Here is a 54,006-nt window from a genome sequence, read left to right as displayed (position 1 = left end):
GCAGGAGTCGTGGGGGTCGCCCATTGACATCAGCTTGTGGCAGGTCCCGCATGGCTTAAACTCTTGGGATGGAGGCATGTGCCGAACCCCAAGATGGGAGGAAATTGGGGTTGGGGGAACCCCCCACTTCTATCTAACTAATTACTGAAAATGAACACTAACTAGTTAACAATATACAGGTTAAGAGAAAGTCCAATCACTTGGGGAAATGCTTGCAGAGGCAAGAGAGACATACAGCTCCAACGACTGTCACAGGCAATAAGAACAAATTGAAGAGGTGGCAGGTCGGCAGGGACCTATATACACTGCCATCAAGGCACAGCTCCAGGGGCTCCACAGCTGACCCGATCGGTATTGCTAGGGGAAAAACCTTCCTTGGAATCGACATGAGCAAGCACTCAAAGAACTTGGCAGATTCCCCCACAATGAAACCCTAATGCAGGGCAGTTTTACCATTAATCTGTGCATTAGATTAGGAGTCAGCAAGCATCTGACAGGGCTGTAGCCATGGGTGGGCCTGAGTGGGCTGCAGCCCACCCACTTAACATCCAGGCCCACCCAAATCGGGGCTGGAGCCCCCTGAATCCACAGGCTGGGACTCCCAACACCGGGTTGGTGTCCATCCGCATCCCACTCCTGCCAGCGTCACATGCTACTGCCCTGGTCTCCAGCCCCACCCCTACAAGGTACAACCCCATCCTCCTCCAGGCAGCCTCATCGTCAGATGCCTGCTGAGCAGTAAGGGACGGCTGCAGATGGTGGGGGAGGCAGGTCTCCCTACCCCCAACCACCCCGTCATTGCCTGCCCGGTTTCCCTGTCCTAGCGATGCCACTGCCTGTAAAGCTTTTCCTACAGGAGGAAACTGCTCTCTTCAAATCACTACTCTGCCAACAAAAATAGCTGAAGACTGGTTCTTAGCACCCTTCCCTTGAAACTTCAGCAAAGCCTTAAATATAGGCCATGGGAAAATTCATTTGAAAGGAGATCCCAACAAAGGTGTGGTGAAGTCAAGGGGTAGTCAGTCTGTATAGCAGAGGGTACAGCTTCTCAACCAAGAAACAGGCCTTCTATCCCCAATATTCAGCTAAGCTCTATTCATGCTACCTCTACCACTACCTGACCACAGAAAAAGTCTCATTTCAAAGAGGCTCTCTGAAAAGGTACCCTTTGTACACTGGAAAGTGATCTCAGCAGGATTAGAATTAAATCCCATTTCCTTTACCCTTTTTAATAACACTGGTACAGCTGTTTTAGTCTCCAGATTGCGTTAGAAGCATTCCCAAGAGCATCTGTGTGAGACAAGTCATCTCATCTTACTAGTGGGGAAAATGCGGGCGCAAGGAGCCTGACTCATTTTAGGCAAGTCACTTAATACTGAGAAAACTCTCAGGAGTCCTGCTAGAAGCTGCTGTTATGCAATAATGCTGAGTTTACTACATTTTCTTTTCCATGACAATAGTGTGATGCCACAAACACAGGAGAATGACACCATACAGGCTCAAGTTCAGGGAGAGGAAGAACTGGTTTACAGCCATGCGTATATTTTATTCTCATGCAGAGACTCAATAACAACAATCGTATCCAACATGCAAATGCAAGCTTCTGCAGCACTGAGTTACAAATTGATATACAACCAGCGACAAAAGTATCAGGGCATGTCTAAATGTAAGTAACATTTAATAGGTTTTTAAAGAATGCAAATGGTTCAGTTCATAACCAGCATTTCCAAAAGCAAGTAAAAACCCATCTCCCCCTTCTAGAAGGGGAAAAAAGATGCAAACTATTAAGATAGTCTGTAGGTTTTTCACAGCGGGGAAAAAATATCCCAGATACAGTGATTTTACCATTTGTCCGTGATGTATCTTTGTATCTGTGATTTTAATAAACTCATCTTTCAGTCATGGCTCCTGCCCTGCAGAGCTAGGCCTGGCTCCCCACTCCCCATGGTGATGGAAGGGCTGCTAGGCCAAACCTGAGCATTGCTGCAACCCCATCACCAGGTTGCAGCACCCAGGAAGGGAAGCCAGGCAGTACAGGAGCTGCCGCTGCAGGGTGAGTGTGGGGCATGCATGTTCTCCATCCCCATCACCACCTCACTCGGGCCCCTCCTCCTTGTTTGTCTTGGCATTTTTGTTTCAAAATATCAAAAATCAAACCCCTGACTTTTCTAAATTTAGCATGATTGTGCCATGATTTTTGATAAAAAATGCTATGACAAATCTTCAGCACGAGTTATCATCTGAGATGTAATACCGCCTCTGAAGTCTGTATATTTTTGAAGATTTTATCTACTGAGTTTTCACACAAGTAGGTATTACTCACGCAACTCTTTCAAGAAATTGCTTTAGGGAGCAAATCATTAATTTAAATTGTTCCTATCCCCAAGAATATGATTCTATAAAATGTTGAAAAATTAAAGATTTTTAGAAAACAACCTACTTAATGACATCAGAATTTTCCAAATAAAAACAAGAAACACTGCATCATTCTTTTCAAATGAATTTAATGCCACTGGAAGAAAATGCATTGCCAGCACTAGAGAGTAAAGTCTTATTTATCTGTAGAACAGGTACAGCACAAATGAGCTTCCACTCTGCCTGGCAGGACCACTTCTAAGAATGAGAGGACAGATCAGTCTCTTAACTATTCAACTATGCGTATTTGTGCTAACTTTTATAGAGTTTTTTTTTTAATATTTATGGAGAATTGATAAAGACATATTCACTTCACATAAGCTGTCAAACAGCTTTCAGGTAGTAATGGCTTTATCCCTTCTGACCTGTACCTAGCTAATCACGTTATTAGTTTTCTTCCTATGATCAACACACACAGCTATCTAGTTGCAAACACTCAAATGCAAATTATAATTAAACATGTACCTGGCTGTTCTTCCCACTCTGTGAATGTATGTATTTGCATCCTTTGGACAATCAAACTGAATGACCCAGTTCACTGCAGGGAAATCTGTGGAGAAAGAGAAAGAGATTAAAGTTTTAACACATTGCAATATTTTATTTTGTAGTACTATTCCAAGAGAGCCATCATTCAGATCAATTTATAGATATTTCCTGTGAGCAAACTCCTGAACTGAAAATTAATTGCATGTATCAGCTTATCATAAACAGCTATCCCCTTTGTCAAAGTGAACTAAAATTAATGGTGTCTTCATTTCCTAAGTAATGACAATGCACTGAATGGAACATCCAATGAAGTGAACTGTAGCTCACGAAAGCTTATGCTCTAATAAATTTGCTCTAAGATGCCACAAGAACTCCTTTTCTTTTTTTGAATGGAACATAATTTCACACCTGGCAAGGACAGACAGATGCTCTGTGTCTTACAGATAATAAAATGCCCTGGCATTTAATGATTAAGTTATTTGACCCACTTTTTATGTAGAATATCAATTTACTACATAATCAGAACTTGAAATTAGTTGTGGTCAGCTGCTTCTACCATATCTATCCAGGTATTAAAACATCACTATCTAGTTCAATGACAGCAAAGATGGGGTTGCTAGATAAGACTGAACAGTCCACATTGAAAGGCAGTCATAATTAAAAGGAAGAACATTTCAAACTTAATGGGCATTCCAGGCTAAAAGCAGCAAAACTCTGTTGCACTGTGTAGAATCAATATTTACTATTTGATTATGGTCACAGAATATGCAACAATTATCCACACAACTGTTTCTAAACAGATGCATCCAAATAAATTCCTTAGCAGTGAGAACCAAACAGTATGGAAGGTACAGATGGAGTCCTATGCTCTGTCTCCTCCTAATTTAGAGTATTTCCCTCTTCTAATCTGTTGGAGACAAGATGATATTTTGGGCCAGTGAATTTTACTTCTGAATGTTTGAACCCAATTTCCAATGTCAGACAAGTGCAAGTGGGTTCTTGAAAGCACTTTGAACAATTACACTTAATCACTTTTAAGTTATTAAGTATGAAAAATTATATTGTAAGGTACAAAAGCACGATGAGAAAACAAGGGAAGAACTAATACGCTTTCCTTCTAACAAAAAACAGTCAAAGGAAAGCAAGACCTACACAAAACTACTTCCATCAACAGGAATCTTCTTGTTCTTGCCTCAGCTATTGTTTTACCTCGTTAGAAGCAACCAAGGAGAGTTGATTTTTCCCACATTGACATTTCAATTCAGAGGCAGGCATTACAAAAATCCCTCCAACTTCCTCTCATCAGCTTCTGGTTGGCTGCTCCTTTTATCTACTTTTTAGACTAATCCATGGAATGCAAGAGGCATCAGAGTATTTAAAGCCTTTGAAAACTCTCCTTCTGGCATTCAGGACATCCCATTCTTCTTATCTATTTCCTGAACACAAATTACTGAGTGCTGGAACAGCTGGACGGTCTATGGATTAGAGAGCCACACATCTTTAGTTGAACGCACCTGTAATAAACAGCATTACAAGACTGCTCAAAACAGACGTTTTACAAAGTCAAACAGGAATAAACTAAGTACAAGATTACTGAAGTGAGGCCCCATTAAAGAGAAAGACTGCAATGAGGAGAAAGTATTTTAATTATTTTAGTTTTTGGATATAATGACTGGCTTTTAGACAAGGAGGCAACAAACTAAATGTAGACTTATCTTGTTTTAAAAATGCTTCTTAAAGCCTAGTTTCTTATAGAATGCACTGCTAAGGTATTGGAACAAGCTTGGAACATCACTCCATGGATACACTATTACACTGAAGGTTACCTACCCAGGCCTCGAGCTGCAACATCTGTAGCAAAAAGCACTGCTGATTTCTTGCGAACAAAGTCATTGTAAAAAGAAAAGGAGTACTTGTGGCACGTTAGAGACTAACAAGCATCCAATGAAGTGAGCTGTAGCTCACGAAAGCTTATGCTCAAATAAATTTGTTAGTCTCTAAGGTGCCACAAGTCCTCCTTTTCTTTTTACTGATACAGACTAACATGGCTACTACTCTGAAAGTCATTGTAGACCTCCATTCTTTTCATCTGTTGCTGCTTACCATGGAGAGCTAGTTTAGGTATGCCAGGGCGGAGATTGCTGAATTGGAATTAATTTGCAAACTGGATACAATTAATTTAGGCTTGAATAAAGACTTGGAGTGGATGTGCCAGTACACAAAGTAAAACTATTTCCCCATGTTTATTCTCTGCCCCTCCCACACACACTGTTCTTCAGACCTTCTTGTCAACTGCTGGAAATGGCCCATCTTGATTATCACTACAAAAGGTTCCCCACCCCCACCCCCTGCTCTCCTGCTGGTAATAGCTCACCTTACCTGATCACTCTTGTTACAGTGTGTATGGTCACACCCATTGTTTCATGTTCTCTGTGTATATAAATCTCCCCACTGTATTTTCCACTGCATGCATCCGATGAAGTGAGCTGTAGCTCACGAAAGCTTATGCTCCAATAAATTTGTTAGTCTCTAAGGTGCCACAAGTACTCCTTTCTTTTTGCGAATACAGACTAACACGGCTGCTACTCTGAAACTTGCAGGAAATTGTTTTTCTCAAACTGATGAAATATTGTGTACCAAGGTCATAATTCTAAAACAAAACAAATATTTTCTGTTTATTTTTTGCTTCACCTTGTCATCTAATTGCAGCTACTGAAATAGTTCAAAAGCTCTTGTGAGGCAGCATTATAATAAAGACATTCCCTTCTCAACAGGGAAATACAATTGAGTGTACAAATAGCTACACCAGCCCTCAAGCTAAGGCAGCTATATATTTAATTAGGGCTTTTTATCCCTTTTCACCAAGCAAAAAGGAGATTAACAATGTAAATTGTGTTTCTAATGTTTCCAATTATTCAGGATTCAGTTTTTTAGGTAATACTATCACAAGTGTATGCGAAACAATGGATTGAGAAGCTGGTTAGAGTACTGGAGTAGTGGACTCAGAGTCAGAACTTGGGTTCTGTTCTCCGCTCTGCCAATGTGTGATCTTAGGCAAGTCATTACTTCAGTGCTCTTTGTTCTCCCCCCCATCTGTACGTTAAGTAGGCAAGTATTTTTATAACTAACATGGGAGCTGATGGATTTAATCATTCAAGCTGGTCAGAAATTTTTTGTTGGAACAGTTACCCATGGGAAAATGCCATTTCAACTAAACCAGATTTTTTTCAAAACTTTATAATAATTTTGCTGTGAACGTGAAAGGTTTTTCTTGAAAATTTTCAAAAGTTCATTTCAGAACAAAGCTCTAGTTTCAAAATTAATTTGAAACTAGATTATTTCATCTATATTTTTACATTTCATGATGGTAGTGGTAATACTGCCTGTGTCATACGTCAAGTCTTGTCAGAGGATGCAATACTGCTATTATCGATAGGTCATTATGACAAAATAGTCAAAAGTCTATTTTATGTATTTATTTATTTATTTAAACATTAAGGGCAGCTGCTACTTAGAAAATGAAACATTTTATCTTATTTTCTAGACAAAAGAGTCTCCTATTTTTGTTCTAATATAACATTTTGGCACTAATATTATCAACATAAAAATAAGCAACATTCAGAGTACTAATTCTAAGAGCAGCTGTTTTCAATAACCTTGAGTTAGTCTGGAATCATTTTTCTAGGATATTGAAAAACAGCTGGTCCTCTAATTTGTATAGCAAGTGCTTATCTTATTGTCTAGATCCAGACGTCAAACTGTTTCATAACAACACAGACGAGAGACTAATCTAGAAAACAAGATGTTTCAATCTAGAAAACAAGATGCTGTACTGAGTACCAGCTGCCCTTAATGTTTTTGCAAACATAAAATAAAAATATAAAAAGGAAAAAATAAATTTCAAAATGAATATTTTGAATTTTTTTTAATCTAATTGTTTTAGAATTTCCATTTCAAGGAAAATTTGAAAATATTTGTTTTCATTCCAATTCAGAACAAAACCAAATTCTGAAATGTCATAATTTCCCATGAAACAGGAATTCTGAATTTCTAACACTCCATTAAACATTCATGTTTGTAAAGTCATTTGAAATCCTTGGAGAAAGCCTACAGAAAGTGCAAGATTTGTATTAAATACTATTCTCTCTACTTGGGTTTGCTCAGCTTCCCCCCATCCTCCTGAATATAAATGCCACTGAAGACAACATGAAACTTTTTGCTTCTAGTTATAGCTAAAAAGTCAGATCAAGCAAGGCACCTTGGTGAAAATTATAAGTGAACCAGGACTGACAACGAAATACACTTCAGCTACTTGCTTTCAAAATAAAACATCGGGAACCAGTGTTTGAGTGGAGCAGGAGGGGTTTAACATGGAAATATGTCAACATCCCGCTTTCCAGAGGTGCTTGGAAAGAAGCTGAGAAAAGTGCAGCTATCATCACTTTCTTTCTCCAGTGCAAGCACTAAGACAAACCACCACCACTTACCTGAATTTTGCTTTTTCATGAACCCAAACATATTCCGGATCTTTTAAACTCAGTCGTGCAAGATTCTTCACTGATTTGGTTTGGTTCGCTGAAAACAGCAATGTCTGGCGTTTCTTAGGAAGATTTTCTATAATTGCATTCATAATATCAGCGAAGCCCATGTCCAAGATTCTATCAGTTTCATCAAGAACTAGAACGAGGAAACAGGTTTAGAAGAACTGGATTTTTAAATTCGTTTCAACTCTAATCTTGAGATTAAAAAAATCTCAATTTGAAATGTCTATATCTGCAAAACTATGTTAACAGTAACAAAAGAGACTTAGACCAGGAATTACATCTTTCACTGAATATTCTTTAGAATTGGTCACACTTCATTCAACGCAGAAATGCTACTATAAAAGTCCTCAATTTCTCCCAGAATCCATGAACTCAGTTCTCAATTTCATATGCAGAAGATCAGTTTCAAGCAACTAATCCACCAGTTTACATGTGGATTGCTTCTCAACAAAGGAGGGCCTATTACTGAAATAAAGAAAGCTGGACATAAGGTGAAACTGCAGTTTGAGTAGTCAGGGTAATCAATTCACCCCTGCCTCTAGCTGCCATAAGCACATACAGAGTTGGGGGTCCAAAGGCAAGGGTCAATGCTAATTTCAGTTCTCTGATGGTCATTCTCTTATTTGTCAAATATGAATTGTATTTACTATAGTGAGCTTAATATTAGGTATCTTGTGAGTTATGTTACGGGTCTGTAAGTCATGCTACATAACTGCTCTCTCTCTGCTAGCAGGGTAACGAACTCTCCCATGTCACCAACAGCTTCCAAAAGTATCAAGAAAATAATGAAACTAAGTTCCCCAAGCCAGTGCTGCAGATCACACATTAAGCCTTAGAAGCAGGCAAACCTTCTAGTAAACTGAAATCAGTATTCAAGTAATACAGGAGAAAAAGAAACAAGAGGCCAACAAAACCAATATGAGAGAAGTTAATCTGGGCTGAATCTTGAAGAAATAAGGTTTCTGGAGACTGACTAAAAGAGCATACCCAATGTAAACCGAATAGGTTGGGCCATTAGTCATCACTTCAGGTGACCAAGAGAGCTATACCCAGAAAGGAAAGGAAGAGGGGGCAGACACCTTTCTGGGATGGGTGAAAGATAGAAGTACAGGTCTGAAAATTATATCAAGAACAAAACGGTGCTATAGGGGAGTTGGCTGAGGCCAACGTTGACCAAGGAGTTCCTAAAAGATACTGTAGGTTCCAGGCTTGCTTTTAGACTCTCTGCTAGCCCTGCTACCTGTGATTACTACTGAGGTCAAGCAGCTGAGCTGGAGGGAGCTGAGATTAACAGCTGCCTGGGGTGGGGGAAGAAAAAATCTGTATCTGTACATAGCTGAAAATCCCTTACATTTCATCTGGGCTCTGTTAATTAAGAAGTAGCCAAGGAGCAGCAATGCAGGATCTAGCCAACAGAGCAGTAAACAGGAGAGTTTGAGTGGGTGTTTGGGGGTGGGGAGTAGTGTTATGGTTTTGTTTTGCTGTTTGTTTGGATTTGGGGGTTTGTTTGTTTGTTTTGTTTTCCTTGACAGAACTTTAGGCAGGAAGGCTATGACAAATACAGAGGCAGCAATGGTAGTAACCCAAGGAATGGAAGAGAGAATGAACATGACTGGATGTGGAAACTGACATGTAACATGATCCTGTAATGGGTACCTGAAAAGTTTTGTTTGTAATGAAGTGCCGCCTGATAGAGCTGATGGAAGGGAAGATCCGAGGTTTTGAGATGCAGCTGGAAACTCCGTTTGAGTTTCGAAGGGGATTTAAGCAGATGATGGAGAGAAGGTGAGAGGACGCTGAAGGGAAAAGTCAAGATTCACAGAAGTAAGCTGGACTGAAGAACTCTGATGGGAGACTGCTGGGTGAGGAAAATAACCAGTGGAAGCAGGTGACTACAAGGCAAATGAAAAGAAAAGCTGGTGAAGGAGTCAGGAACATGTTTGTTGAGTTGGAAAACAAAGAAGGGGCACAGCAGGCTGTAACTGAAGGAGGGAGGGAAAGGAAGAATAGAAGAGCAGCTAGTCCTGTAACAAGAGGGGAAGAGCCAGTGGAGATACCCGGAGTTCACAGCCCCAGGAGGATACAGGATGCCTCACAGAAGATTGCAAGGGAGAATAAAAGACAAGAGGACTTGCAGCCAGAAAGAAGGCCGGAGAATCATAATCAAACAACAGGAAAAGGCGGGTCTATGTGATTGGTGAAATAAGAAGCACAGACAGGAATAGCTGATCTGGAGAATAGAAGGGTGAGCCATCTGCCAGGAGCTAAGATACCAGATATAGATCAGAGAGTGAAGAGGATCCTAATGTGAATAGGAAAGAATCTGATTGTCCTTCATGTGGGAATAAATGACACAGCTAGATTCTCACTGGAACCTATCAAAGAAGACTGTGCCAGGCAGGGGAAGACACTTAAGGAAATGGAGGTTCAGGTGATCTTCAGTGGGATTCAGCCTGTCCCTAGAGAAGGAGATTAAAGGTGAGACAAGATTATGATGATCAACAGATGGCTCAGGCAGTGGTGCTATAAGGGGGGCTTTCAGATGTTTGACCACTGGGAGGCATTCATGGGCAGAGGGCTGTTGTCATGGGATGGACTCCGACTGATTAAAAGAGCGTTAAACTAGGAACTCAGGGGAGCTGCTCATGTAATTCTAATACTGAGCGGGAGGAAAATCAAGAAAGAAAGGATACAACAATGGAGAAAAGAAAGCAGAGGGCAGGAGAATGGACATGAAGAGGAAAGATAGCTTCATTAGTATTGGCATTAACATGTCAGGTAGGCAATACTGGCAGTAAAATGACTGTACTCAAATCGGGCAAGGAATCTGGGTAAAGCCAAGTGGAACCAACTAAGAGGTTTGTACATCAGAGCAAGGAGCCTGATCCACTGGTGCAGGAAGTGAAACCAGCTATTATAGGGTAACAGAAACATGGTGGAATAGTAGTTATGACTGGAGTGCTGGTATTGAAGGGTATGTGCTGTTGAGGAAAGAAAGAAATAAGGCAAAGGTGGTGCAGTAGCAGTGTATATTAATGATGAGGTAGACTGTAAAGAAATTAGAAGTGATGGAATGGCTAAAACAGTCTGTTTGGGTCAAAATCACTTTGGGGAAGAAAGCTACTAGAGGTTCTCTGGGGATAGTGCTTGGTCTGTTACAGACACCCAGGATCCGATTTGGATATGGAAGAGACCTCGTTAATGTTTTTAATGCAATAAATACTACTGGAAATTGTGTGATTCCCAGATATAGATTGGAAGACAACTGCTGCTAATTATAGTTCTGCAGCAGTTCTGCGGAAAAGGACCTAGGGGTGACAGTGGACGAGAAGCTGGATATGAGTCAGCAGTGTGCCCTTGTTGCCAAGAAGGCCAATGGCATTTTGGGTTGTATAAGTAGGGGCATAGCGAGCAGATCGAGGGACGTGATCGTTCCCCTCTATTCGACACTGGTGAGGCCTCATCTGGAGTACTGTGTCCAGTTTTGGGCCCCACACTACAGGAAGGATGTGGATAAATTGGAAAGAGTACAACGAAGGGCAACGAAAATGATTAGGGGTCTAGAGCACATGACTTATGAGGAGAGGCTGAGGGAGCTGGGATTGTTTAGTCTGGAGAAGAGAAGAATGAGGGGGGATTTGATAGCTGCTTTCAACTACCTGAAAGGGGGTTTCAAAGAGGATGGCTCTAGACTGTTCTCAATGGTAGCAGATGACAGAACGAGGAGTAATGGTCTCAAGTTGCAATGGGGGAGGTTTAGATTGGATATTAGGAAAAACTTTTTCACTAAGAGGGTGGTGAAACACTGGAATGCGTTACCTAGGGAGGTGGTAGAATCTCCTTCCTTAGAGGTTTTTAAGGTCAGGCTTGACAAAGCCCTAGCTGGGATGATTTAACTGGGACTTGGTCCTGCTTTGAGCAGGGGGTTGGACTAGATGACCTTCTGGGGTCCCTTCCAACCCTGATATTCTATGATTCTATGATTCTATGATAGTAGGGCACAGATTTTCCTGGATGTAAGAGCTAGTTTAGGGGACAACCTTGGTTCAAGTGATCATGAGCTAATTCAATATAAAACTAAATGGAAGGATAAACAAAAATAGATCTGCAGCTAGGGTCCTTGATTTGAAAAGGGAAAACTTTAAAAAATTAAGAAAATTAGTTAGGGAAGTGTACTGGACTAAAGAACTGAAGGATCTGAACATGGAGGAGACTTGGAATAACTGTAAGTCACAGTTGCAGAAACTGTCCGAAGCCTGCATCCCTGGCAAGGGGAAAAAATTCACAGGGAAGGGTTGCAGACCAAACATCTCAAAGAAGGTGATTAAGAGAAAGCAGGAAGCCCACAAGGAATGGAAGATGGTATGGATCATCAGGGAAAGCTACCTCATTGAGGTCAGAAAGTGCAGGGATAAAGTGACCGCTACTAAAAGTCAAGCAGAGTTGGACCTTGCAAAGGGAATTAAAACCAATAGTAAAAGATTCTATAGCATGAAAAAGAAAACAAGGAAAGAAGAAGTGCTACAGCTAAGCACTGAGGATGGGGTGCAGATTAAAGATAATCTAGGCATGGCTCAACACCCAAACAAATACTTTGCCTCTATTTTGAATAAGACTCATGAAGAGTCATGGGCTAGTGGCAGCGTGGCTAATTGCAACAAGGATATGGAGATAGAAATTACGATATCCGAGGTGGAAGCCAAACTCAGACAGCTTAATAAAACTAAATGGGGTGGGGGGGCAGATAATCTCCATCTAAGCATATTAAACGAACTGGCACATGAAACTGCAAACCCAATATCAAGGATTTTTAATGAATCTGTAAACTCGCGGGTTGTACCCTATGACTGCAGAATTGCTGATATGGATCCTACTTTTAAGAAGTGATCCGGGAAACCACAGGGCTGTTAGTTTGACCTCAGTTGTACTGTAGGTCTTGGAACAAATTTTGAAAGAGAAAGTAGTTAAGATAAACAGTAATTGGGATAAAATTGGCTGCAAGTTGCTCACCACTGCTTTAGAGACATATTAGAAAAGGTATGTAAATCATAATTAGGGCCATTCTGTGTTAGATAGGCTAGAATTTTGAAATGTAAACCTGTTTTGTTAGAGAATTAGAGGTCATGCTAATTGTGTGTGTTTACTCATATCTTGTTAGATATTAACCATGTAAACAGACAGTTTCTGTCTATTACTATAGCTACTGATTCAGAGATCAAAAGGGAATATTAACATTTAGATAAACCTTGGGTGAAATAAAGTCATGTTTATGTGTCTCTTTAAATTGATGATAAACTGCTTAATGGATAAATTCCCTTATGTTAATCCATGTAGTATTTACTGATGATGTATAGAAAACAGAAGAAGGGAGTACTTGTGGCACCTCAGAGACTAACAAATTTATTTGAGCACAAGCTTTCGTGAGCTACAGCTCACTTCATTGGATGCATCCACTGAATGCATCCGATGAAGTGAGCTGTAGCTCACGAAAGCTTATGCTCAAATAAATTTGTTAGTCTCTAAGGTGCCACAAGTACTCCTTTTCTTTTTACACATACAGACTAACGCTGCTGCTACTCTAAAAGAAAACAGAAGGTTACTTCAAAACCTATTTTCCTTCCAATAACTCTGTGCTGCCCAGAAACTGTATAAAAAACTCTTGGGACCTGATCCTTTCATCTCAGATCTGCTTGATGCTTTATGCAGGGGAAGCTTGAGTCTTAAGAATGAAATCTCCATCCCTCCTGGATCACCCTGGATATGAAGGTTGGACTATAACATATGGACTAATTCTGAAAGAACTCTTTGCAACTACAAAGCTCACCATTTCTACTACGAAACTGATCTCAAAACTGTACTCATGTCTATAAATATACTGATCTTTTAACCAATACTCTCTCTTTTCTAATAAATTTTAGTTAAGTTAATAAGAATTGGCTGTAAGCGTGTATTTGGGTAAGATCTGAAATATTCATTAACTTGGGAGGTGATGTGCCCGATCCTTTGGGATTGGTAAAACTTTCTTATATGATTTTCAGTAATCCTCATCATATTTGACTGGGGTGTCTAGGTGGAAGCCCATGGCTGGGTTGCTAAGTATAAGGGAACTGTGTTTTGGCTTCTGGGTAACCAGTAAGGTATTGTAGAAGCTGTTTTGTGCTGGTTTGGTAAATCTAAGTATTGGAATATCCACCAGCTTTGGGGATTGTGTGTCCCATTCTTTACAGTTTGCCTAATTGAGTAAACTTAGTGTGGCCCCACTGGGACTCCAGTCACTGTGGCGTAGTCTGGATAGGATATACATTACTACAGGTTAATTGGGTTTTTGGATCAGAACCCCACACTTCTCAAAAATTAATTTTGATATTGGAGAGTTTAAAGGTTAAAAATCGGTTACAATGAGTCACCCACGGTCATATGAAGATCTTGACAGAAAAAGCCTTGATGAATTGTGCTCACAGAGGGGGTCGTTTTTTAAGAAAAAGGCCCCAGAGCAAGAACTGAAAAATCTATTAATGACCAGTAATCAGAGAGCAGGGTCTCCTTCACCTGCCCCAGATCCACTCCCTGCTGAAGCAATTAGAATGCAACTGGCAGTTGTGATGGGACAAGGCCAGATGGCTATAGAAAAGTAGTGGGAGATAGATATATTAGCTCCAGGCTAAACAAATCCCTAGTACCAGGATAAGTGAAATGGCAGCTGCTCCAGGTCAATTAAGACACCTGGGACCAATTAAGAACTTTCCAGAAGGCAGGGAGAAAGCTAGGTTGATTGGGACACCTGAAGGCTAGGTTGATTGGGACACCTAGGTTGATTGGGACACCAATCAGGGGCTGGCTGAAACTAGTTAAAAGCCTCCCAGTTAGTCAGGTGGGTGTGCATGTCAGGAGCTGTGGGAAGAAGTTGCGTGGTTGGAGAGGCTGAGTAGTACACACCATATCAGGCACAAGGAAGGAGGCCTGAGGTAAGGGTGAAGTGGAGCTTGAGGAAGTGAGGGCTGCTGTGGGGGAAGTAGCCCAGGGAATTGTACATGTCATGTTTCTAAAAGGTCAGCTACCATAGCTGATACTATTAGGGTCCCTGGGCTGGAGTCCGGAGTAGAGTGTGGGCCTGGGGTTCCCCCCCCCCCTTTGCCTCCTGATTAATCACTGAGACTGGGAGACAACAGAGACTGTGCAAGGAAGGATAACTTCTCCTCACCTCCCTTGCTGGTTTATGATGAAAATGGCTCAGTAGATTGTGACCCTTGTCTCTAGAGAGAGAAGGGTTACGTTCAGGGTCACGGTGAGCCTCTGAGGCTAGCTAAATCCGCTTGCCTCCGCGGGACCCACGGAGGCAAGGACAGACCTTTGTCACACAGTAAACAAGCAAAATATTAGAGCATGAACAAAAGCTGACAGATCTTTGATTATAGGAAAAGCAAAAAATACCTGATATGGAAAAAAAGCCCATTTAAGGCATATGGATTGGCTGTCTGCTGAGCAAAAGGCTCACCAGATGCAACAGCAATCTGCCAGACTTCAGCTCCAAGTCTTGGAAAAGCAGAAAAAGCTCCAATAGCCTGGAAATCCATCCCCTCATGACAACAAAAACTGAGGAATAATTTGTCCCATTTACAAAGAAACTGAAGACAGAGAAATTTCTATCTACCTTTGAATGTCTATGTGAAATTCACCATATCCCAGAGGTACAGCACATGCCTATCCTGCTGACCAGATTGAGTGGGAAAGCCAGGCAATTATTCAGTGAAATGGGTATGGATGAAGCTTTGAATTATGTAAAATATAAAGATACTGTGTTAAAACGTTTCAAGGTTGCCTCTGAAACTTACAGGTTAAAATTTAGACATTTTAAAATATCTAAGAATATTTCTTATGTGGAACGTGCTCATAAACTGTTAGGTTTTGTCAAGAAGTGAATTAATGGTGAGAAAGGTTTGGGGATTGTCTGTCCCACTCTTTGCAGTTTGCCCTAATTGAGTACCCCCGGCAGCCTGGTCAAAAACTGGTTAAATGGAGACTACAACCGGTCATATTGAAAAGTGAACTCTCAGGCTGGAAAGAGGTTACTAGTGGAGTTCCTCAGGGATCAGTCTTTGGACCAATCTTATTTAATACTGCCATTCATGAGCCAGAAGAGTACCCAGAAGTCACCTACTACAGGACAGGCCCAACAAAGAAAATAACAGAACGCCACTAGCCATCACCTTCAGCCCCCAACTAAAACCTCTCCAACGCATCATCAAGGATCTACAACCTATCCTGAAGGACGACCCATCACTCTCACAGATCTTGGGAGACAGGCCAGTCCTTGCTTACAGACAGCCCCCCAACCTGAAGCAAATACTCACCAGCAACCACACACCACACAACAGAACCACTAACCCAGGAACCTATCTTTGCAACAAAGCCCGTTGCCAACTGTGTCCACATATCTATTCAGGGGACACCATCATAGGTCCTAATCACATCAGCCACACTATCAGAGGCTCGTTCACCTGCGCATCTACCAATGTGATATATGCCATAATGTGCCAGCAATGCCCCTCTGCCATGTACATTGGCCAAACTGGACAGTCTCTACGTAAAAGAATGAATGGACACAAATCAGACGTCAAGAATTATAACATTCAAAAACCAGTCGGAGAACACTTCAATCTCTCCGGTCACTCGATTATAGACCTGAGGGTGGCTATTCTTCAACAAAAAAACTTCAAAAACAGACTCCAATGAGAGACTGCTGAATTGGAATTAATTTGCAAACTGGATACAATTAATTTAGGCTTGAATAGAGACTGGGAATGGATGAGTCATTACACAAAGTAAAACTATTTCCCCATGGTATTTCTCCCCCCCCCCGCACTGTTCCTCAGATGTTCTTGTTAACTTCTGGAAATAGCCTACCTTGCTTGTCACCATGAAAGGTTTTCCTCCTTTCCCCCCCTTGCTGCTGGTGATGGCTTATCTTAAATGATTACTCTCCTTACAGTGTGTATGATAAAACCCATTGTTTCATGTTCTCTGTGTGTGTATATCAATCTCCCCTCTGTATTTTCCACCAAATGCATCCGATGAAGTGAGCTGTAGCTCACGAAAGCTTATGCTCAAATAAATTTGTTAGTCTCTAAGGTGCCACAAGTACTCCTTTTCTTTTTGCGAATACAGACTAACACGGCTGCTACTCTGAAACCATTCAGGACCTTGGCACAAAAAGTAGGAGCATGCTCAATAAATGTGTGGATGGCACAAACTTGGGAGGTATTTCCAATCTAGAGGAGGTCAGGAATATCGTACAAGAAGATCGGGCTGACTTTGAAAATTGAAGTAATAGACATGGATGCAATTTAATAGTGCAAAGTGCAAGGTCAGGAACATAGGGACTAACAACAAGAATTTTTGTTATAAACTGGGAGGTTATCACTTGAAAGGAACAGAGGAGGAGAAAGACTGAGTTGTACTGATTGATGACAGGATGACTATGAGCCGGTAATGTGATATGCTCATGAAAAAGGTTAATGTAGTCCTAGGATGCAACAGGTGAGGTATTTCCAGTAGAGATATGGACGTGTTAATACAATTATACAAGACACTGGTGAGACCTCATTGGGAACACTGTGTGCATCTTTGAGAAAGATGAATTCAAACTGGAACAAGAAAAGGAGTACTTGTGGCACCTTAGAGACTAACAAATTTATTTGAGCATAAGTTTTCGTGAGCTACAGCTCACTTCATCGGATGCAGGTAGTGGAAAATACAGTGGGGAGATTTTATATACACAGAGAACATGAAACAATGTGTGTTACCATACACACTGTAACAAGAGTGATCAGGTAGGGTGAGCTATTACCAGCAGGAGGGCGGGGGGAACCTTTTGTAGTGATAATCACAGTGAGGGTTACCAAAAGAAACTACACCATCTGCTCAAGAAACTCCCTGAAAAAGCACAAGAACAAACCCACACAGACACACCCCTGGAACCCCGACCTGGGGTATTCTATCTGCTACCCAAGATCCATAAACCTGGAAATCCTGGACGCCATCATCTCAGGCATTGGCACCCTGACAGCAGGACTGTCTGGCTATGTAGACTCACTCCTCAGGCCCTACGCTACCAGCACTCCCAGCTATTTTCGAGACACCACTGACTTCCTGAGGAAACTCAGGGGGAGGGCGGTCAGGTGAGGGGGGATTTCGGGGGGCAGTTGGGGCGGGGGTGTGGATAAGGATTGGGGCAGTCAGGGGACAGGGAGTGGTTGGAGAGGCATGGGAGTCCCGGGGGGCCTGTCAGTGGGTGGGGGTGTGGACAGGGGACAGAGAGCAGAGGGACTTGGGTAGGGGGTGGGGTCATTAGAGGGGCGGTCAGGAGACAAGGAGCAGGGGGGCTTAGATGGGGGGGGTGGGGTCCTGGAGGCAGTTAGGGTCGGGGGGTCTCCAGAGGGGGCTGTCAGGGAACAAGGAGCAGGGGGTGTTGGATGGGTCGGGGATTCTGAGGGGGGCAGTCAGGGGGCGGGAAGTGGGAGGGAGTGGATGGGGCGGGGGCCGTGCTATTTGGGGAGGCACAGCCTTCCCTACCCGGCTCTCCATACCGTTTTACAATCCCATGTGGCCTTCGGGCCAAAAAGTTTGCCCACCCCTGAATGACACAGTGGGCCTGGCTAGTGGCTCTGAGAGTGAAGGAGCAGCCTGGCCAGCTGGAAACTGGTCCATGAGATCTCTGTGCTTCTCTGAGCCATGTGGCTCCTGATCATCGTCAGCTCTCAAACACGCCAGCGTGACCCCCGGTCTGAGTCCTGTAGGCCTAGGAGAGCGCCAAGCCCCTGCTGTGCCCAGTGACTCTGCTGCAGAGAACGACAACCTCTGGCCTTCTCAATGCGGCTCTCTCCTCTTCTGCCTGGGAGCTGACCCTTAAAGCACGCTTCCCCAGATTTGTATTAGGCGTGTTTTGTAGATTGTGAAACTGAGGCACAGAGAGGCCAAATGACTCTCCCAAAGTTACAGAGGGAGTTGGTGGCAGAGCTGAGCATGAAAACCTGGAGTCCTGGTCCCCTGCCCACCAGGAGATGGTGCTCCGCAACCCTCGGTGTATTGTCTGGTTTGACCTACATGGTTCCAATGAAGGCCTGGCTGTTCACCTGCCTTTGTAGGGCAGTGTGCATGAAAGGCCAGGATTCCCTGAGCCTCGGAGGTGCAGCTGTTACCCTGAGTAATAATGAGGCAGAAGGGGATTGAAGGCCAGAGCCTGAGAGATGAGAGTCGAGATGCTGCTCCCGTTTCCACTGCTAACTCTCCCCCTTGAGCGTGTTGCTTCGGGCCAGGTCTGGCAGAGCTGCACCCAGTTCTGCACTCTGCAAGGGCTGGGCTAGCGATGGGTGTGTGATGCGATGAAAACCCTAATCTAAGATGACAGTGCCCAGGAGACTGGCTCTGCAGCACCAACTGACTCCCGGCTGACCTCAACTGAGTTGTTCCCCTCAGTCACATGGGGCCAGTCATCCCCCCAGTAGGGGCACTGGGGTTGAGTAACTGGTTTGTGGTGGGTGTGGCGTCTCTGATGAAAGGCCAAGTATTAATAATAGGTGCCCACCCTATTGGCGAGCTGCTGAGTGCCAGCGTCACAACAGTGCTGCTGCCTAGCTCTGCTGTGGGTCAAGAATCAGGAAACTTGCTAGGGAATGAGCACTCATGCAGCCCATGGAGCTAACCTAGGGGCAGCTGTGTGGGAGGAGCCCAGCTGGGCTGTGCCAGGCACCCTGTGTCTTAGTGCATGTTCAGCAATGCTGATGCACTGACAGCCAGGTGAGAGCATAGCCTGGGTATTGGGGCTGCCGCTCACAGCTGGTGTGGACACGCTGCCTGCTTTGCTATGGGAGAGAGATGCCTGGCACTTCCCATGCCAGACGCCCCGTGGCAGCTCTCAGCAGGAGCCTCCCTTTCCACAGTGCTGCAGCTGCATTTCCTGCTCCTGCGGCTGCTGTAAGGTCAGATGCTGGTTCCTAATGGGGAGCATCTGGCAGGGCCTGTTCTGCTGGTGCCAGTCACCAGGGCAAAGTGTACTTGGCAAAGAATTGAAAAGAGAAAATGGCAGAATGAATGCCAAACCTGATACCAGTGCTTCTGGGAATGCCAGCCTGGGCCCCCAACTACAGCTAAGGCGGGTGGCAGATCTCATGCCTTCAAAACCTTTGTGGGGCCAACTCCCCCTTCTGTCTGAACAGCGGCATGCAATGCTGTCAGCCCCTCAGGGGGTGCAGGCAGCGTCCATCTCTCAGTTGTCTTGTGGCTGATCTGCCCAGCGTGGGGGCTGCTTCACTGGGGTGTTGAGTTCCCTCCTTTGCCCGGCACCAGCTCTCACTAAGGCTGTTGGCCCTCTGGAGCATCCTCCTTTGCATCTAGCTTGCAGCCGAAGGCACAAACCTTGTGCACAGGAGCAAGTTGACACCTCACTGCCTCCCACCGGGCATTGTCATCCTGGGCAGGGGTGAGGTCGCTCCCTGAGCAGTTCTCCTCACAGGTCGCTGCTCCCCACTTGGAGTCTCTTTTTCTCATTGCCCTTCTCAACTAACGTGTTGTGTGTGAACACAGCCCTTAATGTGAACAAAGACCTGGACCATGCAGCTCCAGGCCAGGCCATGATTGAAGAGATGCCATCAGTGTGGGGCTCGCACCAGGTGGTGGGCAAGAGAGACCCTGGTCTTGATCCCACCTGGCAGTTCCTGTGGTCCTAGACAGCAGCAGGGGCAGGTTCAGGAGGCTGGGTGTTCTGCACTTGTCAGACCCTGCACTGAACTCTAGGAGCGGAGGGGGGAGAGTGGGTAGGTAGGTGGGTGGGTGGGTGTGTGGGGGGGTATGTCTACACTGCAGTGAAACCCACAGCTGGCCTGGGTCAGCTGACTTGGGCTGAGGGGCTATAAAACTGTTAGCTGGAGGACCTGTGCTCTGCTTCCCTGCAGAGAGGTGGGGGAAATCTCCTCCTTGGTTGCTAGGTGTGATTGCCCTGTCTTTTGAGGCTCCCTTTGTTTTTTCAGATCCTCCACTGACATGGGTCAGTTTCAACCAGTCCTTAATGACCCATTCATTCAACTGCAGACAGCGTGACTCAACACCTCTTAAGAACGGCCATACAGGGTCAGACCAAAGGTCCATCCAGCCCGTATCCTGTCTTCCAGCAATGCAGAGGTGCTGGAACTAGGAGTGCTGGGGGTGTGGCAGAACCCTCTTGCTTGAAGTGGTTTCCCTCAGAAACTGCATTTAGTTTTGTTCAGTGGCTTTCAGCACCTCCACTATAAAAATGGTGCCAATGTCCCTACAACAGTGGCCAGTGCCAGATGCTTCAGAGAGAATGACCAGAACAAGGTAATTTCGAGTGATCCATCCCCATCATCCAGTCCCAGGTTCTGGCATTCGGTGGTTTAGGGACACCCAGAGCATGGGGTTGCATCCCTGACCATCTTGGCTAATAGTCATTGATGGACCTGTACTCCAGGAACTTCTCTCATTCTTTTTGAACCCAACTGTATTTTTGGCCTTCACAACATCCCCTGCCAATGAGTTCAACAGCTTGTCTGCTGTTGAAGTACTTCCTTATGGTAGTTTTAACCCGCTGCCTATTAATTTCATTGGGTGACCTCTGGTTCTTCTGATATGTAAAAGAGAAATCACATTTCCTCCTTCATTCTTTTCATACCACTCATGATTTTATAGACCTCCCGTCATTGTCGATTTTTCCAAGCTGAAAAGTCCTGGTCTTTTTAATCTCCCCTCATATGGGAAGCTGTTCTACCCACTTCATCATTTTTCTTGCCCTTCTCAATACCCTTTCCAATTCAAATATATATTTTTTGAGATGGGTCAATCATCTGTACACAGTATACAACTTGTGGGCATACTATGGATTTACATAGAGCCATTATGGCATCTTCTGTCTCATTATCTATCCCTTTCCTAATGGTTGCTAACATTCTGTTCGCTTTTTTGACTGTTGCTGCACATTGAGCAGATGCTTTCAGAGAACTATCCACAGTGACCCCAGGATCTTTCTTGAATGGTAACAGCTCATCATTGATATGATAAACCCCCTCATTTTATATGTATAGTTGGGATTATGTTTTCCAATGAGCATTACTTTGCACTTGCCAATATGGAATTTCATCTGCCATTTTGTTGCCCAATCACCCAGTTGTCTGAGATTCCTTTGTAATTCTTCACGGTCTGCTTTGGACTTATCTGTCTTGAGTAAGTTTCTATCATTTGCACATTTTGCCACATCACCATTTACCCCCTTTTCCAGATCATTTATGAATACGTTGAACATCACTAGTCCCAATACAGATCCCTGGGGGACACCACTATCTACCTCTCTCCATTCTGAATATGGACCATTTATTCCTATCCTTTGTTTCCTGTCTTTTAAGTTACTGATCCATGAGAGGACTTTCCCTCTTATCCCATGACTGCTTACTTTGCTTAGGACCCCCACCAAAGGCTCTTTGTCAAAGGTTTTCTGAAAGTCCAGGAATCTCATGTCTCCTGCTTTGCCCCATGAGCATTTTAACCCTTCTGGACCCACTGGGTAACAGTGTTTAGTACAGAGGGAAACTGAGGCATGCATAGGATTAATTAAAAATATTACAGAAAATTCCCACTTTATTACGCTCTGGTAGGTTTTAAACCTGATGCTGCACATGGAAATGTGTCCAACTGTCTCTCAGGCATGGGCCATGCCCCTTGTGTGATCCTTTCTCACCAATATCACACTTGTGACAGAGTGCTCCCAAGCAGGGCACAGCTGGGCACGTGAGAACAGAGCTGAGCCTCCCCTGAGCACAGACAAGGTCACTGACTCTCAGGAGAACTGGTGGCTTTCTTAAAGTCCCAGCTCCTGGAATCATGTGAATTTGTGAGAATTCAAGCTTTTGCTTAGCCAATAAAGTCAGTGTCTAGCGCTCATGGCTGGGGAGCATGGTCCAGCAGCTCCATGGAGGGATGAATAAAGAAACCAAACTGATCAGTTTTGTAATCCCATGATTTTGGGGGCTTCCATTCTGAGCTCTGAAGCTGGTGACACTGCATAGATGGTGGGCTCTATGTGCCTATGAGCTCCAAGGTACGCTAGTAACAACCAGCACAGAGATTTCCTCTGAAGTAGCGGACACTGTTAATTAGGGGAGCTGCAAGGCTTAGCTGAGCCACTGGGTGGGAAAGGGTGGTTGTGGGGTGGGATGCTGGGTGGGGCAGGGCAGGCTGGAGAGAGTGAAGTGGCAAGTGGGGAAGACTGACTGGGCGGGGGGGGGAAGGCTGGCTGAGGGTGGCAGGGAAGGCTTGTGGGGAAGGGGGTGGGGCGGTGGCAGCAGCAGGTGCTGGGAGGAAGGTGGCAGGCACTAGGTGGGAAGTTGAGGGGGTGTTGGTTGTGGGAGACTGGGTTGGGGGAAGCAGGTGCTGGGTGGGAAAAGTTGGGGGGCAAGGATGGTGGGCTAGGAGGGGCAAAGACTAGGCTGGGATTGGCAGATGCTGGGCAGGGAAGGCTGGGCTGGTGGGGTGGGGAAGGCCACGGACACTTTGCTTGGCCTTTCCACACAGCATCTGTCTGTCCCGCCCTGTTCTCAGGGTGTGGCCTTGCTTGCTGAGCAGTCTTCAGAGGCTGTTGCTGCAGTGCAAAGGCAATCAAGCGCTGGATTAACCTGACTGCTTCTGCCCCGTGCCTCAGTGGGCCCCCTGAATGAGAGCCGGCAGAGGGACCCTTGTGACCTGAGCAGAGCTCCCTGCCAAGGGGTGCGCCCAGGCAGCCTTTCCTTCTGGGCCAGGGCTTTGGGGTGAGAGGAGATGGCTGCCCTGGCAGGAATCTGGGTCCCATGTATCCGACACCCTTTGTCCCTTGGGTGGCTGTTAACAGCATCAGGGGCTCGTCTGTGAGCCTGTGTGGGATAGAGGGTGGCTGCTGTTCATTGATCCCTCACCCTTGTTATCTGTAGCCTCTTCCTGGCCGATAAGGGGGCTACAGGGTGAGGGCAGGGCTGGGCCTGGAGCCTGAGCTTTGGCAACCTGCCACCGACTGCCGTGCCGGTGTTACAGTAACGCCAGGACTCTGATTTGAACTCTGCTTCATGCTGTCACTTTGGGCTGGGAGCTTCGCCACCTGGCATTCACCTGAAGGTGGTGAGTGGTTTTATTTTAATGTTTGAGCCAAATAAGTTCAGCTGTTTGAGTCCCACAAGGTGCAACTGCTGCAGCTTCCGGGGCTTGGCAAGTCCTGCTGACCCTTCCCCCGCCCATGCAGTTGCTGCGCCCTGCGGGTCCGCTAGCGCTGGAGGCCAGGGCAGGGAGGAGGCCAGCTGGTAGCTAACTGTGTGGGGCCTCCTTCCTGTGGCTCTGTGTTAAATGCTGGGGCTGGCAGGAACTTGACAACAGAGAGAGGAGCAGGGGTGGGGAATAACAGCGAGGTGATGTCACCGCCACTCTGCTGCATGGGCTAAGTGCAGCCCGGTCGAACCCGGGAGCAGCTCACAGGGGAAGCTTTTCAAGGCGTTGGCACTGCATCCCGTCACAGAGGCTGGGGCACAGGGAGACGGGTATTGTCCCCATGACTGAGGGGTCTGCACTCTGCACAGTGCCCCAGCCGTGCAGCCCAGATCCCCAACCTGGGGGAGTGTGGGCCCTCCTGGGGCTGGCCGGCTGGCCCTGTGGCTGTGGCTCTGCTCCGATTTCCCCTCCTGGAGCCCTAGAGGAAGTGCCTTGGGGCTGAACTTTCTTGCACAATCTCCTGCGAGTGGAAGGGGGTGAGGGGTTCCCAGGAGTCAGTTCCCACAACTTCAATTACCCAGGTTGAAAACATGACACATGCCTGGGCTCCTGCTTCCAAAGCTTGCACACCAAGCAGCCCCTGCTCCTCAGCCCTGGCTGCCAGACACGTTGCTGGGCACTATCCTGATGCTTTCTTGCCTCTGCTGTGTCAATCCCTGGGACGGGGGGAGGGCTAAAATGGATTTCCCCAGTGGGCCCAGAGTCCAAGCTCCTTTCTCACCCTGAATAGTAGCTGGCCAGAGCACACACATCCAGCATTGGAGCCAGGTTACTCCTGGGTGAACTAGTGCTGGCCCTGGCCCTCCAACAGCTTCTCCCATGTGTTCCCAAGCCATCCAGGGCTCTGTTGGCATCCCCTTCCCCTGAGACCACAGAGCTCTGCCTTGGCTGGCGAAGGTTAAGCTGCCCCGTGTATTGCCGCTTTGCCTGCCCTGCCCATGTGTCCAAGCTGCAGCAATCAAGTTCCTGGTGAGGTCCTGGTGTGCAGCGAGAATGTCCTGCTGGAGCCATTTCAGCCCAGGGTCTGCACCCGCACGGGGAGCTGGGGCAGGGCAGCATTGGCAGGAGAGGTTGCCAGGGGCAGCACTGGCTATTGCTGCTCTGATGGAAGCTAACACAGCATGGGAGAGAACATTACTTACAAGGGATTGGGGGGTGCGGGTGGGGTTGTCTCTGTTAGAGGGAATGAGTGAGTCTGTCTTATCACTCCCTTCTCTCTAGGGGCTGGCACCCCTCTTGGACATCCTTCCTCATCTGCCCCAGGCAACACACGGCCTGGGTGGCCTTAACTGGCCTCTCCCTGCCTATGGTCTATCTCAGGGCTGGCCAAACTGTGGCTCCAGAGCCACATGCAGCTCTTCAGAGGTTAATATGCGGCTCCTTGTACAGGCACCAACTCCAGGACTAGAGCTACAGGCGCCAACTTTCCAGTGGGCTACAGGGTGCTCACTGCTCAACTCCGGGCTCTGTCCCAGGCCCCAGGCCCCAGCCCCCAGTCCCACTCCACTCCTTGCCCCAAGGCCCCCACCCCTTCCCCGGAGTCTGCCGTGCCCTTGCTCCTCCTCCCCCTTCCCCCTGCGAGCCTTCTGCACACCACAAAACAGCGGATCGCGGCGGGCGGGAGGCACAGGGATGGAGAGTTAGGCGCTGATCAGTGGAGCTGCTGGCAGCTGGGAGACACTGGGGGCAGTGGGGGAGCTGACGGGGGGCTGCTGACGTGTTACTGTGGCTCTTTGGCAAGGCACATTGGTAAATTCTGGCTCCTTCTCAGGCTGGTCACCCCCGGTCTATCTACACAGCAGCTAGGAGGTTGCTCCCTAGCCAGGTGGAGAGAGGCACAGTTTTATGCAAGCTAGCGCGCTAACAATAGCAGTGCGGCCCCAGTGTGCGGGTGACCGCCAGAGTACAATCCCGCTCACCCCCAGGGAACATAGTCAGGTGGGAGTCAACCGTCTGCCGTGGCCGTGCTGCTATTGGAAGCAGGCTAACTCCTGTGTACCAGTCTGCCCATGCTGGGAAGCAGCCCTTGCGTCTCAGTACACACCTGACCCCCCGTGCCCAGCCCTGTCCTGAGCTGGAAATTGCCCACTTCCATAGTGCGAACTGGGACTCTCTCCTCCACACCCCGCACTCTGCACGGCTGGCAGGGGCTTGGGGTCTGAGTCATGGTGCCTGTGTTCTTGGGCAAAGCATCTCCGGTCTGTGTCTGGTGATAGGCAAGGAGGTGACTTGGAGGGCAGGTGCACAGGGCCCATCTGCCCTGGAATGGGGCAGGGACACCACTGGCTCAGGAGGTGAGTGGGCAGGGTCTGGACTCTGCCTCGGACCTTTCTCCTTGGCAGATGTCAAGCAGCAACACTCCTGCCCCAAACAGTGGGACTAGCACTGGTGGGGAGCCCCACAGGACCAGCTGCTCCCCAGGTGTGTCTGCAGTTCAGGTCAAGGGCAGTAGTGTGAGGATCATTGAGGGAAGGGCCAGCCCCATGTTGCCCCGTGACCTGTGCTCCCAGCCAGGAACCAGCTGGAGGTAACAGGCTGGCTGGGAGGGTGCTGTCTTGGGGAGGTGGGGTGAGGGGAATGGGGCCCTCTGTGAGGGAGGGAAACTATTGGGAGGGTGAGTAAGGAGGTCTGTGGTGCTGGGGGGTCATGGGAGCTGTGCATGATGGACCCTGGTTTCCCCCAAAGGGCACAGCATAAACGTCTCTACTTGTTCTCAGGCACCTTTCTGGGACAGGCCTGGGACCCGGGCCGGCAGCAGACATGGGGCAGAGTGAGTCCGAGCCCCAGGATGAGCAGGAGGTAGGTGCTGTCTAGTTCCTTGCTGGGGCCCCCGGCAGTTTGTCCTCTGCAGCGTGGCAGTCACTGGAGCGAGCGAGTTCCCAGCCTCTCAACCCATCGCTCCAGAGAGCTCCCTCTTCTGGTGCAGTCCACTGACTGGACAAGGACCTGAAGAGACCCTCCCCACCAGCACCATTTCCTGGGGGCTGGGGACACTTCCCTAGTGCAGGGCACCTTGGCTGGCATCCCAGTCAGAGTCCTCTCCAGGACCCCCACTTGCCCCAGCAGGGTGCCCCTCCCCTCTGACTTGGGAATGTTAAATCCAGCATCCAGGTCACGTTCCAGCTCCAAGGATCCCCCATCTCCCATGGGAACCTTCTTCCCAGATGTGGTCCTGGGTTTGGCAGAAGCCTCTCCAGAGCCCAGCGGCCCTCTGGGATGTGTCTGGGTAGGTGTGGCCTGCTGGGGCCTGCCCAGGACACAGTGTCCCAGGATTGCTGGAGTCTTGCCCTCCACTTCAACGTCCTTTCTACTTATGTGCCCCTTGAACAGCTGTCAGCCTCACTCCAGTGGTGGCTGCATTTCAGTGGTGGGCCAGTGGTCCCTGCACACACTGCATACTCAGCAAAGCGTGTTGGGATGGAAGGTGCTATAGACAGACCCTTATGCCCAGACGTTGGGGGGAGCAGCCATAGGGCTGGGCCTGGCTGTATTTCAAGGAATCCCTGTTGAGGTTACAGGGACAAACCATCCCGATGAGTCGAAAGAATAGTAAATATGGCAGGCGACCAGCTTGGCTTAATGGTGAAATCCTAGCGGATCTTAAACATAAAAAAGAAGCTTACAAGAAGTGGAAGCTTGGACATATGACCAGGGAAGAGTATAAAAATATTGCTCGGGCATGTAGGAAAGATATCAGGAGGGCCAAATCGCACCTGGAGCTGCAGCTAGCAAGAGATGTCAAGAGTAACAAGAAGGGTTTCTTCAGGTATGTTGGCAACAAGAAGAAAGCCAAGGAAAGTGTGGGCCCCTTACTGAATGAGGGAGGCAAGCTAGTGACAGAGGATGTGGAAAAAGCTAATGTACTCAATGCTTTTTTTGCCTCTGTTTTCACTAACAAGGTCAGCTCCCAGACTGCTGTGCTGGGCAACACAAAATGGGGAAGAGATGGCCAGCCCTCTGTAGAGATAGAGGTGGTTAGGGACTATTTAGAAAAGCTGGACGTGCACAAGTCCATGGGGCCGGACGAATTGCATCCGAGAGTGCTGAAGGAATTGGCGGCTGTGATTGCAGAGCCCTTGGCCATTATCTTTGAAAACTCGTGGCGAACGGGGGAAGTCCCGGATGACTGGAAAAAGGCTAATGTAGTGCCCATCTTTAAAAAAGGGAAGAAGGAGGATCCTGGGAACTACAGGCCGGTCAGCCTCACCTCAGTCCCTGGAAAAATCATGGAGCAGGTCCTCAAAGAATCAATCCTGAAGCACTTAGAGGAGAGGAAAGTGATCAGGAACAGTCAGCATGGATTCACCAAGGGAAGGTCATGCCTGACTAATCTAATCGCCTTTTATGATGAGATTACTGGTTCTGTGGATGAAGGGAAAGCAGTGGATGTATTGTTTCTTGACTTTAGCAAAGCTTTTGACACGGTCTCCCACAGCATTCTTGTCAGCAAGTTAAGGAAGTATGGGCTGGATGAATGCACTATAAGGTGGGTAGAAAGCTGGCTAGATTGTCGGGCTCAACGGGTAGTGATCAATGGCTCCATGTCTAGTTGGCAGCCGGTGTCAAGTGGAGTGCCCCAGGGGTCGGTCCTGGGGCCCGTTTTGTTCAATATCTTCATAAATGATCTGGAGGATGGTGTGGATTGCACTCTCAGCAAATTTGCGGATGATACTAAACTGGGAGGAGTGGTAGATACGCTGGAGGGGAGGGATAGGATACAGAAGGACCTAGACAAATTGGAGGATTGGGCCAAAAGAAATCTAATGAGGTTCAATAAGGATAAATGCAGGGTCCTGCACTTAGGATGGAAGAATCCAATGCACCGCTACAGACTAGGGACCGAATGGCTCGGCAGCAGTTCTGCGGAAAAGGACCTAGGGGTGACAGTGGACGAGAAGCTGGATATGAGTCAGCAGTGTGCCCTTGTTGCCAAGAAGGCCAATGGCATTTTGGGATGTATAAGTAGGGGCATAGCGAGCAGATCGAGGGACGTGATCGTTCCCCTCTATTCGACACTGGTGAGGCCTCATCTGGAGTACTGTGTCCAGTTTTGGGCCCCACACTACAGGAAGGATGTGGATAAATTGGAAAGAGTACAACGAAGGGCAACGAAAATGATTAGGGGTCTAGAGCACATGACTTATGAGGAGAGGCTGAGGGAGCTGGGATTGTTTAGTCTGCAGAAGAGAAGAATGAGGGGGGATTTGATAGCTGCTTTCAACTACCTGAAAGGGGGTTTCAAAGAGGATGGCTCTAGACTGTTCTCAATGGTAGCAGATGACAGAACGAGGAGTAATGGTCTCAAGTTGCAATGGGGGAGGTTTAGATTGGATATTAGGAAAAACTTTTTCACTAAGAGGGTGGTGAAACACTGGAATGCGTTACCTAGGGAGGTGGTAGAATCTCCTTCCTTAGAGGTTTTTAAGGTCAGGCTTGACAAAGCCCTAGCTGGGATGATTTAACTGGGACTTGGTCCTGCTTTGAGCAGGGGGTTGGACTAGATGACCTTCTGGGGTCCCTTCCAACCCTGATATTCTATGATTCTATGATTCTATGGGCTTTGATGGCAGCATCAGCCTGCCTGCTGGCGCTGAGGCTCTGTCTGCATCTCTCTCCGCACAGGATGCAGCGCTCACAGCCGTGCTGCCCAACCTTAAGCTCTTTGTGGAAGATCAGCTCCAGACCAGCGTGGTGAGGAGGGGCGGCTGGGGGGTTATGCCTGGGAGGTGGGACCAGGTGTGGTGTCTCCTGGAGGGATTGTGTTCCTGGGGGATATGGAGCAGTGTAGTGGTCCCTCCCGTGGGCAGTGGAAGAGCTGGCCCGTTGGCATAGTCCATGGTCCCGGGCCCAAGGCAGCACAGCTCCTGGTGGGATGGGAGGCTCTGGTACTTGCCCAGGAATGCGCTGGCACTTTTGGGGCTCAGCCATCCCTGGGCAAGTCTTGGCTGGTGGGTGAAGGGGCTGATGGGGTCAGACACTGTCCTTGGACTGGGGGAGGGGCTGGGAAAGAATTTCCCCCTGGTTTGAGCTGTGGGGAGCCTGCTGGCTTCCAGTTCCTCTAGTGCTGTGTGTGGCTGCCCTGCCCCAACCACACTGGTCCCTCCGTCAGCAGGGGTGGGGTGTGTGGCAGGCGGGAGTAGTTACTAGCCGAAGGGCAGGCTGCGGGGGGTTCTCCCTCCTCTCCCAAGACCTGGCCAGGGGCAGCCTTGCTAATGGAGCAGCCAACCCAGCTATGGTACAGCCCTGGCACCCTGCAGTGCAGCCTCCCTCCCTGTGATGTGGCCCATGCAGTCGCAGCCTGTGTAGGTCAGGTGCTTGGCTTGTGGTGCTGCAAAATGTGCTGGGACCGGTTGTTACTGACTCACACGGTCTGGGGTTTGTGCTGTGCCACGCCCTTTGCAGAGCATCCTGGGGTGAGCCCCCTAATGCATCAGATCCCAGGGGTCACATTGTCTCTGCAGGGCAAGCCCCACAGCCTCAGCACCCCTAAGTCTGGGCCTCTGGGCTCCAGCGTCCACTGCTGCTCACAGTGAGCCCATGTTTGGGGACATTTTCCCTGTCAGGGATTGCTGCATAAGCTAGTACCTGCAGTGACACTGCGCGGCCTTTCCAGAGCGGGGGTAGTTACTAATCCCCTGCAATATGGTGTGGGGGACCCTTAGGTTAGCATGAGACAGGTGAGCATGAGACAGTTTGTCTTGGTGGGAGCCAGGGCTGTGCCACGTCCTGATCCTTTGAGCTCCGTTCTCGTGGTCTCCCCATTTGGAGTCTCTGCTCCCAGAAGCATCCTGCAGCCATTTGCTCCCCTGGTGTCCAGCCAGGCTGCATGCCCACGCCCAGCCTGTCTCCGCTTAACTGTGAACAGCCCAGTCCTTGGGGCTCTGTTGTCTCTTTGGGATCCTGCACCACAGGGGCAGGTGTGACAAAATGGGGATTTTTTGTAATATTTTGGAGTCCTGTTTGCCTCAGTTTCCCCTATATTTTGCATGGCTACCCAGGGGGAAAAGGATTGTTTGCTTTCAGGGCAGACTGAGAGGCATGAGGGGAAGGGGCAGGAGTGTGTATGTCCTCGCTGTCTGAGTGGACTGAAGTGGTCATTAGACAGGACTGGCTGAGGCCGACCCATATCAGTGGAAAACCCCGGTCACCAGGACATGGACAACTGGCAACCAGTGCCCCACCGCCTCTGAGCAGGGAAGCTGAGCAGAGACCGAGGCCTGAGACCAAAGGACTGGGTGGCATGAGGTGGGGGGAGAAGAGTGCTCTTCTGGAAGAGGCTGGGAGCTCTCACTGCTTGGCCCAAGGAAGGGAGTCAGAGACAGCTGGCATGGCATTGCTCTGGGCTGGCGGGAACTGCCTCTGCTTTAATGCTTATGGTGACCCGAGCACTTCCCATGCTGGGTTCCAGCTGCCGAATAAACCTGCCCGGGTGAGTGTCTCTGGTGCATTGGTCCCTGTGGAGTGGACTCTGCCAGGAATCTCTCCGTTGGACTCGCAGAGTAGAGCTCAGGGGGTGAAGCCGGGGTGCTGCCAGCGCCGCAGCAGTTAAGCCTCAGGAGGCGGTGAGGCTACCTGGCCTCCCCTGGAGGAACCTTGGCAGCAGAGGTGACATGTGGGGGAAGCATGCCATACGCCCTGTGGGCTGCCGCACGGCCTCCCAGTCACGCACTGTGCCTTCTTCAGTGCTATGCAGGGCCACTTCCCAGCTCAGAACCAGCTCCTGCCCGCCCCGCCCACCCTCCTCTGCCAGCCCCACCTTTGGCCACAGGCTCCTGGTCCTGCCTGGCCTTTGGCGGCGGGATCCAGCTCCCCATGCTCTATTCCTGGCTCCGGGATGGACTCTGTGAGGTTGGACACTGGTGTTGGTGCAGTCCCTGCGCATGCATGTGCCCACACAGCTGCAGGAGGTTAAATGCCAAGGCTTCCCCGTCTCTCTGATGGGGGATCCCCACTTCGCTCCCAGCGGGGCGCTGTGGCTTGCGATGCACTTGGAGCCCCTCAGAGCCACACTGCTGGAGCAGGGCAAGCTGCTTAAGGGAAACACGCCCTGGGAGCCAGCCTCGGAGACCATCCCCGCTGCCCTGAGCCCTCCCGGATTTCTGCAGGGCAGAGGCGACGCCTTTCTGTAGCTCGGACCAGGGCACAAATTAAAGGTTCTGGTGTGAATCCTGGTAGAAATCGGGGGCGGGGGGGAGGGACATGACTACATGTTCCCTCCCCATCTCCCTGGGGGTCTCCACATCGAAGCAGTTCCTCCAAGAGAGTGGTCCAAAGCTGGGGGCCTAGCACTGATCCTCTGGCTCCCTGAGAGGGGGATCGGTTCAGTTCATGTGAGTGCTGGTCTCCAGGCAGGTGGCTTATTGAGTCAGACACTTTGTGCCTTCCCTTTCCTACTCGCTGCATAGCAGGACAAAGCCCACAGGGAAACTGAGGCACACACTGCTCATAAAAATATTTCCTGAATTTCCACATCCACACAAGTGCTCCACAGGGTGAGGGCTACTCTTGCCTGCCCCGTTCAGTCCCCCAGAGCATGGCTGGTGCTGCCTTGGACCCACCTGCGGCCTGTCTGGAAGCCTGGTCTGGAATATGCCTCTTCCCATAGGTGCTGGGTGTCATGATTGGCGTTGGTGTTTCCATGTTGCTCATCGCCACCTTGATCCTGGTGCTGGTCCGTAGGCTGCACCACAAGAGTAAGTGCCCAGCCCTGCAGGGAGCAAATCTGATCCCTTTCGCAGCCATGGCTCTGGCACACTGCTGTCCCTCAGGCCATCTTGGGCTTAGTGTCTGCATGCCTGTATAGGCAGTGAGACCGTACTAGCTAGAGCAGAGGGCTGGCAACCAGGACTCCTGGGTTCTCGCCTACTGACTCACTGCCCTGTGCCTCAGTTTCCCAACATACAAAGGGATTGTGAGGGCTATCCAGGGACTGGTTGGGAAGGGCATAAATCTCCTGGGATTCTTTGCGGGCAGCCCAGCTTCCTGGGGGTGGGGAGGCAAGACTCTGTCATCTGTACCCCCAAGGCCTCTGCACTCCTCCCTGGGCTGGGAGGTGGGTTGCAATGGGGAATGCAAGCAGGGAGTCAGATTGGAGGGGAAAGGGGGCAGGCTCCAACCCTTGCTGGGGAGGGGCCCTGGCTTCCCTGCACTGGTGACCTTTCATGTCTCCCTCTCTCTCAGCGGTTCAGGCTCAGGAGATGCCCAAGTATCGATTCTGCAAGCGGGACAAAGTGCTGTTCTATGGGCGCAAGATCATGCGCAAGGTCTGGGGCTGGGGCAGAGCACCATGCGCCGGCCAGGCTGGGGAGTCAGTGGGTGATGGCAGTGAAAGCGCTGATGGCTGTGCCAGCTCCAGTGTAGTGCTCCAATCCCTGTCCCCTCCCTGGCCAGCTGAAGGGCGACTCTGGGGTAGTTCAATTTCACAGTTAGACACTGGTGGTGGACAGGGTGGTGGCTCCCGGCCAGTACGGCCAGGGGCTCCGAGATGCAGAGATTGTTCTGCCACAGGGTGTTGAGCCCTGGCCTTGGCCTGTGCCCCTGTGAGCTGGCCCCATGGCACCTCCCCCAACCCGTGCTCCTCGCCTCCCGCTGCAGCTGAGGAGTAAAAGCTCTGGCAGGTGAATCATTGCAGGTGGGCCTGGTCTCCCGGTCATCCTGCCTGTCACAGAGCCACGGGGTCTAGCCTATGCTCCCCCCCCGCCCACTCCTGGAACCAGTCCTTTGGGAGTGACCCCTTCAGTGTGATGGGTTCCAAGGACCACACAGTTACACAGGGCAGGCCCAAAACTTGGTCCTTGGGTGCCAGCCCTGCCTGTCTGCAGGAAATTTGGCTGAGCCAGTGTGACGGGTTGGATCACAGAAACCAGCTTGGGGTTGCCAACTGATGTGCCAAGACTACTTCTGCCCTGCTTTCCTGCCCTGGCAGCTTGGGACTTCAATGCCCTACTCGGTGTGAGCCAGACCCACTAGCCTACTGCAAACCCAGACCCAGGTCTGAACCACGTCCCCTAACAGCTGTAGGCTCAATTGAAAACAGGTTAGGAAGTGTTCCTGTCTTTAACACTCAGATGTTCAACTTCCAATGGGGTCCAAACCTCAAATAAATCCGTTTTACCCTGTATAAAGCTTATATAGGGTAAACTCATAAATTATTTGCTCTCTATAACACTGATAGAGAGATACGCACAGCTGTTTGCCCCCCGCCCCCAGGTACTAATACATACTCCAAGTTAATTAACAAGTAAAAAGTGATTTTATTAAATACAGAAAGTAGGATTTAAGTGATTCCAAGTAGTAACGGACAGAACAAAGTGAATTACAAAGTAAAATAAAATAAAGCACGCAAATCTATCTCTAATCCAGTAACACAACTGAATACGGATAAAATCTCACCCTCAGAGATGTTTCAATAAGTTTCTTTCACAGACTGGACCCCTTCCTAGTCTGGGCACAATTCTTTCCCCTGGTACAGCCCTTGTTCCAGCTCAGGTGGTAGCAAGGGAATTTCTCATGATTGCAGCCCCCTTTGTTCTGTTCCACCCCCTTATATGGCTTTGGCACAAGGCGGGAATCTTTTGTCTCTCTGGGTCGCTCGCCACCTTCTAAATGAAAAAGCACCAAGTTTAAGATGGAGTTCAGTACCAGGTGACATGGTCACATTTCCTGTGAGACTCCAAGCCTTCATTCCTCCCAGCCTGACTCACAGGAAGCCCTGCCTGCAAACAGAGCCATCCACAGTCGCCATCCACAGTCAATTGTCCTGGCTGATGGGAGCCATCAAGATTGCAAACCACCATTAATGGCTCACTCTTCGCATAATTACAATAGGCCCTCAGAGTTAGATTTCATATTTCTAGTTTTAGAAACAAGAGTGATACATTTATACAAATAGGATGCCCACACTCGGTAGATTGTAAGCTTTGTAAAGATACCTTACAAGAGACCTTTTGCAGGAAGCATATTCCAGTTACATTATATTCCTGCTCATTAGCATATTTTCATATAATCCTGGAGAGTGCAATGTCCCAGCCAGACTCCTGGGGGAGGCCTGTGCTGTGCCCTTCGGGGCACTGTGTTCAGTGAGGCAGGAGCCTGTTCAAGCCAAGGGGACAGTTTATTACTCAGTTTAAGGGCTCCGAGAGATCCTAGCTTGGCACAGAGAAGAAAAAGTGGAGACCGAGTTCAGGCTGACCAGCGCCAGGCCTCCCTCAAGCCAAGCTGTTGTAGGAACCATTCCTTTCCCTGTCCCTTTGTCTGCCTCAGGTCAGCGCTGTGTGTCTGGGGACATGTCGACACTGCAGTGAAAAACCCACCGCTGCGAGGCTGGGCCCGGGCCAATTGACTTGGGCTCACTGGGCTAAAATTCACAGTGCAGGCATTTGGGCCCAGGCTGGAGCCTGGGCTCTGAAACCCAACGAGGGGTGGAGGGGCCCCAGAGCATATACTCCAGCCCGAAACTTCTACACTGCAATTTTTAGCCCCACAGCTTGAGCCAGCTGACCTGGGTCATCTGGGATTGGGCCATAGGTCTTTTCTTGCACTGTAGACATAGGCTCTCCCCCCAGCTCAGCTCTCCCCCCAGCCACCTGGTTTTGTTCTCCTGACCCAGCCACCTGCCTCTGAACCAGGTGTCTGTCTCTGGGCACTGAGGGTCTGCTGCTCAGATATGTTGATTCCAGTCCAGAAAGTCCTAGCAACTCTGTCTCAGATCCCTGGCCAGCTCTCCCATGACCTAGGGAGAGAATGAATTCTTTCCCCTAGCAGGTAGTGGTGCCAGGGTGCTAGGTGCAGAATGGTGCAGACAGCTCATAAACACCTTCCAGAGCTTTGTCCCACTAAGTAACAGCAGTGGGGTTAGCAGATAGGGCAGGGCATGTGGCTGTCTGCCCAGGCAGCCAGGAGCTGGGCCCTGCCTGGAGGGAGGCACAGGCTCAGCATGCGAGGGCCCCAGGAACCTACCCAAGGGTACAGTCTGGCTGGTGACAGGGACCTATCCAGGCCCATGCACCAAAGGTGGGGAGAGTGTTTTCAAAGCACTAACATCCCCAGCCTCTGCCAGCCCCTCTTCTCCTTGCTCCCCCCACCCACTTGGCCCTGCCTGGGGGCAAAGGTGGGGCAGCGCTGGCTGAGATGCAGAGTGGGGGGTGTTCATGGGTCAGTTTGGGATGCAGGGGCAGGTCTCCTGGTGCTGGTTGTCTCTGCAGGAAGCAGTCAGGGTGAGCTGGGGCAGAGCTGGGGGCGGGGAGTGAACTCTAGCTGGAACAAGTGGTGGGAGATGGGCTCCTGCTGGGGGCATGCTGCAGCCCAGCTGGATCATGTTGCCAGGAACTAGGCTAGATAGCTCTGCCAGAGCTCTGCCAGAGCCTGGGTCTGGGGAGGGTCCCAGAGATGTGAGCAGGACCCCGTCCCTACCACTGGGAGTCCTGTCCAGCAGCCCCCCACTGAGCTGTTTGCTGAGCGGATCGGGGCGAGTCAGCAGGGCGCTGGGCTTTCCCAAGGCCTCTGCCCCAGGCCCATCATCTGACTGCCTTTGTGGATTCAGGGGGGCAGGGAACCAGGCACCAGGAGCTGGGAGGGCTGGCACTGGGGCGGGGTGACCTGCAGGAGAAGGCCAGTTCCATGAGGACTCCCCTACTGTGTCTCCTGCCTGGCTCGCTGGCAGCATGTGGCTGGCTGAGTGCCAAATCTCCTTGCCCAGACTGCTGGCTCCAGTGGGTGCTGTCCATGGGAGTGGCTGGTGGCTTACCTGGGCTGTCTCTGTAGGTGTCCCAGTCCACCTCCTCCCTTGTGGACACAACCATCTCCAGCACCTCCCAGCCCCGCATGAAGAAGAAGCTCAAGATGTTGAACATTGCCAAAAAGTAAGTGGGTTCACTCGCCCTCCATGGTGTGAGACAACTGGGGCTGAACCAGCCCTGCCATGAGGGGTAGTGGAGGCACCCATGGTCCCAGCCCTGCTGCGGGAGTGAGTACTATGTCTCCCCCCGAAGCCATTAGCACTAACTCTGACCTCTCCTTGCTCTGCAAAGCAGCTGCACCCCATCCTGTACACCAGCCTCGAGAACACACCCCCAGAGCAGTTGACCAGCACTGGACCAGCCTGCAGCATGGTGCTGCTCAGCTCCCTGGCTGGCGCCCATTGGCATGAGCGAGTGCCATGGCTCAGGAACAAGTCCTGCCTCCTTGATTCCTGATGCAGATTCTTTCCTGTCCTGGGTGTGTGTGGGGGACACAGGCAGGCAACTCTCTGGTTGGCCCCGTCTGTCCCCTCCCATGTCTGTCCCTGTGCCCAGGAGCCTGCGCATCAAGAAGAAGCTGCCCATCCTGCAGCCAAAGGAGCCTTCGGTGCTGGAAGCGGATCTGACTGAGTTTGACGTGGGCAACTCCCACTTGCAGTCTGAGGTGCTGAATGTGCTGAAGAACGTCCGGTGCGTGCCCACATGCTCTGGGGCCCCGAGCCCAGACTCAGCTACAGCCACGTTTCCCCCTCCCCGCAAGCAAACTTGAGCTAGGGTGGGCACCTCTGAGGTTCGAAATCAAGGAGAGCTGGGATGATCCTGATCCCACGACCTGGCCAGCTGGCTGTGTGCAATGGAGCCCTCTGTCCAACTGATTTCCCGGCATGGTCCTGGGAAAACCTGGACAGGTGGCCTGGACACAGTGTGAGTCTGTCAGACCATCTAGTCCAGTGGGTCTCAACCTTTCTTCATTTGCGGATCCCTCTGGAAATTTTGAATGGAGGTGCGGACAACTTGGGAAATCTGTCTGTACATACAGCTGAATTCTGTTCAGTCTATTTTTAACCTGTCCTTTGTGGACCCCTTAGGCATAGTGTGTGGACCCCAGCTGTTCTGCAGACCACAGATTGAGAACCACTGGCCTAAGCTGTGCAGGCTCCAGCCCAGGCAGACCATAGGTGGGAGAGTTGCCAAGAATGCTCTGGAGCAGCAGGAATGGTGGCCATGGTTCTCCAGTAGGGAGCACTCTTCCCTCTTGGCTGATACAGAGCTAGTGCTCCCCAGGGTAGGGCAGCTGGAGGCATCCTCTGTTGGATGAGAGCAAATGCCCTTGTGGGCTTGTGGTGGGGACCCAGCATAGCGTTAGTCCTGGCTGAGTCCCAGCAGTGTTGCTGTGGGGTTATTGCATCAGACAGACTCTTCCCCAGAAGTGACTGTGTTTGGGGTTGGGGAGAGATCTCTGTCCCTAGGGGTAACAGCTTGTGGACACTGGGATCCTGGAGCAGGGTAGTGTCACTGGAGGCTTGACCGTCTGGGGCAGCTCCCACTCCCCCCATGCATTGAGATGGGGGCTGGGGGGATGATTGACAGAGCCCTCCTAGCCAGCTAGGCTCTGGGCGGGTGCTCTGGCCCATGTGATACAGGAGCTTGGGTTGGGCCCCAAGGGCCCCTCAGGACATGAGCCCCAAGTCCCTGCCATGAGTTGCTGAAGACTTTGCTCCCCTTCTGCCCACCATGACCTGCCCTTCCTTGCAGGGTGCTGGGCCATTTTGAGAAGCCACTCTTCCTGGAGCTCTGTAAGCACATGATCTTCCAGCAGTTCCAACAGGGCAAGTACGTCTTCCGGCCCAGCCAGCCCGACACCAGCATCTATGTGGTGCAGGATGGCAAGCTGGAGCTCTTCCTGACCCAGCAGGTGAGGGGGGCATGTCCCAGCCCACCCTGCCGTGTCCATCTGCTGGAGGCACCTCACTGCTCAGCAGCTACCAGCAACCCCTCCTGCCCCAAGACAGCTGGGGAGGCTGGTTATGGCCCCAGTGCTCTGCACCCCTTGGCTGGGTAGTTCCCTGCACCTGGGGACACCTTGGGGCTGAGGGGCATACGGGACACAATGGCTGAGGCCAACTATCAAGCAGCCCAGCCCTTCAGGATCCCTATGGCTGTAGGCATGGAGGCTCCTCTGGGGCTGCCTCCCTTCCAGGGAGGGGCTCCACAGAAGCTGGTGCCAAGCGAGTTTTGGTGGCAGGGATGGCGAGGTTGGGTGATTGGGCTCCCTAAGGAGGGTGTTGCTGTGTTGCGGGATGGGACGGAGACCCTGGTGAAGGAGGTGTTCCCGGGGACAGCGTGCACAGCCTGCTCAGCATTCTTGATGTCATCACAGAACCAGCCCTGCCCCTCCACCTCCTGTTGGCCAGCTGGCCCCATCCCACCCATCCCATTCCCCCTGCCCCTCTAGTGAGATGCAGGTAGGAGTTTCGCACCATAGGTCCATTTCCCCTCTTTTAGTTCTCCTGGAAGTTGTAAACAAGTTCCAGTCAGAGCCAGTTTTCCTAAGGGGTTTCCCAGGAGGGGCTTCCCGCCTTTTCTAAGGGGTTTCCCAGAAGGGCTTCCCGCCTTTTCTAAGGGGTTTCTAAGCAAGTGTATAAAAGGCTGCCCTGGACACACTCTCGGGGCTGTCCATCTGAGTGGTAGCCAGAGACAGTCACGGGTCACAGGTCTTACCTGCAGCCTCATCTGTAAAGAGAAGAGAGAGAAGGAGAAGAAACAACACTTACTGTCAGAGAGACACATGTTTATCTTCAACTTATCACATTGAACCACTGGTTGAGGCAAGGGTGGGGAATTGCACTATTTAATGGAACATGCAATTGCTTTGGAAGATATCCATGGAGGAATAGCTTTACTGATACCTGCAAGCACGCTCTATTTGACCTGCTGAATCCAAATCTGTTGGAAATTAAGTGCTATAGAAACAGCCTCCTCATCACAATTTTCTTTTTACTAAATTCCTGGAGCTGCCCCTTTCTGAATGCACCTTAGGTTTTTGGGCTATAAACACTACTTGTTGGGCTGGTTAGAAAATGGGGGAGGGAAATTCACAAAGTGTTTAGTTTGCATCAACATTTTCCAACCAAAAATGATTATCTCAATTCTCTGGGCTTGTGATAGATCTGTGATAACAATTATCAAAAAGTGTCATGTTTTCTCTAGTGACTTGCTAACATATTTTGCCACCAGGATAAATATGGAATAATTCTAATGAATTACCACAGATTTACATTGGTGTAACTGAAAGTATGCATTCAATATCCTGTTTCAGGTTAGTAAAAATAAAAGAATGCTGAGGGTTTGCGGAAGTGTACAAGATTCAGATTTATAAAAACAACATGAAAACAAGTAGTTATGCCGGGGAAAGGGGAAGCCTTATTGAAGCTGCTGGGTGTACTAGTTATTCAGGATCAATGTAAAAACAATCAAGCTCTTTTGTGGAATAGATGACTGACATAATAGAAGCCACCATCAAGTAAAGCTGGAATAGGAATTGAGCCATACAGTAGAAGGGGCTTTCACTGGGGTCTGAATGCAAATGCAAGGGGATGGGGATGGGGATGGATGGGTGGGGGGAGAGGGAGTGTGACACCGCAGAAGCACAAAGGAGCCCCAGAGAAGTATTTGTAGTGTGATCTCAGAAAAAGCTGGGGGGGGGGGGGAGAGCGAGCGCTTTTGGGTAGACTGCTGGATAGAAAGAGGCTTGGAATTGTGAGCCAAGGAGCTATTCCTGCTGTCGTTAGGGAAATAGAACTTTGCGCACATTCTTTGTAAGTAAACAGGATTGCATCAAAAAAATACCTGACTCCATCATCCATTTCTCCCCCTAGTGAAAACAACTCACAAGACCCAAAATGTTCACTAATTGCTCAGGTCAAAAGGGATAACAATATTATGAATTCTTTTGTTTTCATGTTCTTAGATAAAGAATAGACCTGCTTCAGTAAAGAACCATAAATGCTAAAAATACTGTTTTGTTGGCTCAGAGCTAGCTCTCAGTAGATCTAGAAAATAAGAGTGTTTGTTGTTACACAATACATAGAATTCAACTACTTGCACAAATCATTTTAATTTTTCTCTGATTAGGATTTAAAAATAAGCAATTTGATATTCTGTATAGTGCTTAGGAAATTTGTAGGATTAAAATCAGCATGTATTCTGTATACATGGCTTTACCATATATGCAACCTCGCATCTACACTTGTAAGAGGACCACATTTCCTGAAGCAGTTTCAAACCACTTCAAGCTAGGACAGTTTTAAGCTACTTTATGTTTCAAATGTGAATGGTGTCCAGCTGTGTCAACTAATATTTTTAAATTATGACCGTGATCTAAGATCCAAATTTTAAGAACTTGCTTACATCATTGATATGCTATGATGAATAAGGCTGCTTTCCTGAACTGTGGTCCATAGTTGTGAACCACCCTTCTTAAACAAACAGTTTTAACATATCTGGGCCTCCAAGTATGTTAACTTGAACCAGTTAATCTTTGTTAAACACATTTAAATTTGAAATGGTTTTGTTCAATATCTTCATTAATGATCTGGAGGATGGTGTGGGTTGCACCCTCAGCAAGTTTGCAGATGACACTAAACTGGGAGGAGAGGTAGATACGCTGGAGGATAGGGATAGGATACAGAGGGACCTAGACAAATTAGAGGATTGGACCAAAAGAAATCTGATGAGGTTCAACAAGGACAAGTGCAGAGTCCTGCACTTAGGACAGAAGAATCCCATGAACCGCTACAGACTAGGGACCGAATGGCTCGGCAGCAGTTCTGCAGAAAAGGAACTAGGGGTCACAGTGGGCGAGAAGCTGGATATGAGTCAATAGTGTGCTCTTGTTGCCAAGAAGGCCAATGGCATTTTGAGCTTTATAAGTAGGGGCATTGCCAGCAGATTGAGGGACGTGATCGTTCCCCTCTATTTGACATTGGTGAGGCCTCATCTGGAGTACTGTGTCCAGTTTTGGGCCCCACACTACAAGAAGGATGTGGAAAAATTGGAAAACGTCCAGCGGAGGGCAACAAAAATGATTAGGGGACATGATTTATGAGGAGAGGCTGAGGGAACTGGGACTGGTTAGTCTGCGAAAGAGAAGAACGAGGGGGGATTTGCTAGCTGCTTTCAACTACCTGAAAGGGGGTTCCAAAGTGGATGGATCTAGACTGTTTTCAGTGGTGGTAGATGACAGAATGAGGAATAATGGTCTCAAGTTGCAGTGGAGGAGGTTTAGGTTGAATATTAGGAAAAACTTTTTCACTAGGAGGGTTGTGAAACACTGAAATGCGTTACCTAGAGAGGTGGTGGAATCTCCTTCCTTTGAAGTTTTTAAGATCAGGCTTGACAAAACCATGGCTGGGATGATTTAGTTGGGGATTGGTCCTGCTTTGAGCAGGGGGTTGGACTAGATGACCTCCTGAGGTCCCTTCCAACCATGATATTCTATGATTCTATGAGTATATGACATCAGATTTAAAGCCATTTGAGGAAACCTGATTCCCTATAAATATAGAAGGGGATTAATTAATATTAAATTGCAAAGATCAGATTCTCAGGTGGGGTAAATTGGCAAAGGTTCCTTGACTTTAATGAAATGATATGACTTACATTAGCTGAGGGGTTGGCCCTGATAACAAATATAAAATTATCATAGAGCAAGCCAAAGTCAAGGAAATGTAATACAGTTACAACATGAACACTACTATTGACTTGTACCACCATCTGCTAGAAGACACAGAAAATAAAAACAATTGGAAGTTGTTTGATACTCCCTCGGGACCAGATTTACTCTTCTTTACACAGATTTGGGCCCTAGTCGGGGAGCAACGTACTCATGTAACTGAGGAGCAGAATTTGGCCCTAATATGGGTTCAGTCTCTCAGTTAGGCCTGTCTTTTTATCAGTACAGAAGCAAAATCCTAGAAAACCAGATCAAAAAATTATTATATTGGAGAGAACAGCCATCTGTTTTAAACATGTCTTGCAAAGGAAAAGGAAATTGGTTTTGATGTAATAAGAGTCCCAACATGTGAGTTCCTTTTAAAAAAAATAAATAAATCAGTCTGCTGCTGTCTTTACAATGGAAATTCAGGTCATATCTTCCCAGTTTTTCTTGGAGGAGCTATGGATGATTAGTAGGTTTTGATTTCACAGATACTAAGGAAATGAAACATGACTGAATAAAAATCACTTCCCCTCATAATTACAGTGTTTAAAACTTTCTTTTTCGTTTCTGTTAAGATGCATTTGATTCAAATGTCTAACAAACAATTGGAAGAATCAACTCCTAACCCCTTCCATTTAGAGCTGAAAGCTCCCAATCCATAATGATACTCTGAAATCCATAACTCTGATTCCTCTAAAGGAGAGCTCCAGCAAAACAGGGAAGACATTCTTGATACTTCTAATGTGAAAAAACAAGTAGAATCCATTCCCTTTCTTTCATTAAAAAAATCCCCATAAACCTTCTTTTACATTGCAAGAAAGCAGAAAAAGAAACAACTCCCCTAGATTGTTTTTTTTCTTGTTCAACTTCGAATTCCACTATCCCCTCTTCCCTTCAGCAAAGAAAAATACTAATATATCTGGACACAAAATAGAGAGAGAAGATACTCATATATTCAGTACAACCAAAACCATAGCTGACAGAAGCAACAGGAACAATGGAACAAGGCACATAGCTCAAGGTCCTTCTAGTGAACTATCCTAGAGGCCTACACTAGATGTCGGAGAGAGGAGAGGAGGGAGCCATAATACTCTTGGCCAATTGTGTAGTATAGTGTCATAAACTGGGGGAGGGAGAAAATAGTTTTCCCAATCCCAGCTGAAGATCAGCAAATGCCTAAGGCAGTGCTACATTTATGGCAAGACTGGTATCTGCTGCTCTTTCTTCAGTTGTGGGATTACTCTTCAATGTAAGGAAGGGCCCCTTTTTGTCTTGCTCTGGTCTGGTGCTTATGATAATGTTTCTTTCACGTGGCTGATCCCTGCAAGTATACAGATTGCTGCTTTCTCACATCAGATGAGTTCTTTAACTCAAGTGGTGAAGGCACCAGATTCAGTCCACACTGCTAACGCTCTGAAAACACTCATACCATAAGGCAGGCTGTAAAAAGCTCGACAGATACAACGCCAGAAAAATTACTTTCAAGGAGTCCCACACAAACATAACCATTTTGTTTAAATAAGTTACCAAAATAATCTGCAAAAAAGCAACCTGATATCAGAAACCATAGTGAAATATCACTTGGGCTAGCAATCCTGAGTTGTTTCTCGTGTTACAGATACACAGTTAGTAAAAGTTTTTACACTGAGTTTACTTTGGTGAAACTGCAATGAAAAATAGAATTAAAAAAGCAGGTGGAGGAATGTGACAGGCTGTAAAGTCTCCGTTTCAATAGAAAACAATTCTCCCTTGGATAAAAAAAAAATGCTCTTCTGAAGGAACATATGCAGTATCCTGGCTATTGTCTTTTTTTAATGACCCTGTCATACAATGAAACACTGCAGGAGGTTCTGTTTTATGTAAGGAATAGCATGATTTGTCTTTGTAAACCAATACAAGACCCTGGTAAGCAAGCTGGCTGGCACTACTGGTTAAATGTGATAAGAAGATAGTTCTGGTTTTATTATCTGTATTTTCCATGCACTGTAAAGTAGCATTTTCTTTTTTGAGAAATGTGATATTTATGAGCTGAACTGTGTAGAAAATAAGCTGTTTGAGCCTGATCCAAAAGACATTGGAAAGATTCAGGTGACTTTAGTGGGCTTTGGATCAGGCCGCTAATATGATATAGTGATGAAATTACAAGTTCTATTCCAAGATGAGTAACTTCATTAAAGGGACACTGTCAATTTAAAGAGTTTTGTTTATATTAAGTAATTTTAAAACATGGCCAGTTGCTAATAGAGTGCCCCTTAAATATTATGTTCTGACTTTTTAAAAAACTATATTCTGTTCAATAATGTTGTGCAGGTTTTTCTGTTCCCCTCTTGATGTTTGTTTATTTCAGCAAGGATGAAAATGATTCAATAATTGACACTGCACTGAAAAGTGTTAAACTGACTGTACTCAAAATGCTGTCAAATACACAAAGTAAATGAACCTGGAGAAAAGAGAGAGAAATAGGTGTAATTATAGTGGGTATACAATTTTTGGACAGAATTGTGATTTCAAGTTGATAGTGTTTTTTTTAATCTGCTACTAAGTTATAAATATGCACCAAATATTTAAGGGAAAAACTTTATTAGAAAATTATGGTTTAAAAATAAAAAATATCAATTCATGAATATGTGAAATTCCAGAGATTCAGAGTTATGGTTGCATTTCAAAACAAAAATTGGAACGCAGAATTAAGTTATATCAGACAAAACTCTACTCTGTGTTTGTGTCCTCATCCACCCTACATCCAAAGATAGATAACTGAACATTGACACATTATAAATGTTTAACATTGGCAATACCAGCCACATACCCCTACTGTACAATGCTTTGCTTGACATATGGACATGTGCACTTGCTTGTGAGTTGCTGGTACCAAGTCCTGTGATCACTCCTGTGATCATGGATTCTCAACTTGGGAGCTCAAGGCCCCAGAGTGGTCACAACCACTTTCCCTTTCTTTATCTCTAGATGGGAGTGAGAAAGAAGTGTTCCCCTCCCCCACTCCCCAATGTTTTTATACATAAGAGCAGCCATACTGAATCAGACCAATGGTCCATCTAGCCCAGTATCTTGTCTTCTGACAGTGACTAGTGCCAGGTGCTTCAGAGGGAATAAACACAACAGGGCAATTACCTAGTGATCCATCCCGTTATCCACTCCCAGCTTCTGGCAAACAGAGGCTAGGGACATCCAGAGCTTGGGGTTGCATCCCTGACCATCTTGACTAATAGCCATTGATGGACCTATCCTCCATGAACTTGTCTATTTCTTTTTTGAACCCTGTTATAGTTTTGGCCTTCACAACATTCCCTGGCAACAAGTTCCACGGGTTGACTGTGCATTGTGCGAAGAAGTACTTCCTTTAGTTTGTTTTAAACCCATTGCCTATTAATTTCATTGGGTGTCCTCTGGTTCTTGTGTTAGGTGAAGGAGTGAATAACACTTCATTACTCACTTTCTCCACACCAGTCAAGATTTTATAGACTTCTATCATATCCCCGCTTAGTTGTCTTTTTTCCAAGCTGAAAAGTCCCAATCTTTTAAATCTCTTTTCATACAGAAAGTGTTCCATACCCCTAATCATTTTTGTTGTCCTTCTCTGTACTTTTCCCAATTCCAATATATCTTTTTTCTGTGGTAAAGTGGTGTCATGGTTTCAGAAGTTGATCTGGTTAGACTTTGGAGCACCAGGGTCCTTGCTTTCTGAGTTATGTTGGTAGAATTTGAGAGACTCAGGGCTGAACCTAGCCTATCTTGTCCATTGTCTCTCCTACCACTTGCATTAGTTTTGGTAAAGTCAGATTGGGAATCTGATGAAAGCTAACTTCATCTTCACTACCTATATGTGAGATTATATATAGCACCAGCTCTATGCAACACATGGGTTACTCCGACAGACTCATGCCCGGATTCTGCAACTTTAAGTACAGGAGTACTCCTTCAGTCATCATTTCAATCGTAACTTCAATCACAAAGTGCTGGTAAGTGATCTGCAGAGGAAAAGAGTCTATTATAACCCCAACTGCAGAGCTTTAGCACACTGTTTGAGCAGCTCATCCTTGTAACTCTGGAAATCCTAGGTTCAATCCCCATGTGTCTGCCAAGATAGCGGGATCAGGGCCCTCTTTAATATGCAGAATAAAACACCTTGTAAATTTTGCTCCTTTTCTTTTTATGCAAGTGACAGAACTGTGCGTATCTCAGACATTTTTGGCCCAGTGAAGCAATTCTGCTGCATTTTGTCTGTCTGTCGACCAGAGTTTGTGATACAGTAGAACCTCAGAGTTGCAAACACCTCAGGAATGGAGGTTGTTTATAACTGAAATGTTTGTAACTCTGAACAAAATGTTATGGTTGTTCTTTCAAAAATTTACAATTGAACATTGACTTAATGCAGCTTTGAAACTTTACTATGAAAACAAAAATGGTGCTTTTAATGGTCTTAATTTAAATGAAACAAGCACAGACACTGTTTCCTTACCTGTCAAATCTTTTTTTAAACTTTCCTTTTTTTTAAAGCAGTTTATATTTAATACAGTACTGTACTCTGTGTATGTGTGCGCGCTGTTGCATACTTCGGGTTCCAAATGTGGCATGTGGTTGATTGCTTTGTCAGTTCAAAACTCTGGTGTTTGTAACTCTAAGATTTTACTGTGTAAGGGAGGGGTGTTGGGGTTACAGGGAGTCCCTGAAATAGAGAGGGGGATGGCAGATTGAGATACAGGGAGGTTGTGGCAGGGATGGAAGAATGCAAGGAGCCAGGTGTCTGCTGTGAGCTTAGCCAACAGAAGCAACAAAGTGCACAACCCTCTAATTATGCATAAGTTTAACACACATGAAGGTTTCCACTTTCTTTATATATGCTATCACACTCAATTTCATCAATACGCTCATAGAAATAGCCCTTGGAAATGACTCAGCCCTTTCCACAAAAAACTGGAACAACTGACTGATTCTGTGTGTATGAAAGGTTTCATAGTAGCAGCCGTGTTAGTCTGTATTCGCAAAAAGAAAAGGAGTACTTGTGGCACCTTAGAGACTAACAAATTTATTAGAGCATAAGCTTTCCTTTTCTTTTTGTGTGTATGAAAGTTTTTGTTTCTGGTCTATCCAAGTTAGCTTGTATCAGAGATTTGACACTGCAGCTGGTATAGACCACAAGTGTTTTCAGGAGATGGGAATAAATCATTGGGACAGACACCATCTTAGCTCCCCACAGGAAATGTTCTTTCATTCCGACTAGACCAGCTTGATGCAGCTGATCCACCTCGGCAGAGCAGACCACAAATAGTCATGTTTCAAGATGCATCTACAGATGACACTAGCAAAGGAAAACAGCAGAGTGACTGATAAAATAGCTGGCAGATCAGATAATGAATTCACTTTTACATGGTTAAAAGTAAGTCATTGTGCCTAATGCAAAAAGCTCATGATTGAACTCGCATATAAAATGTCGTCACTAGAACTTATAAATTGTGGTTATTACATTAGCTGAGACACAAACTATTGCAGTAAATTAACTGTTAACAGAATTAAAATCCATTCTTTGGACTTTAGAGTAGCAGCCGTGTTAGTCTGTATTCGCAAAAAGAAAAGGAGTACTTGTGGCACCTTAGAGACTAACAAATTTATTAGAGCATAAGCTTTCGTGAGCTACAGCTCACTTCATCGGATGCATTTGGTGGAAAAAAAAAAGATTCTTTGGACTGCCAGGGAAACTGAAGCTTGATCCTTCTGGCCTCTCTCAGGCAAACTCCCCACCCTCTTATATGCTGAGTAAGAACTGAATGATCAGGCCCTTTCTAGGGGAAAAAAATTTAACTCTGCTCCCATGCTGCTGTTAACAGTAACCAGTCTGGGAAATTTCACTCTTATTGTAAACCAGTATTCTACCCATTACATCAGTCCCATGGTAATATCAAAGTGTCTTGCTACACTACACTCTGTATGGGTACCTTAGGTTTAAAATACAGTGGGAACTAGTTCACCTCACTGATTTGCAAGTCTTATCATTCTGAGATCTTTACTGGGAAGTAAGAATGGTGGTTTCATTATTACTAATCCTGTATGTATTTCTAAAGCAGATGACAGGACATTGACTTATATTTTATGGTGTATTGTCGTATATAATCAGAACTAAACATCCTTGTCAGAGTAATAAACAGTATGTTTTGCCATGCAGGATCACTGATCTCTTCTATTGTGCTTGTTTTCTTGTTAAGTCACAAAAATCAGTAACTGCCACAAGTCTCCAACTCTCTTGTGCAAATTTAGCAGTTTCTATTGTGGTCATGTCTGTTTTCTCTGACCTCTTTTCTCTTAACAGTTGTATGTAGCCCATGTGCTAACACTAGGCTGCCCCTAACGCAGAGAGAACACTCAGAAAAGTTAAAACAAATCAAGGAAAGCTGCGAAGTTAAAGTGAATTAAATCTCTGTGTGTGTGTGTGTGCAGGCATGCGTGTGTGTGCGTGCGCGCGCTGATTTAGAACTGGTTTTAGTTCACTGTAGCTTAATCCTCTTTAGGATTTAATTCATTCTCATTAACTTCACAGTGCTAGTTGATTTGTCTTAACTTTCCCAAGTACTTGGTTTCTTAACTTTGACTAAACTAGTCATTGAACAGAACTGGTTAAATAAACTGAAATGAAGAAAATATTCTCTCTGTGCCTGTAGACAAGGCTTATTGCTGAGAGACTGGGGCCACTGAGCTGTGACATAGCCCTTGCATGGCTGGCCTGTGTTTGGCAAATGTACCCCTCTGCTGATGGCATGGACTTAACCCAATTGGCTCAGTTATGCGCCTCTCCTTGTGATGCTGATGCTCTAGACCTAGGCATAGATTCTTGGGAGCAGACTGGCTCTGAACCCCAGGAATGGATGATAAGTGCTCTTAAAATATTGCTGCCTCCATCTTCCCTTAAGAAACAGAAAATAATGGAAGAGCAGAAACCAGGAGAGGCCCCAGAAGCTTACCTAATTGGAAAGAAAATGCAGGCAGCTCTCTCTGATTCATTACCCCAGACAGAAGAGAATGGGATTGTCACTTTCCAGTATCAGGGACATGAATTACTACAGAGCACTTATGCAGGACTAAATTCTCAGACAAAATTTACCATGGGGACGGTGGATTTAGAACCCCCAACCTGGAGTGAACTAGTGGCAAAAATCAAAGAGGCAGGAGATTTGCTGCAAGAAACTGATGTCTTAAAAACACAAGTAAGCAAAAAGATTACCTCAGAGCCTGTGCAGGCTAATCACATTTACAAATAATGGTCCTCACTCTGTCAGGCACGCTCCCAATTCTAATTCCCCTACCTCCCACAACCCTGGGCAGCGCCGACCCAAGGAGACCCTTAGGAACATGATTTGGAAGGAGCTGGTGAATTTTGGGGAGGATATGGGAAAATATGATTGCTAACCCCTCAGCATCCTGATTAATGCTATGTCTCAGGTCATGCAGAAAAGGGAGTTAATGCAGGGAGCTCCCCCACACCCCACTGCCGCAATATGGAGTACATCCCCCACGCCCACTCCCTGTCAAAGCCAGATCCCTGCCCCCTCTTCTGAGTAGAGGCTCTGGGAGTCTGATGATCAGTAAGGTTCCCCATAGGCCTCCCCCAGCTGATTGCAAGACGTCAGTGCAACGTATACTAACTCAGAGCCCCAACCCTCACATCTAGTGTCCCATCTCTGGCCGTTGGAGATATTTGCTGGTAGCGATCCCAGAGCAGTGGGGTGACCATATGTCCCTGTTTTGGCCAGGACAGGCCCCTTTTTAAGCTCTGTCCTGGCTTTTTTTTTTTTGACAAAAATGGGCATTTATCCCATTGCAGGGGGGAAGGGGGGTGGCAGCGGGCGGGGGGGGATGGAACATCAGGGCTCAGGGATCAGCCCCAGGCAATGGGGTGTGTGAGCTCTGGCGAGTCCTGCGGGTAGGTGGGGGCAGCTTGGGCTCAGCGAGCCCCAGCCAGCCCATTTTTACTTCAGGAAACGGTCACCCTACCGATTGGCTCCATGTTATCATAGGCAAACTCCTCATCCCATCCCCTCCAGAAACGTCTCAAGCTCAGCCTTGAAGCCAGTTAGGTTTTTTGCCCCCACAGCTCCCCCTGGGAGGCTGCTCCAAATTTTCACTCCTCTGATGGTTAGAAACCTTCATCTAATCCAACCTAAACTTATTGATGGGCAGTTTATATCCATTTGCTCTTGGGTCCATATTGGCCCTTAACTTAAATAACTCCTCCCCCTCCCCAGTATTTATCCCTCTGATGTATTCATAGAGAGCAATCAGATCCCCCCTCAGCCTTCGTGTGGTTAGGCTGCAAAAGCCAAGCTCTTTGAGTCTCCTCTCACAAAGTCAGTTTTCCATTCCTTAGATCATCCTACTCACCCTTTTCTGCACCTGTTCCAGTTTGAATTCATCTTTCTTAAACATGGGAGACCAGAACTGCTCATAGTATTCCAGGTGAGGTCTCACCAGTGCATAATATATATATACAATATATAATGTATAATGTATAATGGTACCAACACGTCCCTGTCGCTACTGGAAATACCTCGCCTGATGCATCCTAGGTCTGCTTTAGCTTTTTCACAGCCGCATCACATTGGCAGCTCATAGTCATCCGGTGATCAGCCAATACACCCAGGTCTTTCTCCTCCTCTGTCACGTCCAACTGATACGTCCCCAGCTTATAGCTAAAATTCTTATTATTAGTCCCTAAATAAATGACCTTGCACTTTGCACTATTCAATTTCATCCCATTTCAATTACTCCAGTTTACAAGGTCATAATGTGACCAGATAGCAAGGGTGAAAAATCGGGACAGGGGGTGAGGGGTAATAGGAGCCTATAGAAGAGAAAGACCCAAAAATCGGGACTGTCCCCATAAAATAAGGACATCTGGTCACCCTACAAGGTCATCCAGCTCTTCTTGTGTATTATTCTGGTCCTTCTTGGTACTGGCAATACCTTCCAGCTTTGTGTCATCTGCAAATTTTATTAGCACACTCCCACTTTTTGTGCCAAGGTCAATAATAAAAATACTAAATGAGATTGGTCCCAAGACTGATCCCTGAGGAACTTGCTAGTAACCTCCCTTTAGCCCCTGAGAGTTCACCTTTCATTATGACCTGTTGCAGTCTCCCCTTTCATAGAATCATAGAATCATAGAAGATTAGGGTTGGAAGAGATCCTAGGAGGTCATCTAGGCCAACCCCCTGCTCAAAGCAGGACCAACCCCAACTAAATCATCCCAGCCAGGGCTTTGTCAAGCTGGGCCCTAAAAACCTCTAAGGGTGGAGATTCCACCACCTCCCTTGGTAACCCATTCCAGTGCTTCACCACCCTCCTAATGAAATAGTGTTTCCTAATATCCAACCTAGATATTCCTGACTGCAACTTGAAACCATTGCTTCTTGATCTGTCATCCGCCACAACTGAGAACAGTCTAGATCCATCCTTTTTGGAACCCCCCTTCAGGTAGTTGAAGGCTGCTCCCCCCTCACTCTTCTCTTCTGCAGACTAAACCCAGTTTCCTCAGCCTCTTCTTGTAAGTTATGTGCCACAGCCCCCTAATAATTTTCGTTGCCCTCCGCTGGACTTTCTCCAATTTGTCCACATCCCTTCTGTAGTGGGGGGACCAAAACTGGATGCAATAATCCAGATGAGGCCTCACCAGTTCTGAATAGAGGGGAATAATCATTTCCCTCGATCTGGGGGCAATGCTCCTACTAATGCAGCCCAATATGCTGTTAGCCTTTTTGGCAACAAGGGCACACTACTGACTCATATCCAGCTTCTCAGACACTGTAACCCCAGGTCCTTTTCACCAGTTCCTTATCCACCTTTCAATTCTCATATTAAACCCCATCTTCTCCAATTGAGCTAATAATTTCCCAAGTGGAATTGTATCAAATGCTTCACTGACATCCAGGTAGATTAGATTATTGATTCTCAAACTGGGGGTCATGATCCCTTGGGGGGTCACAGCCCGGTTATGTGGGGGGATCGTGAGCCCCGACCCTGGCGCCAAGCTGTGAGCCCCGACCACGACGCATGGCTGTGAGCCTCAACCCCGTGTGGAGCTGCAGGGCTACGAGCCCCAAACCGGGCATGCGGCTGCTCCGGCCCCGACCCCTGCTCTGGGCTGTGAGCCTGGACCCTGAAATGGACACGTGGCTGCGAGCCCTGACCCCGGTGTGCAGCTGCGAGCCCCGACCCCGACCCCTGAGCCAGGCTGTGAGCCCCGACCCTGACCCCTGCACCGGGCTGCGAGCCCCGACCCCGACCCCTGTGCCGGGCTGTGAGCCTTGACCCCGGCGCGTGGCTGTGAGCCCCAACCCCGGTGCCAGGCTGTGAGCCCTGACCCCGACAGAGACGTGTGGCTGCAAGCCCTGACCCTGGTGCACAGCTTCGAGCCTCAACCCTGGCGCATGGCTGAATCCCGACCCCAACAGGGAATCGTGGCTGTGAGCCCTGACTCCGAACCCCACACAAGGCTGTGAGCCCAGACCCCAAACCTGACCAGGAGCGGGGCTGCGATCCCTGAGTCCAACTGTCACTTGGGATTGCGAGTCCTGACCCCAACCAGGAGCAGGGCTGTGAGCCCTGAGCTGGGGCATCCAGGACGCTGTGAGCCCCGGCCCCTGTACTGGGGTTTCAGGTGGAGCCTGGCCATGTTGAGGATTATCAGCTGGGAGCACACACAGCGTTGTCAACCCCGAGCCTCACCACCCGCTGTGTTTTAGTCTTAATTTAAAAGCAGTGAGAAAAGGTAAATTCACTTTAGGTAATAGGGTTTAAATTTAGTATTTAACATAGTGTAAAATATCAAAAATGTGTTTTTAATTTTTAAGGGGGAGATGCACTCAAAGGCTTGGTGTTCGAAAGGGGTCACCAATACAAAAAGTTTGAGAACCACTGGATTAGATCTATTGCATTTCCTTTGTCTAAAACCTCAGTTATCTTCGCAGAGAAACAGATCAGTTTGGCCTGGCAGGACCTACCGACTGTAAAACCAAGTTGCATTTTATTCCAATTACTGTTCACCTCTATGTCCTTCATTACTTTCTCTCTCAAAATTTGTCCCAAGACCTTGCAGACAGTTGAGGTCAAATTAAAAGACCTGTAGATACCTGGACCACAGTTTTTTTTCCATTTCTTAAACATAGGAACTATATTAGCAATTCTCCACTCCCCCCCCCCCCGCCCCGAGTTTACAGAGTCATCAGAAATCCTTGCTATTGGGCTTGCAATTCCATGTGCCAGTCCCCTTACTATGCATGGATGGAGCTTATGGGGGCCAGGCTGGCTCAGGATTTGGATGGGGGATGTTCAGAGAAAGCCCAGTTCCACAGGCTGTGCTGGGGGCTCAGCAGGAGGTGCTCTCCCCTCACAGCCATTGCTGGCCCCAGTGTGGTGCTAGGGGCTGCAGCGAGTGGGGTGGGAGGATCCAGTAGGGGGCCCCAGCATAGTGCTCAATTTGTGCTATTTCAGGGGTTGTAAATCTAAGCTCCTGAGCGCTCGTCACTTAGGAGCCCATGTGCAGCGCAGCCTGGTGTCTGGGCCAGGCCCAGCTCCCCATGCTCTGTGCAGCGCAGTGGGATTAGATGTGGGATTCTTCACTTGTCCTAATCTACTGTGCTGTGTGGCTGTTAAACAGCTGCTCCGTCCCTTCCCAGAGGTGGCTGCATCTCAGTTCTGGGCAAAGGATCCCTGTATAAACAGCCCCTGCACCCCACCCCAGAGGTGGCTACATCTCAACCCCAGGGATGAACTCAGTGACTGGAATACAAGTGATTCTAAT

The 54,006-nt window shown here is 47.7% G+C and overlaps 1 protein-coding gene across 1 annotated transcript; it reads left to right on the top strand.

Moving 5' to 3' along the window:
• Positions 1-25,476: 25,476 nt before the first annotated feature.
• LOC122458359 (patatin-like phospholipase domain-containing protein 6) lies at positions 25,477-48,561 on the top strand. The gene is made up of 9 exons (XM_043506736.1): positions 25,477-25,679; positions 26,459-26,540; positions 29,364-29,432; positions 32,347-32,434; positions 32,922-33,004; positions 36,504-36,601; positions 37,034-37,168; positions 38,234-38,393; positions 48,523-48,561. The coding sequence occupies exons 2-9, from the start codon at positions 26,502-26,504 to the stop codon at positions 48,559-48,561; spliced, it is 711 nt and encodes a 236-aa protein (XP_043362671.1). The 5' UTR covers positions 25,477-25,679; positions 26,459-26,501.
• Positions 48,562-54,006: the final 5,445 nt, after the last annotated feature.

The sequence above is a fragment of the Dermochelys coriacea genome, chromosome 20, assembly GCF_009764565.3.
Source record: "Dermochelys coriacea isolate rDerCor1 chromosome 20, rDerCor1.pri.v4, whole genome shotgun sequence".
NCBI classification, from domain to species: Eukaryota; Metazoa; Chordata; order Testudines; family Dermochelyidae; genus Dermochelys; species Dermochelys coriacea.
The sequence above is the reverse complement of the archived record's forward strand: the minus strand, read 5'-3'. Positions and strand labels throughout refer to the sequence as shown.

Bases quoted from the DNA above. Each gene is read 5' to 3' on its own strand.
- LOC122458359 (XM_043506736.1), top strand. From the start codon at position 26,502: ATGGGGCAGAGTGAGTCCGAGCCCCAGGATGAGCAGGAG. The intron at 29,433-32,346 runs GTGAGGAGGGGC...CTCTTCCCATAG, and splicing joins ATCAGCTCCAGACCAGCGTG to GTGCTGGGTGTCATGATTGG. The intron at 33,005-36,503 runs GTCTGGGGCTGG...CTGTCTCTGTAG, and splicing joins GGCGCAAGATCATGCGCAAG to GTGTCCCAGTCCACCTCCTC.